The sequence below is a fragment of the Amborella trichopoda genome, chromosome 5 (genome assembly GCF_054954075.1).
Source record: "Amborella trichopoda isolate Santa Cruz 75 chromosome 5, AtrichopodaSantaCruz75HAP2 v2.0, whole genome shotgun sequence".
Taxonomy (NCBI): domain Eukaryota; kingdom Viridiplantae; phylum Streptophyta; class Magnoliopsida; order Amborellales; family Amborellaceae; genus Amborella; species Amborella trichopoda.
This window is the reverse complement of record NC_142340.1, coordinates 33,458,935-33,519,426: the sequence shown is the minus strand read 5'-3', so window position 1 is coordinate 33,519,426 and position 60,492 is coordinate 33,458,935. Positions and strand designations below refer to the sequence as shown.

Below are 60,492 nucleotides of genomic sequence, written 5' to 3'. Positions count from 1 at the left end.
TGTGGCAAGTGACAAAACTTTCTCCTCAACCATGTCAGCTTAATAGCAGAATAATTGATTTTAGGCAGTGTTAAAAAAATTGTTGATCTGGACTGGATCACCTCATCCTGATAAAAAATCATCCTTTGGCGATCTCGATCATGTAATACATTAAGATCCAGCTGTGCTCTCACCAAACCGGCCAGTTCGAGCTAGTCTGTAACAAAGAGGACTGAACATTCCTAGTAAAACAGATGATTTCCCCTTCTTTTTTCTAATTTTTAAATTTGGAAGTCTTAAACTTTTTAATTAAAAAAGTCGTAGTGACCGCCCTTGTCTCGTACTTTTTTATCTTCCATTTCATAATTAGCATTCGAAGATTCCCATGTAAAAATTAGAAATTTGTTATAAAAATAAAAAATTTGCTATTTTCATCAACACCCAGGTATCCCACAAAATATAGGAACAACCCGTAGAGCGAAAATTAAAGAATGTAAAAATAAAAATTATTAATAAATTGGAATTTACACAAGGCAATAGCTATTTCTCCTCTTTGTACATTCAATAGCTAAACGTTTTTGAAGGATATTTGGCTATTTGATAAAACATATGAATTTCACTTCTATCAATAAAATAAAATAAAAAACTCAAATTTCACATGCATTATAAGTAATTATGTAATTAATTGAAGTACTAAGTCAAAAGACTTCAATCTACGCAATTAAATCAAAGAGTAGAGAACTACTTCCATAAGGTTGCAACCTTAAAAGTGCACCTTCAAATTTTTTCATAACATATAATTTTGATATAAAATATGCTTAAGATTATCTTAAAACTTATTTTCATATCCAATTATAAAATTTTAAACTCTAAAAATGATTAAAATCAAATATATCTATAAATAGATGAAAATCTTGAAAGTGGACAGTCTAGATAATGTGTTGTAAGATGCACCGTTTCTGGGACTCAAAATCCTTTCTTTTTTTATAGTCATCCATCTGAATTTCGAGATGATCAATTGGAGGGATTTTCAATATTAAAACAACCTTTTCCAATGGTTTTTTGAAGTGCATCCGTAGTTCTACATTTTTAGGTTGCAACCTTATATAAACTTCTCCCTTAATATAAAAACTACACTTACTATGGGACAAATATATTGATATATCAATGTAACAGCAAATATTGTTAATGCATACATGCAACATGTCAGATAAAAAAATAAAAATAAACAAATCTAAAAATGAATATCCTATAATATTTATTAAATATTAGGGAAATTTACATCCCATAAGGATCTAAAAAATAAAAAATTATAATTATTACTTCTTCAGTGAGCATCTAAGTTAGTGGCTCGTGATAATACTAGAAATAAAAATAATATAATCCTTATATATAATTCAACTCCCATTATCCAATAAAATAAAAACATTAATCCACCTAGAAAAAATAGAAATGAGATAATAAATCTTTAAAATGAAAAATAAATAAAATTAATGATCCGAAATATATATAAGATATTTGCATAAAATAGAAATCTACAAAAAAAAATTCATAGATTCATCCATCACTAAATAAGAAAAAGTATTCATTGAAATATCAAATGAAGATAGAGTAAAATATGTGGAAAAGGAATATAGAAAAAGAAAATCGCATGGAACTCAAGATAAAAATAGGTGAAATGAAATCTTGAAGATCATAAATCAAGCATACTCTTTGGCCATTGCAATGTAAATCAAAGTGAAAAAAACTAGAACAATTAAAGAAAAAAAAAAAAAAAACAGAATTTCATGGTTATTCATCAAGAGACCATGAAGCAATTCTCATATTTTAAATATAATTTAATACATGATCAATACCATATTAAATACAATATGTTTTTAACTTAAATAAACAAAATTATAAAAAATATGGAGGCAAGTTACCATCGGAGCTATAAGCATAATTCTTATTTGATAATTTCATATTTTGTTATCACCTAATTAACTAGAATAAAAAGTGCAGACAATAAAAATAAATCGTTCCAACACCAGAAAGAAAGAAAGAAAAAAAAGGCAAAAATATATATATATAGAGAGAGAGAGGATCAAAGATAAATAATCTATAATAAAATAAAGAAAAGTTCTTAAGAAATTAAAATAAATAATAACAGTAATTTTAAATATAAAAAAGACATTTATATAAACTACAGATTTTATCATGCATTGAACCGTCCACTAAATAGGAACAAACATCAACTGAAATATCAACATAAAAATATAGTAAAAATATGCAGATAATAATAGTAAATCACATGGAATTCAAGATAATAATATTTGAAACGATTGCATGATCCTTCATCAAGCAACCATCAATTAATCCTCATATTTTAAAATAATTTAATGCGCAAGAAATAACAAATTAAATTTACTACAATTTTTAATTTAAAATTAAACAAAATTACAAAAACTATGAACACCTCCTACCATCCAAGCTATAAGCATAATTAATAATTCTGAGTCGACAACTCCATATTTTACTAATCACCTAAATAGATATCAAAAAATAGTCTAGCCAATAAAAATAAACTCTTCCAACACCAAATAACCAATAAAAGGGGAAAAAAAAAGTTATTTCCAATATAAATATAAAAATAAAAAATAATGGACATTTAGGGCTAAGAGAAAACGTCCACCCTCTCATTAAAATATGAAATACCTTGTACGATTGTTGCTTATCAACCAACAGAACACGGCATGAAAATGAGCGCTTAGAGGCAACGAAACTCCATTGGCTTTATGTGAAAGATTTTCGTTTAGAGAGGTGGTTAATAGATCATTTTTTTTTTATCTATCCTCTAAGATTTGAGGGTTTCTTGTTTTAGAGAGAGACAACTAGAGAGAGGTGAGAAGTATACGTAAGGGACCTTACGTGTGTGAGATAAAAATAGGTGTTTATTAGAGTGAGGAAGAGACGGATGAGATATTAGAAGAGATGGGAGAGTCAATGGTAGAGATATCCATTTTTTATAGGCAAGAATTTCTTAGTAATTTCGAGCAATGATCCAATACAACGGTTGTATCGTATTATAATGCAATAGCGTTTTTAAAAAATCATGTTTGTGGTATTTGTATGACCCCAAATTTTGTACACACACTCTTTTCACTTCAATAATCAATCCCGCAAAAACAAATTCAATTTGAACTCTAAATATGGTAAAAAATGAGTCGCCTCCAAAAACGAATCTTAACCATTCATTTTGTGAATTTCAAGATCTTAGCCTTTATAAACTCAAAATCATTGTTTTTTTCTTTTTTAACGTTGTTCATCTAATGATAATAAAGCCATCCAAAAAAATTGGAAATGAAAACTTCCTTCTATGGCCTAGATCTAAGCATCTCACCAAAATGAACGGCCTATGTTAATTGGACTAAAAAAATACTTTCTAGATTGTGTTTTCAATTATTATTTTTTATTATTATTATTCATTAAAATGAAAAGAGTGTATATTTAAAAATTTGGATCAAACAAATGACCATAAGATGATTTTTTAATGTTGTTGCATCATATTACTATACAATAGTTGCATGAAATCATTGCCTCTTTCTCCTTTCTTTCTTTTTTTTCTAAGGAGAGATATTGAAATGAAATCAAATCGGGGATATCTCTCTCTTATAGTTTCTCCCATATGACTAAGGTTGATAACCACCAAAATAACCAATAGATAGACTTACCACAACAAAATTTGCACAATAGATTTACCAAAAATCGTACTCATGAGTTCTTCCCTTTTTTCAAATATTCCCGCTATTTATAAGGCATTTGCCCTAACCTCTCTATAAGTGTGGGGTCACCTTTTGTTTTCGGGACACTGTCCAACCCTTAAATCTAGCTTAACAATGTGGTATAGATGGTACTAGGAGATTAGATCAATAAATTTCAAGCCTAACCCTAGTTTGAACAAATTCTCTTGAAAAATCATACAAAAATAGTCCAAAAATTCTTAGGAAAATCCTTTAAAATATTAGAAAACTCCAATAAAATTCCAAAAATTAGGAAAATACTTAGAAATTTAGGAATAAAACACAGAAAAATCTTAAAAAATTAGGAAAAATAGAAACTCCTTTCAAAATACAAAGGAAAATAGGAAAAATCTTAAAACACTAGAAAATTAGAGAACACCTCTAGAAAATTAGAGAAAACTCCTAGAAAACCTTAGGCTAGAGACCCTAAGCCCAGATCCCCTCAAAATTTCTCTAAAATTAAAATACTAAGAACAAGATCTCATATATCCAAACCAAAACCATAGAGTCGTGCTTCAAGAAAACAAGAGAAAGCATCCAAAGATGTAAATCAACATGCGATTCTGATACAAACCCCAACTCTAGGTTCTTCAGGTATGTGATCTTTCTCCCTCTTTTATTTATGTATTTCTTTATTTTTTTTGTTTTATTCTTATTTTTATTGGTTACTTCCTTATTTTTTAGATTAAGTTAGAGTTAATGTCTTTCTAAGGTCTATTAAACAGATTCTAGAGTTCACACTACCAGAGATTCAGAGGAAAACCGAATTTGTAAGATCTATGATACCCCTAAATCTGTAATTAGAGTGACCTCACTCTCCCTATTGATTTTAAAAAATTAACTTGTTTCACAAGAGATTTGAGTTGATCTCATTCAGAGATCGATCTAAATTCGAGCTTAAATAGTTTGGTGCCCACCGTGGGGCTCTCGAGCTTCAAATCCACATAGTAAGATTGTAAAAACCTTTCTGCAAATTTACAATATATTTTTCAGAAAAAACAAAAATTACAGAAGCCAAAAAGTGCCAAAAATCAACCAAAAAGGACCCCGGAATCCGTTCCAAAGCCTTTCTAGATTACACAACTTGAACCGAGTCACACATTCCTAGCACGACTCCAACCGAGTCATGCAACGTGACACGGAACTACCAAAAAAAATTTCACCCTGTTTCAGCTCCCCATAATTTCTAAGTTTTCCGTTTTCAAATTCTAGTGATCTGAAATTTCAGAAAATAAAACTAAAATTAAAAAGAAAAAAAAAATAGGACTTAAGGTTAGTTTAGCTTTTCTTTGGCTTATTTGTTTAGGGTAGATTTGATCTTTTCAATCTTTATCTTATTTAGTTAATTTAGAATTTTTACCTTATCTTATCAGAATTAGATTTCTTTGAGATCTTTATCTGCCTATTCTATTTCTCTCTTTTACATTAGTACATTAGGCTGATTTCATGTTCGTTCTTGTTCACACCACTTGCACACGCCACTTGCACATGCCACTCGATTGTTGATTTTACATACATCACCACACACGTTCAAACATAAAAAAATTTAAAACCCCTATACCAACACTAGTGCGGGAACTCAATTTTGTGCGCGAGACGTTGATAATACACCATCAATTAAGCGAGCACCCCTTTAGGGAAATCTTGACCACAAAATAAACTCACAATAGTAAAGCCCAGCCTCCAAAGTTGAGCTGCAATTGGGCCGTACGTGGGCACCCATCAAACCTAGCCAAGTTTTCAGCTTTCTCCTTAGTTATGGATCCTTGACCAAACCTAGCCTACCCATAGTTTGCTATATCAAATTGTCTTCAAACAGTTTTTGTACGCCTTCATTTGCTCTAAATTCGTGTCTACGTCTACTTAGGTTCGAGTCCAGGTCTAACCAAGTCCAATTCTAGGTCTTGCTAAATTTGAGTGTAGGGCTAGTTAGGTTTGAGTCCTGCTTGGTTCAGGGCTAAGCTTAGTTAGGTCTCAGTCTTGGTTTAGGTCTACATCTCTAGCCCTAGTTCTAGATCTAGGTCAAAGCCCAAGTCTAAAAGTTTGAACCTGGGCCCCCCTCAGTTCACATTTAAGACTCAAGTTCAATCCAGAGTCCAGGCCGGGGCCTACTTTAGGTCAAGGCCCAAATACTAGACCCAAGTTGGTGTTCAGATGTCTAGGTTCAATCTAAGTTCAGGTCTAGTCTAAGTTTGGTCCAACCTTTTAGTCTAGGAATCATGGCTTACGATTAGACCAAGATTTGGTCTAAACCTTTTAGTCCAGCCTAGGTCTATGGAACCAGGTCAGTCTTTGGGGCATCACCAAGGTGCACCCTCAAATTGTAAGATCCATGGGGGTAAAAAACCATATGGAACCACAGCTTGGCTTCCAGCTTTTCTTTCTTTCTCTCTTATTTTTCTTTATTAGTTGCTTTTTCTTTATTATTATTTTAGTTATTATTTTCTTAGTAGATCTATTATTCCTATTTTGTTTTTCTTCTTTTATTTCTTTCATAAATTTCTTTAGCTCAATTAGTATTCATTTTTACTTTCTTAGATCTTCATCTTTATTCCATAAGTAGATTTATCAATCCAATTTCCTCTTTATTTTTGTTTTTTTATATTTTGTGTTTCTTTTTGGATTTCATGCTAGCTAAGTCAGCTCGACCACGAATCTGCAAGAAATAAGTCTTTAAAGGCCAATTTATTCATATATCTGAATTTGATGGGACCCACCTCTTCTGACACTTTAAATATTAAGGTTGGACAAGAACTTAGATAAATCAAACTTTGACAAGTCTGGTATGTCTCAGAATCATGTGTAGACAACTGGCATTTATTCTCTCTCTATAAAAGAAAAAAGAAAGTGTTCTATGACATCTTCAAACCCAGTTCAAACTATTATTGTTAAATTAGATGGATGAAAATGTTTACAATGAAAATCTAAGAGATTTTCACTTGAAAATTCCCCTAATCTGACACTACAAACTTTGTTAATTAAAATCGTAGATCAGTTGAATTATGATCTAGGGGTTGATCTATCCAAATGAACAAATCTTCCCTTAGATCATCAACAGGACTTGCATGATCTCTAAACTAAAATATTTAAATAAATGCAATTAAACTAAAACCTAGGTAAGATAACTAACTGAAATGGGAAAGATAGAAACTTACCTGACCGGGCCAGTTAGCCCGAGACACCCGAAGCTTGAAGCTTCATCCGTATCAGGACCATGACTTCACTTTACGCCTTTTGTCCTCCTCTTTCTTTTCAAAAGTGACCAAGCCATAGCTTTCATTGAAATGAGATCGCTAGGTTTTTTTTCTCATCAAGGTTTCCCTAGATCTACGTGTTAAAGGCTTAAGGATGGGTCTTCTAATGAGGTTCAAGATCCTAGAATCCTAAGTGTCTACCCCCACTCATAGAGTCTAAGTAACTTTTTGTATCCAACCCATAAGAGGTCAGATTTAGGTCCTTTTATAGAGCTCTGAGTGGTTAGGAGAAGGTCAGAAGTGCTTATCCAGTTGGTTAAACTCAAAATTCAAAAGTATGATGGTCAAATGTATAGGCTACACAAACTGTGTCGCTTTGGTCAAACGCGACCAGATGACACAAACTTTGTCGCAAATCTTCACGTGACCATTTACAAAGAACAAACACCAAAATGGTCTTGACGACACAAGGTGTGTCGTTTGGGTCATCAGGACAGTGTGTCGCCCAAAGCGACACACATTGTATTGCTTTGGTCAAAGATCTCCAAAATTATGGAATTTCGATTCTCATTCTTCCACCAATTTTGGATGATTATTATCGTTTTTTAAAAGTAAATGCAATTTATATCCCATATTTGGTTTATTTTCAAATTTAAATGTGGGTTTAGAGGGATTAGGGATCATGAAATGGGAACCATGGACTGTGGTGTTTTGTGGTCCAAAGAGCTCTGGGATAATGTGGTCCTAAGGGTTTTCTAAATGCTTCTAATTTCAAGTGACATCGTCGTAGAAAAAGGGGCATAGTTTCCAAACAACAGGGAATTTCATTTTGATTTCGAAACTATATTTAAATTATACTAACTCATATTTCATTCAAAAGTGGTTTGCGCTCATTCTGACATAATTTGGTCAGTAAGCCGTTCAATACAAAAACATGTAAAGTTTCTAAAATTTCTTTTCACAATTCTGGCATGTTCTAGCAAATGGCTCATAACTTTCCAATCAAAAGAGATATTGATATGAGGTATTTTCCCTCTTAAAATGGACTCAAAGTGCTTCTTCCCTACAAAATTTCATAATCAAGAGAGATAATTTCAGTGCTCAAACAATTACTCAAAAGAGAGTTACAATCCTGAAAAAACAGAGTACATAATTAACAAATGTTCAGAAGCATCTTTCCACAATTACATCCATATCCCTACTCAATTTTTCATACTTTAACAAACAAGATGTAAATGCGTTAAACAAGGCATGAAACATGGGATCTTAGATCCACTTGCAGTACTAAAAGAACTCCAATTGCACTCCAAATGGCAAAGCTCCAAGGATAGGTTACGGGTCACAAGTCCTTATCGCTAACGAGTGTGGGCGTGAGTGAGAGAGAGAGCAAAGACTTAAAGAAAAGTGGAAGGGGTGTTTAAATAGGCCATAGGGAGGAGGTTGCAGCATGCAAAAGCCAAGTGGCATAGAAGAGATATATAGGTGCCACCTGGCACACAAGAAGCATGCAAACAATCATGGGAGAAAGATTCCTCTACTCTCTACTGCGCACGGCAGTGACACGCAGGCCTGTGACGGGTATGACGGTGACACATATAGCTGTGATGCGCACGGTGGTGACGCGCATGGCTGTGACATGTACGGCAGTGTCATACACCGCAATGTCCTCTGCTCTCTACTATGTACAGTGGTGATGCGCACGGCGGTGACACGCACAGCTGTGACGCGCACGGTTGTGACACACACGACGGTGGCGTGCACTACGGTGACACGCACGGCTATGACGGGCACGGTTGTGACACTCACGGCGGTGTCACGCACGGCGGCGACACACACGGCTATGACACGTACGGAGGTGACACGCACGACTATGATGCACATGGCTGTGACGCGCACGGCGGTGATGTACACGGCTGTGATGCACACGGCAATGACATGCACGGCTGTGATGCGCACGGCTGTGACGCGCACAGCGATGACACGCACAGCGATGATGCGTACGGCTATGATGCACACAGCAGCATCCTTATGCATGCACGGCGGTGCCCTTGCTATGCACGGTGGCGCCCTTGCCACGCACGGCGGCTTCCTCATGCACGCACAGTGCCATAAAAGTCTGGGTCCTTACAATGATATATCTTAAATCCCATGCAATTATTGCAAAAGATATGGATACATGAAATACAATTACCCTGTCAAACTCAAGGAGGCTCCTTCATAAGGTTTCACTGTAGGACCGACTTCTACAACTCCTCAGTCAACTCCTTCAGCTTAGAACCCCAACTCTACCACAAACCTTACTATAGAAGATGTTTAGGAAATGATCAAACAAGCTATCTCTTGTATAAGTGACTCATCTATCACTGTTTATACACTATCTCATGCTTTAGGTATTTCTAACACACATTTTGCTCATTTGCATTCTGATTCTGGTGCATCACACTATGTAACATCTGGTTTTCCTTATCTGGTTGTATTGTGCAGGATCGCGTAATTAGGACGCGAGTTAGGACATGTTATAAAGTTGGTTATTTGTTTGTCTTAGACTACTTACATATTCCTCGACAGCCCGGTGCTTCACTTGTTACTGGCACTTCTGCAACAGATCATCCTAACTCAGTTTTCTCTCTTTGGCAAAGCAAGCTAGGTCATATTTCTCTTACATGTCTTAAATATTTTATATACTCTCGAATGTTAAGGTCAGTACAAACTAATAGTTTTCATAACTATGTTAGTTGTGAGCTAGCAAAACATGTTGTATTGTGTTTCTCTAACAATGAGACTCTTACAACCTTACCTTTCAAAGTTAAACATTCTGATGTGTGGGTCCTACCCTTAATGCCCTGAATGGGTACTGCTCGCTACTATATTTACTTTATTGAAATTTTTCCCGATATACTATGTTATATTTGTTACATAATAAATTTTATTTTTGTTAAATATGAATTTTTCAATATGGTCAAAACTTAGTTTTTAAAATATCAAAACTCAAAGTACGGACCCATGGAATTGTTGCTCAGTTATCTTGTTGTGATATACTCCAACATATTGGTGTTGCATAGCAAAAATATCACTACAGTATAGAAATTACAAGACTTCTTCTCTCCTCCTCTATTCCAATATAATTTTGGGAAGAGGTTATTTACACCTATGCATACATCATTAAATAGGATTCATTCTTCTATTATAGGAGACATATCTCCTATGAGCGGTTGTACTGTTCTCCTCCTAACTCTGCACATCTTCATGTCTTTGGTTCAACATAGTTTGTTCTTCTTCTGAAAGTTGAACAAAATCATCATCATCATCTAAACCTTGTCCCAATAGGCTTGGATGACGATGATGATGATTTCTTTCAACTTTTGGAAGAAGAACAAAACATGTTGATTTTGTCCAAAAGGTCTATTATTTGTGTTTTTTGGGGTACAAACTTCTACGAAAAATCTTTTTGATGTTATGATCTTATCTCATGAAAGCTTTGTATCTCTCGTCATGTAACATTTTAAGAGCACATTCCATTTTACTCTATTCCTTAATTTCATTATGCAACTATCTCATCAACTAAATCACTTCAATTTGTGATCCGTTCTCTTGATCTTCCTAGACTATTGCCTGTCTTAACATTGAATCAATTGTTACCCCTCCAAACACTCAAAGCAATTCTTCTCAGTGTTTTCTTCCTACACCCATGTTGGCTAGTCCTAATTACGTCGCTCCTGAAAGTAATCCCTCACCTCATTGGGCGCGATGTTACCATGTGTACCCACGCTCCGCACTCAAATATCTTGAAAATTTTTATTGTTTCTTAGCATCAGTTCTCACATTTTGTCAACTCAATCTTATTATGAAGTTTTTTGGGCTCCAAAATGGAAGTAAGCTATGGAAGACAAACTTAATTCCCTACAGAAAACAACTTATTTGGGATCTTGTTGATCTTTCTTCTGATAAATCTGTAGTTGGGTGTAGTTGGGTCTATATACTTAAAACTCACTCTGATGGGACCATTAATCGATATAAAGCTCATCTAGTCATAAAAGATTTACTCATGAATATAAAGTTGACTATGAAGAAACCTTTGCATCTATCTCTCATATGACCTCAATTCAAACTTTAATTGTTGTTCCTTCTATTTGTGGTTGGTCTGTAGCTTCCCTCATGAAGATTTGCATTAAGAAGTCTTTACGAAACCTCCTCCTGGACTACTTCATCATCTCATCAAGTCTCAAGGCTTCGACAAGTCCTACAAGGTCTCAAACAAGCAACCCATGCTTGGTTTGATAAATTCACTTCGGCAATTATTCATCGTGGTTTCATCCAAAGCTATTACTAATTGCAATTTTATTCAGCGCTAACAAGATTCAGCCATGTTTGTTAACCACTCATCTAAGGGTCTTGTTCTGTTATTATTATATGCTGGTGATTATCATAATTTAAGATCCTAATGGCATTTGTGACATCCAACTTCATCTTAGTAATCATTTTGAAATAAAGGATCTTTGCCATCTCCTTTATTTTTTGGGAAAAGAGGTGGACTTTTCTCCATGGAGCTATTTTTATCTCAAGTCAAGTATGCATCTAAAATTTTCTGTAAAGCAGTTTTAACTAACACTAAAACCATGAATACTCTACTAGAGCTTAATATTAAACTACAGCCCACTGATGGTGTATTTCTATCTAATGTACGTATTATCGACAATTGGTTGGTAGTCTTGAGTATTTAACAAAAAATACTTGCCCTAATTTCAGTCATATATCATTCATATTATCTGCCAATTCACGCATGCACCCCATTTTATTCCTTAGCTACAATACTTCATGTCTTACGATATCTCCATGGCAATCTAGTTTAGGATCTTCTTATCTCCTCCACTTGTTGCCTAGAATTATGCGTTTATTCTGATGTTGATTGGGCAAGTGATATTACAAATCGTCGTTCCATCACTAGATTTCCCTTTCTTTTTTGTTTGGGTCTCCCTTATCTCCTAGAAAACTAAGAAATATGATGTAGTTGTTAGGTCCAGTGTCGAAGCTGAATATTGTGTACTTGCTTATACTACCTTCGATGGTTACTCCAAGATCATCTGCTTGCTGAGATTATCTGCTGGTGATGGTTATTCCAAGACATGGTAGGTCTCAATATTCGTAAAATTGAACCGAACAGTTAACCGGACATAGGCCTTGAAGCGATTCAACCAGCCTAACCAGTAAACCAACCGATTCAACCGTTCTAACTAGGCAAGTCTCTGGCGGTTAAACAGTGTTGAAAAAATAAAAAGATACAAAAAAAATCTAATAAAATATCAAAGTATATTTAAAAAACTATTAAATGAAGCACATCTAAGTGAAGTTAAAAATTAATGAAAAAATGAAGTTTAAAGAACTGATTTTTACGTAGGGCATTTTTGAAATTTGTTAAGAAAGATGGATTAATGTATAAATAAGTATTAATGGCCAAAATAATTTCAATCTTTGCCATAATGATAAAAAACATTTAAAAATACATTACAAGAAAAATTCATTATTTTTGCATTTTATATTTTTTTTTTAAATACCCGATCGGCTGCCAAATCCGACCCAAATAGGAACCGACCCCTAGTCGGTTCTGATCTAACCAGGCAGTTAGCGATTAGATCGCTCGATTTTTCCAACAGTGGTATGTCTGGTCCCTCATCAATTTTTCGTGATAATAGAAGTGTTATTCAAGTAGCTTACAATAATATATTTTATCAGCGAACAAAGCACAATGAAATTGATTAACATTTTAATGGTCATCGTATTTATAAGGGATCATTACACATCCTTTTATTCCATTAGCACACCAAGACGCTGATCTTCTTACCAAGACTTATCCTATTATGTGTTTTCCTTACTTATTATCCAAATTTCAACTACTCTCTTTCAAGGCACCTTGAGCACGAATGGCTGTTTAAAAGATATGGAAATATATTCCTTCATATTATTTGAAATACGTAGAAATATGATCTTTGTATATTTCTGCATATTTTTCCTTAAAGTGGATATGTACCATGTGTCACATATAGAAACCTCTTGTATATTTATATGATTCCTCTTTTAATGAAACATACACAATACTTTTTTCTGCCTCTCTGAGGATTATCGCAATCATCAAAGATTTCATTCTCTCTCTTTCTCCTTCCACTACTGGGGTTGTTTCTTCCCCCTCAATCCTAGATTGGTGGAGAATAGTGAGACTATACATTGATCAAACAGATGCAAACGTATTTGCTAACGAGCACTTTGATACCGGTTATCAGAAATGGAAGTCGTCGACGAGGTTGAATTGAGGGAAGTTAGAGTGGAAATAAACCCAAATCAATGCCTCTTCATGTTTGGGATGCTTGCTAAATAGGTTCCATTACCATAACTATTGCCTTCAATACCAGTGAAACATTATTCATAGCCAAGGTTCAAAAAATCAACTCGGCCAAAGTATTCGGGCCCTAACCAAGGCGATTTTCTTGGGCGAGTTAGAGTTACTCTCACGAATCAAGCTCATATTTTAAAAAAAGAAAACCACATAATGTTATTGCATATATATAAGAGCGGCAAGAATTAATTGTTAGGCGTCAATCAGGCATCGTTGTAGCTTGCCCACATTAGTTACCTTCCATACAATGTGGGATATGAGACCTCTCTGTATGGCCATAGGATTCCGGTCCACATCTCGAGGAATATGGAATGCCATGTCACCCAGTTGACCTGTAAAAGTCATGAGAGAGAAACTTCTCATCCCGGTTTCCCTTGCATCGAGCTCTTTAGGCGAGGTTTTTGTGGTCATCACAAAATTACTGATTCTCACACAATTTTGTAGAAGAACTTTCCCAATCTTATCAAATGATTCCCCATTAATCCATCACAAGTAGAAATACTGCACTCATAAATTTCAGCATAAATTGCTCTGAAAAATTCATCAAAATAGCAATGAAAATCGCCAGGAAAATTACAAGATTCACACCCAAGACCTTAAGGATTGGAGTAATGAACACGATTCCAACACTGATTGCACTTGTTGAGATATTGAAAATGGCCCCTAAAAAAGAAGCTCCATTGAAGTTTTTATGAATTTTCTGTTGATTTTAAAAGGGGTGCGTCGTTTCCTTGCGCCTCATCAAGATTTTGGGTCATGAAACACCGTCAGTGTTGTCTTTGCCGGAGTTTCTCTCTCTAAAACTGATGGGTTTTTGTTTTGGAGGGTTTTTCTCTATCCACATTAAAGAGAGATTTAAAGGGATTTAGACAGAAAACCAATTTTATGTCGATAGAGAGAAAGTGAGAGAGAGAGAGAGAGAGAGAGAGAGAGGGGATTTAGAAAAAAAGACCAATGACATGGATGGAAAGTAGAGGAGGTTTCGAATGGAAAGAGTTTAGCAAGAGAGACGGTGGGCTACTATCTGGAAATAAAAGGTATTCGCCTCCTCTAGACTGGTTAACAGGGTGATACCCAAAAAAGTAACCCAGTGATCTGCCATCCCATTTTCTCAAGATGTGGATTTGGATCCTGCGGTCATGAGTCGGGGTCTCATGCACTCGAGGTAGGGCAGGGTCTCATAGGATAATTACTCGTAAGATATATATAAAATGGAGGCTACTATTGTAATTACCGTTACGTTAGGCTTGTTGGTTAGTACTCTTACCTCTTAAATTCAAAGGTTGTGAGTTCGATTTGGGATTTATGTTCTAACTACTTTTTTTTAATGGTTTGAATTCATTTTGGAGCTCTTTTCTTCATAACTCTGTTAAAACATATATTTTAAACTCTATACTTCTTAATAGCTTGGATTTATTTTTTTAACTTTATTTTTCTTAATGGCTTGGATTATTTTGGTGTTCGTTTTTTCCATAACTCTCTTAAAAATATATTTTTTGGAGCCTAAAAAATTCATAAATCTCTTAAAAAATATATTTTTTAACTCTATAATTCTCAATGGCTTGGATTTATTTTTTTAACTCTATTTTTCTTAATGGCTTGGATTTATTTTTTTAACTCTACTTTTCTTAATGGCTTGGAATTATATTGGAGCTTTTTTTCTATAACTCTTATATATATATATATATTATGTCTGAACTCGATTGGGGAAGGCTATATTATGTCTCATGAGAATTCATACATCTCATGAATTCTAGAAAAAACAACCCCTCATGTTTTCTTAAATAAAAAATAAAAAAATAAAAAAACCTTGATAAAAAATACATGCGTACTCTAGCAAAAGTGACATTTACTTTAGAAATTAATTAAATATGACTAATTTTTCTGGAGAAATAACAGACTTAGTGGAACTTTTAATGTTCATTGATATTACCTCTATGATACTATATCAATCGATATTGGTGGAAACAAATGCAAATAATATAGGTGTTTTCAAGTTAATTCAATATCTTAACAAAAAAACCAATAATCAGAATATTATTGTTGAGAAATTAGAGAGAAATAATAGATTTTGTAATTTTTAATAGTCCATCTATATTACCTCTTCGATGTACTAAATCAGCTGATATTGGAGCAAAAAATCCATGGATCTCAAGTGGGGTTTTGAAGAAGATTCCAAAAGCTTTAAAACAAACTAAACATAAGAAAACCTCATCGGATTTGATGTAGAAATGAGATAGAATAGAGATGTTTGCCGGGGGTGGGGGTGGGGTTGGGGGGAATCGTACAAGAACCCTAATTTCCATTAATTTCGTGATGAAATGTTGTTTGATTTGGGTTTTTATGAACTCAAATCATATTATTTAGCTTATATTGTTGTTAAAACACGGAAATCTTTCCAATAATAAATCAAAATCACTCCAAAAATTTTGAATTTACAATTCAATAACTTTTCATTTTCTGAAAATCGAGTTTTCTCCTCGCAAATGGGAAATTCAGGTGATTCTTGCTGATTTTGAAGGAGTCTTTGAAAATTCCACCGATTCATCTACAATTGAGGAGTCCTCGAATAGTTGCACCATCGACTCGAGCCCACTTGGCCTCGGTAGGAAGGCGAGGCCAAGGAACTCGACCAAAGACGAGTCGATTTGACCGAGTCTGAAAATTATGTTCACAACAAATCAACTTTAAAATCAAATAAAAATAATTTTTATATTTTTTATTAGGTTGATGTTGTCCAACAATAAAAATATCAGGCAAAATCTCTAAATTGCTATCAGCAAAATTGCCGTACACGTCACTACACCACACTGTTCAGTGATACATGCAAACAAAAAAACAAAAGGTACAAACTTCCCTTATCTGGAGATAGCAAGGCCAGGTGGAGCAGTCACATAAAAAAGAGAAAAGAGGCAGGGGTCAGCATAATTAATATTCAAAAAAAAAAATTTGCAATCCCGTAATAAAACCGATAAAAATGTCTACATCCATATTTAACTAATTTCAATAATTTTACCCCTTCCGTACTGAAAAAACTCAAAAGAAAATGAGAGCGAATGGAGCAAAAGTGTGCCGAGCGGACCATCCTGACAGATGGGACTTTATTTATTGGTGGGATCCACATGGTTATAAAAAACAAACTGAGATCGCATGTCGCCCAAGACAAATTAACGGTAGATTCTTATGATGGACGGCTGATATTCGCTCTTGGACAAAATATTGTTGCAAAAGAAGGGTGTCGGTGAAAGAGTAGCAAGACTTTCGAGAAGCCAAAATATTTCTATTTCCACATGAGTATACTATCTATTTACTTCATCGGACAAGATCCTTCTTAAAACCTATATAATAATCGCAGCAAAAATAAAATTCTCAAAGTAAATACTTTGTGTACTAGAAAAACTAAATCTTCAATATTTAAGAGAGACCATCCAATTTTTGAATTACTAGATCTAAGTGTCACAAAACTCAAAATCCAAATATTTATTTTGAAAATAATCATGTACTAATTGCTATGCAGTTCCCAAATTTTAGACTAAAAAAACTCGACTAGCTTCGAATTTTTGCCGAGGGAGTAGATGTACAGCACTACTCCCGCAACAGCACAGTATAGGCGCTCAAACAACAAACTCCTAACATCATTCCACCATTTCAGCGGCCTACTTGCTTCTTTAAGCACAGTCAGTCCCTTTGATTCTCTCTCTCTAAGAAATGGGTGTCTCTGAAATCCTTCTCAGCTTTTCCCTTCTTCTCTTCCTTCTCTCTCTTTTTCTCTCTCCTTACTCTACTCTCTGTTTAGGTTATGGACCTCTAATTTCTCTCTCTAAGTTTAGACTGTTAAGACAACTTCTTTCCCCCCAAATCTTTCTATCGCTAGATGACTTTGGAGCAAAAGGGGATGCCATTACAGATGATACACAGGTAAGTTAAACCACCCCAAAACCAGAATTTATGTTTCTTTTCTTTCTCTCTCTTAGTATTCTGTAAATGAGCATTGGAAAACACTGAATTAAGCCTTAGGTCCTGCATATTTTGCCTCAATTTTGTGAGAAACTGGACTTTAGAGAAAACCCAGCTTTCCTGATCCCTGGTTTTGGCATTTTAGGCTTTTGAAGAAGCCTGGGAAGGGGCCTGTTTATTTTCTCCCTCAGTCCTTGAAATCGCAGCTGGGAAAGTTTATATGGTTCGTCCCATTGAGTTGGGTGGCCCCTGTCGATCGAAGGTTACTCTCTTGGTATGTAACAATGTATCAATGGTTGTTATTTTGTTTATCTTTCCTTTTTTTAGGGTAAATTTTTTTTATTTTATTTTTTGTAGATGTAAAATTTTTAGAATTCAAACTGATTCTTGGTTTTTGAGCTGTTTTATAGGCTAAGCTTCATCTTCTTTCAATACCTAATTGTTTCTTTTCTGCAATTTCTTTATGTAAAAAATGGAGGATCTAATATGTATGTTAAGGGCGTGTGGGAAATTTGAAATAGGACTCTGATTACTCTCTTGATGTGTATGACTGTCCTCATCGATTCTTTATAGGGATGATTCTCATAATCTCATCTTGTTCAGTGCTGTGTGACCATCTAAATGATGGGGATTTTAATGTGAATAATGATGGGACTTACCCTATTTGTATGTATGACTGATCTTTTAAGTGGGATCATAATTTCATAAGACTGGTTCATGGCCTCTTTTGTGCGTTAAATTCGTCCTTGTTTAAGTAGCCAACTGTTAGCTGCTACTACTATATATGAATGAATGGAGTTATGAATGAATGTAATTGAAAATGGTATCAGGTTTATGCTTTTGGTATGTTTGTTCGGTGTTCTAAGATTTTTATTGGGTAGTTCTCATATTACTTCATCGGCCAATTTCTTGTTTACTAATAATAAAAAATAACAATGTTTTACTACTATAATTTGTGTATCTAAATGGTGGGAAGGTCATTATGAGAGGGGAAAAGTTTATATAAGGTATCAACCTTACTCTGTAGAAGTAAAGTATGCCTCAAAAACCCATCCAAAAAAGGGTTGTTCTGATGCTAGAAACCCTCCAATTGATTATATCCATCTCGAGATGTATTGCTATGGAAAAAGACGAATTTCAAGTCCTAAAAATAGTACATCTTGTAACTCGTAATCTAAACAGTCCATTTTCAAGATTTTCAAGCGTTTGCAAATCTACTTGATCTGCACTATTTTTTGAGTTTTAAATTTCATAATTAGATGTGAAATTGATTTTCAGTTCATCATTGAAACTTTGGACACCAAAATTACATCTTTCGACAAGGTTTGGAGGTGCACCTTAGTTGAATTGTTTAAGGTTGACGCCTTATGTAAACCACACCGTTATAAGAGGTACTTATGTTGTTCTTTTATATGTATGAATGAGCTGTTTATTGGCTTCTTCTCATCTTTATTCAGTAATCAATTGTTTGTGTGCTGCTATTCCTGGACTGTAACTTGGTCAGGTGCAAATTGGGATGACCTTGACCGGACACAGTCCAGTTAAAACCTGGACATGACCCCCTGGGTAGGCATGGGTCTTGGTAAAAAATTATATCAATTTGATATAATTATTACATAAAATTATATTCAATATGATCAACAATATATAATATATATAAAATTTTATTGTGCATACATACTCTATCCCGCTTCAGTTGGGATGGTTCAAGCCCGACATGGGAAGATTCAAGTTGAACCCGTGGTCCAGCTCCAGTGGACCCTGATTTGGATTGGGCCAGTGCCCTGACCTGATAAGGAGCCTGGCTATTCAGTATGAATCTCAGAGATGTGGGTAATTTGAATTGCTAACAGGTTTTAGGGACCATCGTGGCTCCCAAAGATCCTGATGCCTGGGAAGGGTTAAATCCAAGAAAATGGCTCTATTTCCATGGGCTTGAAGATTTCATCATAGAAGGAGGGGGGACGATAGATGGAATGGGAGGGGAGTGGTGGGCTAGATCTTGCAAGACTAATATGTCAAATGTAAGTTGAACATGCCATGAATCTCTGAGTGTTTGTCTTTCCAAATTAATTAAGTTTGTAACTTGACATGGCGAGTTCCGAATGACAAAAATAAAAGCCATGTTTCTAATGCATTATTGATATTTGTTTCAGCCATGTCATCCAGCTCCTACGGTATGTGCTCATCTTGCGTTAGCAAAATTATGTCATTCCAATAAATACAAGTGGGTTTCTACTGTTTTAATTCTACCATCTATGTTTATTCAATTGCATCTCTTGATGCATTAAAGAACCTTCTGAGATTATCTCATTCAACTATTATATGGTGCAGGCTATAACTTTTCACAGATGCAATAACCTGATTGTGCGAATGCTCAAAATTGTTAATAGTCAGCAGATGCATGTGGCATTCACTAATTGTGTTCATGTCAAAGTGGACAACTTGCAAGTTGTTGCACCTACTGAAAGCCCTAATACTGACGGCATCCACATAAGTGCATCTCAACAGGTTCTGGTAAGGAACAGCATGATTGGAACAGGTGAGTTTGCCAAGAGTAATTTTTTGCAGATGCAACTTATGTATTCTTGAATTGATATTAACATATTCTGTCTCCCTTCAAATTTCATAATTCTTCTTTGTGGCTACACTTTTTTGTAGTTTTTATTCCTTAAAGAGTGTTTTACCTCTTCAAAAGGGACTATTTGTGGAAGCAACTTGTAATTTCTTGCGTAAATATTAAAAGTTTGCCTCCCTGTAGTGTTTGAAATACATATACTGTGTACTTGGTTGTACTCTGTATTTTCTTCACTGTGGAATCCTAAGATTTTCAACTAGTGGAAAGCCATGCAATTAGATTATATCTCAAGAAAAATGTTCTTAGTTTGGCAGATGACATTATTGGAACTATTTTTCACTATTTTTCTTTTCTTTTCTTTTTTTTGTTTTTTTCCATACATCAAATGCACTGAAAAATTACTACATAGCTCTTTTCCAAAGAACAATATGTTTATATCATGCTGAGCAAGACATGAAAACTAGTTTCAGTGAAGTGAGATGCTGCAAACAAAAAAAAATCTGATATGGAGGTTTGTTTTTTCCAAGAAAAGGTCACATAGAGGATAAGTAAATTCCTGGGGCTTGAAAAGTCAGTGTTCCTTTGCTTTTTGATTAGGAATATAAGCTCGCGTTTATACAGTGTCGAGCAATGAAATGGATTTGATTGAAAGTGTTTGCAAAGCTAGAGAACAGGTAAAGGGAGGAGGCGGCAAGGGGGACAGGATGAAGCAACAGGGAAAGTGAAGGGGAGTAAATTAGAAGAGACTGAGGGAACTAAACGTAGCGGTATTTACTTTTGTCGATTAGATATGTTGAAGTCAAATAAGGAGGGCAATTCTAGCACATAGTAGAGCTGGAATGAACAGCTTACGAACATGAAAATTATGTATGGGATAATTAGAAGTGTGGCTTTCCTGGGATGAAGAGAGAAAATTAAATAATTTAAAAGTCTGACTTTCCTAGGTTTATTTTATCTTGTATGTTTACCAGAAATAAATTTAAAAGAAACTTTATACAGAGTATTGTAAATGATAAGAAATGCTTCTAACAAATCCTAAACCCATCAAAACTCAAAAGTAGGGTCCTTGAATTAGTAGTTCAATATTAGAATGGATGACTGCATTAAACCATTGTGCCTCACCTGCACAAACAAAAAATAAATAAACGAACATATGCACTGTAAATTATGTTAATTTGATCCCTTAGTTATGCAAATCAACTTTTTGGACGTAGAGTTGACAATTATTTGTGTTTGTTCAATAAAAAGAGCTTGATTAGTTTGATTTATTATTTATCTTTAATCATCCATCAGTCTAATTACGAATTTTTCTGATGCCTTTTCTCCAGGAGATGATTGCATATCTATTGTTAGTCATTCTTCTCAAGTACTTATTAAAAACATTACTTGCGGACCAGGTCATGGTATAAGGTAAGATGATGCTCAACACTTTTAATTTTTCAAAAATCTCAGGTAACATTACGTCATAGCCCATATTATCTTAATTTCCTTAACATGATATGTTCAATAGCATTGGAAGCTTGGGAAAAAACAATTCATGGGGTCAGGTGAACAAAGTCTTGGTTGATGGAGCCTTCCTTAAAAACACTGAGAATGGTCTTAGAATCAAAACTTGGCAGGTAATCATAATTTAAATGAGCCATTTTATTTATGAGAATCGTTTTGAGAAATAATTTAAATGAGCCATTTTCATTTTAACCCGAAACAAATGTTGGAAATTAGGAAATACCTTAATTAAAAAAAAAAAACGCAAGAACAGGAAAGACCCATCTCATTTAAAGCACATCTTTTCCATATCTCTTGATCTATATTGATGTTTTGGCACAAAAAAAAAATAGCATATACTAAGCTAATGCTTGCACTTCTTCAGGGAGGTTCTGGCTTCGCTGAAGGGATTGCCTTCCACAATGTAGTTATGGAGAATGTATCAAACCCAATAATTATTGATCAGTACTACTGTGACTCTTTGGAACCGTGTCCAAACCAGGTATTTAGCATGAACTATTGCTTGAACTTAGATTACAACATGACCCAGAAATGAGAATTTTTAATTTAGAGAAAAAAAAAGTACGTAATTTATGAGTTTGTCTTGGTAATGCAGACATCATCTGTTAAAGTGAAGGCAATTACTTTTATAAACATTCGAGGAACATCAGCAACAGGGGAAGCTATGAGGTTTGCTTGCAGTGAAACCTTTCCCTGTGAGGACATATATTTAGAGAATATTGAGTTATTATCGGCATTGGGAGGAACTTCAGAAGCATTTTGTTGGGAAGCGTTGGGCTCAAGCTTTGGCCCTGTATATCCCCCTCCTTGCTTTTGGAATTGTGGAAAGCTCATTGGGCATCTCCCAAGCAACAATGTATCTTCTATGTAAGAACATATAGGTTATAATTATTCAATTATTTGATTCACACATACACAAATGCATGACCATGCATCTGCAAGAGTGTGTCTGGATGTTTGGGGGTTGGGGGGGGGGCAGAGAGAATTCATAATATATTTGTAGTAGGCGATTTTTATTATGCGTATACCTTGTGCATAAGTTTAAAGAAAAAAAAGGTTGCAGTTACGCATTGTTATACTTGTGAGGGAAATTATGTCTTTCACCCATTTATATAGATTTTCTGGATAGATCAGCAGTAGGAATTGAATTTGAGATGAAAGTGGAATTGGTAACATTTACTGCGAGTCACTCAAGCTCAAGCCCAAGCTCGATTCTTTTCGGATAATTACAGTTGAGTGAACACGTTCAGTCCAAGTTTTTTGTTGTCTTTTTTTTTTTGAATGGTAACGTACGACTTGTTATTTATTCAAATGTAAAATACAAGATGTTCAAGCAAAGATACAATATTATAAAAATGAAGTAACCAACAAAAAGGGAGTATGGATTCATCTTTTGGTGAAAACATTAGCATCTTCATTCGTATCTCTATAACAATGTTGGATTGTTCCCATAGAGGTTGATAAAATATATCAAATTTGATGAAAAATAGTCTTTAATCTCTAAAGAATATGGGTCTTTCTCTTACTTAAGGTAATGACATTTACCAAGTCTCCTTCAATAATCATGTCCTTTTTCAAAGTGCATAGTAATTTCAAACTTTCTAATAAATCTCGTGTTTTCACCTCATTTGTTATTGTGATATCACAAGGATCCGAGTAAGAAAATATAATGTGCCCTAAATTATTTCTGACGAGATCACCAAAGCCAGCTGGCTCTGGATTACCAAGTGAACTTTCATCAAAATTAAGTTTGAAGGAATTCAATAGTGGTGGTGTCTAAATAACTTCACTACCAGTATTGGCGGTAGCACCCATAGTCACCACTGCCAAGGGATTGCTAATGATAAGACTTTTAGGAATAAAGTCATTATCCTTATGTGCAAAGAATTAATCAGCTACAACTACCAAAATATTCGATTTTAATGTAGACAAATTTGTACTTATAATATCAAAGACTCTTCTATTTCTTTGCTTCTACACACTCCAAAGAAGGCTAACCCAAATAGATATCCAAAGAATAGTTCCCATCTTTGAAATATCGGGTGTGATCTATTGATCAAGAAGATCTCTGACATTTTGGGGCAAAGGTCATGACAGATTGAGGCACTGTCGAGCCCAATCCCAACGATATATAACAAAAGAGCATGAAAGGAAAAGATGTTACGAACTTTCATCATTGTCTTTCCATAAGATACATACATTGGTGATAATAAACCTCATCTTTCTCAAGTTGTCAATAGTTGTTAATTTATCTTGGCACAAGATCCATAAGAATAACTGCACTTTAAGAGGAACATGTAATTTCTTAATCTTGAATAAACCAGCATCCAAGTCTCTCCAACGATCGGAAAATAATAGATTGTAGGTTGAATTAACCAAAAAATCTCCCGAATGGGTAAAATCTCAAATAAAGATATCATCCATATTTGGTGTCAAATATGTGCTGTTCAATAATTCCAACAATGTTTGATAGTCCTTAATGAATCTATCTGTACCTTTCTTGTACCTACAAGGCATGGACCAAACAATATTAGTATAAACACCCCCACTAGCCTCCTTGACAAATGTTAGCGGGTTTAAAGCTTTTGAGAAAACCTTGGGGAAAAGGTATCTCAACGGGTCATCTCTAATCCATTTGTCAAATCAAAAGAGAGTGGATTCTCTATTCCCCACTATTTTTTCAAATTGTCATAGATACACAGATCTCTCGTAGTCAATGCCTCTCCTAACATGGGACAAACTTGTCTTGTTTCTTGGACTTTTAATGAGGCCAAAGTTCAAATCCATTCCATATTTCTCTCTCGGAACAAGCACTCAGAAAGACTCAGGTTGTGTATGGATCACCCACCATCATTTTACTAAAAGTGTCGAGTTCATATGTTTCAGTCTCCTAATACCCAATCCTCCCTCTTTCATTGGTTTACAAATTTATTCTCAACTCACCAAATGAAATCTTTTTCTTCTTATGTCATCTCCTTACAAGAATTTTCTCATATTTCTCTCTAGTTGTTTTTCAATTGCTTTTGGCATTTTAAGTAAGAACATAAAATATATTGGGAGGTTGGATAAAGTGGATTTAATCAATATATATCTTCCCCCCATAGAACGATTTTTAGCTTTTCAAGTGTTCAGTTTCTTGCTAAATCTCTCCACCACTGGATCCGAAATTGATTTTGAAGGCCTCAAACGCACTAAGGGAATTCTCAAATAAGTACAAGGTAAGGACTCAACCCTACAAATGTGTTATTCTTGATACTACCATTTGTGGACAACCAATACCAATGAGCTTGGTTTTACTCAAATTAACTTTAAGTTCAGTTGAGAGTTCCACACTTTTCAAGAAAATCCACAGGCAAGTGATTTCCTTAATTGTGGGATTACATAATATAATGGTATCACAACATACTGTAAATGTGATACTCTAAGACCCATATTACCAATATTAACTCCTGATATGATCATTTGCATTGTCAATCCATTAAGCATGGCACTAAAGCTCTCAGCTACCAAAGTATATAAAAAATGTGAACCAGGGTCTCATTGTCTCAATCCTCTTGATCATTTGAAAAAACTGATTGCTTTGCCATTAACAAGAACTGAAAAATGAGTGGAAGACACGTAACCATCAATCTACAATCTCCACTTTGAGCGAAAACCTATTTTAGCCATGATACTTTGTAGTATCTCCCAATCAACCTTATCGTATGCCTTCTCAAAGTCTAGCTTACAAATAAGGCCCAATTTGTCATCCTTGATTCTTGAGTAGATACATTCTCGTGCAACCAAAATACTATCCATAATTTGCCTATCCTTCAAGAATGTTGATTGTGGTCATTTAATAACAATGTGAATCACCCGACGCAGTTTATTGGCTAAAATCTTTGCTATGATTTTATATAAACTACCAATAAGACTAATAGGCCGAATATATTTGATCTCCGCAATGACATTTTTCTTTGAAATTAAATCAATAAAAGTGGAATTCATGGCAATATTTATTTTACCTCTCCAATAAAATTCTTCCAATAATTGAACAATATCATCTTTCAAAATATCCCAAAAAGACTAAAAAGAAAACCATTGGGTATCCATCTTGGCCACGAGCCTTATCTCTGCCTAGGTCAAAGACTGCATCTCTGATTTCTTGCTCTTCAAATTTTCTCTCCAACCACTGAGCTTGTTCTGACGGCAACCTAGTAAAAGGTAGATCTTGAATGGATAGTTGAATCCCACTATCGGCCTCATAAGATTTCTTGAAATAATCAACCAGGACCCTTTCAACCTCTAACATATTGTCAAAGTCCTTAAATACGGAGGCTTTGAATTGAGTTACCCATTTCCTTGCATTAGCAATAGCATGGAAGAATCTCATGTTTTTATCTCCTCCTTTAGTTATTTCATATGAGATCTTTGTCTCTAATGAATTTCCTCAAAATTAAGAAACTGTATACGTAGCCACCCATAAGCTTCTGTCTTTGAATTGATCCTGTGTTGGAGCACCTCCCATAAACTGAACATTATCAAACTTCTCTATATGAGACTTTGCTGCCCCAATTTTAGAATGCAAATCTCCCGAAACATTCATCTTCCAGGTAATAATCCTTTGTTTCAATAGTTGGAGCTTTTTTGAAATTTGGAAACCGTTCCAACCATCAACAATAGTATTTTTTCAAAACTCTTCAATCAAGCTGAGTAAAGATCTATCTGATAGCCACACTAATTCAAATCTAAAAGGGGATGGTCCAGACAAGAAACCATCAGAGTTAAGGAGAAGAGGGACATGATCAGAAGAAATATTTTGTAGGATTTTCACACCTATTTATTGGAAACGAGTAACAAACTCATAATAGACAAGAAACATGTCTAACCTTGTCAAAATAGGATCGTGTAAATTATGATTGGACCATGTGTCATTAGCTCCAGTAGAAGGAAGATCAATCAATTCATGGTGTTGTATAAAACCTTCAAATAATCTCATACAAGAAGACATAGAAGTAGAAGATTTAGATTCACTCAGCCATCTAATAATATTAAAGTCACCACAAACCAACTAAGGCACATTCAAGTTTAACTGAATATTTGCTAGTTCATAAAAAAAAAAAAAAGATTTATCAGCAGCTATGTTAGGCCCATATACTACAGATAAACACCAAGAAAAATTATCTAAAGGCCCTTAGAAAACAATGGAAATGTATCTACTTGAAAGAAAGTTTTGTGAAGCACTCAAAACCAAAGAGTCCCAAAGGACTCAAATACCACCAGAAGAACTAAAAGCATGTACTCCCAAAAAATCGAATGAACTATTTCCCCAAACCTGTCTAGTAGTACGAAGAGTTGGGGCCTCTAATTTAGTTTTGTGAAGAAGCAAGAGCTCAGGCCTTTCCTTTATGCAAAAAGAAAGAACATCTCTCTTGCATTGAGCACTATTGAGGCCCCTGACATTCCAACATAGCACTTTCATACAGATTAGTAACCATCTCTATGTTTGGTCACCCCTGAAGAACCAGCAAACATAGGCAACAAAGATTCAAAATGTGCGAGAGGACAAGCATTTACCTCACCGTGATCATAGTTAATATGGACCTAATTGTCAAGTTCACTTTGAAGCCTTCCTTTCTTCTTGGATTTCTGAATTTTTCTCCTAACAAGCCTTTCCTCTAGGTTATTTCTATGCTCCTCATTTAAGGTATGTAATAGCATCAAGAGAGTCACCATAATGCACATTAATTGCATCCAAAACTATACCTCCAAAGGTTAGATCACTAAGGACATGTCATCATTGACATTGTCATAGTCATTTTCCTCAAAATTATACAGGAACTTCATCATCAGCATCATCACTCGACGGTCTCATAGCAATCGGATGAACTATAAGAAGTTCTTCCAACGCATGTTCTATGAGGCTTCGACTACTGTTATCAAGAATAATACTTTGAAGATTTTTCCAAAGTTTATCACTAGATGTAGAAAGAGCAGATCTTCCTTCCCTATCTTCTTCCTCACCCTCAACATTATAAACCAGCACATGCTTTTAAAGAAACTTCCCATTTGTTTGTGTTTTTAACGGCTTGGAAGCAACCCTCCCAAATATACTCATATGCTGCATCTTTTCTTCTTCAGATTTCCTCTCTTAACTCGCATTAGAGAAAGAGTCAGGAGGTCACAGGAGCAGTTAAACCTCTTACCTGTTTTTTATGATCTATCATTCTTTCTTGGTATTAAGATTGCCAAGGGGTCACAGGAGTAGTTAAACCTCTTACCCGTCTCAATGGTTTGAGGGAGAACCAGAAACACTCTAATGTTTCAATTCACTGATTTAGGTTTTATAGAGGATCCTCATTGTTGGTGATGTACATTAATACTGAGGCAAATTAGGGAGAACGAAAAACACTCATATGTTTCATTTCACTGAGCCCCATTGTTGATGATGTACATTAATACTGATTGACAATTTATACTTGTTTAATAGTAGTTCATAGAAGCATAGTGTCCACTTGGTTGGGTGAGAAAGCTACTTAGGAGTACGGGTGGTAATGGGGTCAATCCGCCCTGCCTGACCCTCAAGAACTAGAGCCAGGGCCCTCATGTGGCCTGTGGTTCAAGACAGGGGGTTCAAGACAGGGCCGCTCCATCACAGCCCAAGGGTAGGGCAAGGTGTGGGCTTGGGCATGGGTCTGAGCCTGAGCGAATGCCATCTGGGTTTGGCATTGTCCAACCCTTTTTCTTATTTTTTTTAATTATTTTTCTTTTATTTTATTTAGTTTAATCCACCTAGCCCAGCTCTTATAGGGCCAAGGCCAGGTCTAGGCTCTGGCAAGGTCCGGGCCAAGGGTGGTTGGGCCATTGCTAGCCCTATCTATCTAGGAGTATATTGTGGATCTAACATTTAGGATCCACTTAATATTCATGAGATGATATTTTTTTTTTTTTTTTGCTTTTCTAAGCATGGATGTCGAGCTCTTTAACACTTTGATCTGGTTTTCAATAAAGTGGAAGATCAAGGTTAAATTTTAAGAATTTCACACTCACATGTAGTATGTATGAAATGTTTTGGGAATCTATCAAAACACACCTTTTTTTTTCTTTTTTAATGTTAACTATTTAGTTTATAAAACTGATAGGGGTTGTCACACCCCAGGAATTTATAATATTGATATTCCTGAGATGTGACAGTCAAAACATATATACATCTCTTGATAGGACAAATTTACAGTGGCGAATTCTTACAAGGTAATAAAAGAAAGTTTAAGCACAACTACAATATCTTCCAGAGTTGATCCTGACGAGCACTCAAAATGAAACCGCAGTTATCCTGAAAAAATGTTTACCGTAGTTGATGAGTTTGGCTAGTCAGTAAGTGATCATCATAATCCTAAAAGTAATCATGATTGAAGATATCAATATTTTCAAAAAGGAGATCTATTAACATAAATGCATTAACAGTTTCACTTTAAAAAATGCATAATTAAGTATAATCCGAATAATTGAAATGCATATAACATTTTAACGGCAGTGCATAATTCAAAGGATTTCACAAATTACCCTATTGGCGTCCCAAGTAGGTCACCTATATACCCCATCAGCGTCCTGATGGGTCCACTTAATCCCTACGGCGTTCCAGATACGTCCACTTAATCCCTGCAAGTCCACTTATACCTCACCGGCGTACCAGATGAGTCAACTTAATCCCTACCGACGTACCGGATGAGTCCACTTAATCCATACAGAATCATCACAATTTATGGAATGTCAATTCGCAAATAAATATTTCACAGACAACGCTATAATCAATTGTAAAAATATCAGTTTTCAAGTAATAAGGCAGTCATTTGCACATGAAATTTACAATGCCTAAATATTAAAAAACAGTAGAAAGAAATCTCACAATTTTACTAACTGCAGAAATATCACATTTATTTTTAATAATTTTACAGTATCTAAAATGTTCTAACAATAGACAAGAAAAATAAATAAATTTATTTCTAAAAATTTACAGCATTTAAAACTTCTAACATAGAAAAAATATCACAATTTTTATTAAAAAGATTATTTTTCAAATTAATGAGGTCGCTTGCGCATAAAATTTATTGCGCCAAAAATTCATGATAATAAGCAGAAGTAATTATTTCATTTCATTTTTAAAAAGAACGGATTATTTTTTAAGATAATAAAGTCACTTACCTAAAATATTTGAGAGGGAGCTTCCGATAAATTGGTGTACCTGATTACTAAAAAAGATGGGGGATATTTTTCTCTGATATCGTCTTCTCGTTCCCAAGTCGACTCCTTTCTTGAATGATATTGCCATGATATACAGACCAAAGGAATCTCCTAGTTGCGCAACACATGTACCCTTCTATCCAGTATCAAAATTGGCTGCTCAATGAAGGATAGGTCCTTTCTTATTGGTAAAGGTTCATATTTCAAGATATGGGATGGGTCGGGCTGATATTTTTGCAGTGATGATACATGGAAGACATTATGGACGTTTGCCAATTCGGGTGGTAAGGCAAGTCTATAAGCAACACCTCCGATTGTTTCCAGGATTTCAAATGGTTCGATGTAACGTGGGCTCAGCTTTTCTTTCTTGCCAAATCTCATAATGCTTTTTATTGGTGCGATCTTTAGGAAAACTCGATCACCTTCCTCAAATTCAAGATCTCTCATCTATTTATCGGCATAACTCTTTTGCCGACTCTGAGCTGTCATGAGCCTTTCTCGAATTAATATTATCTTATATGTGGTTACCTGGACAATTTTTTGCCCCAAAAGCTTTCTTTCACCAACCTCGTCCTAACAGATGGGTGACCTGCATTTCCTTCCATACAGGGCTTCATATGGTGCCATCTGAATACTGGCTTGGAAGCTATTATTATAAGCAAACTCTATCAGGGTAAATGGTCATCCCAGCTTCCTGTAAAGTCAATGACACAGGCCCTCAGTATATCTTCCAAGGTTTGGATGGTCCCCTCCGATTGTCCATCAGTTTGGGGGTGAAAGGTAATGCTAAAGGTGAGTCTCGTCCCCATGGCTGATTGTAGCTTAGCCTAAAATTTAGAAGTAAATCGAGTATCCCTGTCCGATACAATACTGACTAGAACTCCATGCAACTGCTCTATTTCCTTAATGTACAATTGGCCCAGTCGATCCAAAGTGTACGTCGTGCGAATCAGCAGAAAATGGGCAGTTTTGGTCAGCCAGTCCACAATGACCCAAATGCTATCCTGAATTTGTTCTAGGCAAGCTACAGACAAAATCCATAGAGATGTGCTCCTACTTCCACTTTAGCACGGGTAAAGGCTGCAACAACCCAGCGGGCCTTTGATGCTCAGCTTTTATTTGCTGGCATGTTAGGCACTTATACACAAATAGTGCTACCTCCTTTTCATATTATTCCACCAAAAGGTTTTCTTCAGGTTCTGATACATTTTAATACTTTCGGGATGTATCGTATAACGAGAGTGATGTCTTTCTTCCAAGATGGCTTTCTTCACATTCTCATCATTTGGGATACAAACCCGACCTTTGAATCTTAGCGAATCCTCACTACATATAGAGAATTCTTCTCTATTTCCCAGCTTCACATCTTCTGTAATTGTTATAAGCTGAGGGTCTTTCTTTTGTGCCGATCGAATCTGTTGGTTTAATTGAGGTTCTGCCTTAATGTTGGCAATCATACTTACCACACCATTAATGGACGGAGTCGGATGCCAAACCACTATTTCCTCTAACAATCTCATTTCTTGGATCATTAGATGAGTTAAGACTCCCGTAGATTTTTTACTTAGAGCGTCGGCCACAACGTTAGCTTTTCCTGAATGATAATGGATTGTACAATCATAATCTTTTAAGAAATCCATCCATCTTATCTGTCGCATATTTAAATCCTTCTGAGAGAAGAGATATTTCAAGCTCTTATGATCCGTGTATATTTCGAATTGCTCACCATATAGATAATGCCTCCACATTTTCAAAGCGAATACTATTGCAACCAGCTCCAAGTCATGAATTGGATATTTTTTCTCATATTCTTTCAATTGCCTAGATGCATATGCCACTACTTTCCCATATTGCATTAATACACAGCCCAAGCCTTTATGTGAAGCATCACTATAAATCACAAATCCCCAACTCCACTCAGGAATAGTTAAAATACGTGTTGAAGTTAATCAAACTTTTAGTTCTTGAAAACTCTCCTCACATTCACTTGTCCACTTAAATTTGACATTTTTATGTGTCAATCGAGTCAATGGGGTTGCGATTCGAGAAAATCCTTCTACAAATTTTCTGTAATATTCTGCCAATCCCAAAAAGCTTCCAATTTCAGTCACATTACTTGGTTGTTTCCAATTCACAACGGCTTCAACCTTTGAAGGATCTACTGATAGACCTTCATTTGATATGACATATCCTAAAAATGTCACTTGTTCAAGCCAAAATTCACATTTACTAAGTTTGACATATAATTTATTTTCTCTTAATATTTGCAATACCATTCTTACATGCTATACATGTTCCTTTTGATTCTTGGAATAAATTAAAATATCATCGATGAATACCACAATAAATTTATCCAAAAAGGGCTTAAAGACCTGATTCATCAAATCCATAAATACAACCGGTGCATTGGTTAATCCAAAAGGCATGACTAAAAATTCATAATGGCCATACCTTGTTCTGAAAGCTGTCTTGGAAACATCTTCACTTTTAATCTTAAGCTGATGGTATCCAAATCTAAGATCAATTTTTTAAAACACTCGTGATCCTTGTAATTGATCAAATAAATCATCAATTTTAGGTAATAGATACTTATTTTTCACTGTCACTTGGTTCAACTATCTATAATCGATAAACAATCTCATAGTCTCATCTTTCTTTTTAACAAACAGTATTGGAGCACCCCAAGGTGACACACTAGGCTTGATAAAACCTTTATCTAATAATTCTTCCAATTGTTATTTAAGTTCTTTAAGTTTTGCAGGTACCATTCTGTAAGGTGCCTTAAAAATTGGGGCTACCCCTGGCAATAATTCAATAGAGAATTCAATTTCCCGGTCAAGCGGTAATCGTGGCAATTGTTCAGGGAAAACGTCCAGAAATTCTCAGATAATCGGAGTGGTATCTAAATTTATCTCTTCCTTCCTATCTTCTTTGATATTGGCAAGAAAGACTTGACACCCTTTTCGAAGGAGATGATTAGCTCGAATGCAGGAGATTAAATATGATGGGGAGTCTTTTTTGATACCATTGAAGTAAAATACTGGTTGATTCGGAATACTAAAGGTAACCATTTTTTTGTAACAATCAATACTTGCATGGTATGCAGAAAGCTAATCCACGCTTAAGATTACATCAAAATCTTGAGTTTTTAGGAGTATTAAATCAACCAACAGTTCCTTTTCTTCTATCTTTATTACATAGGATTTGTACACTATATTGGTGTTACTTGAATTTCCCATCGGTGTGGTTACCTCTAGAATGTATGCTAATTGTTCTGGTTCTACCTTTAAGAGGCATACAAAGTGTGGTGACACAAATGAATGAGTAGATTCAGGATCAATCAAAACATGAGCTACTTTTTGGAAGATAATAAGAGTACCTTGGATCATTGATTTCGAGGCCTGAGCGTCTTGCTGGGTGATCGCAAATACTCTTCTTTCATCTGAGGCTTTTGAGCTATCTCTCCCTGCTTTGGAAGTTGTTGCATCTGTAAGATAGGACATTCTCTAATCTGGTGCCCCAATTTTTCACATTTAAAACAGGCTCCGGTAGTCCAATAACAAAGACTCGATCCATGGTTTTTCCCACATTTTTTACATAGTTCTATTGGCCTTTGAAGTGGCAAGGGCCTAGACTTCTTGTTAGCCCTTTCAAACTGTTGTCGATTAGATGGTGTGGGTCTAACATGACTTTTCTGATTTTTCATCTTTTGGTAATCTTCGCAATCTTTTTGGACAATTTGGGCTCAATCCACTATTTCAGCATAAGTTCTCAATTTTAAGACTGATATTTGGCTTCTAATAGCTGGTCTGAGACCCCTTTCAAAGTTTTTCACCTTTCTTGCCTCATTGTTAATCATATGTGGTACAAACCTGGCCAATTAAGTGAACTTGGCCTCGTACTGTGCTATTGTCCGGTTTCCTTAGATTAATTCCAAAAATTCTATTTCTTTTTTATCTCGAATAAAATCTGGAAAATACTTTTCATTAAATGCCTCTATAAATACTTCCCAAGTCAAGGGTTTATTTTCTTTGACCAATACTCCTTTTGTCATTCGCCTCCAATGTTGTGCTTCACTTTCTAACATAAAAACTGCCAAGGCCACCTTCCTTTCATCAGAACATTTCATTACCTCGAATATTTTTCTAATTGCATAATCCATCCCTCAGCTTCCAGTGGGTTTACAACACCCTTAAAAGAAGGTGGGTTCAATTTCTTAAATTATTTCGATATTACTCTCACCATTTCCCGTAACTGACTGCCTGGGTGGATTGCTGTTTTCCATCTGATGTTGCATTAGAGCAACCATATTTTTCAAAGCTTTGTGAATTCCTTTCATATTAGCTTCAGCTATTCTAGATCTTGACTTCGTCCCGGTCTGTACACACAATAAATATGATTTTAACTACATTCTTTTAAATTTCCTAAGAATCTTAAACCTATTGCTCTGATACCATAATTGTCACACCCCAAGAATTTACAATACTGATATTCCTAGGATGTGACAGTCAAAACATATATATATCTCTTGATAGGACAAATTTACAGTGGCAAATTCTTACAAGGTAACAAAAGAAAATTTAAGCACAACTACAATATCTTCCAGTGTTGATCCTGACGAGCACTCAAAATGAAACCGCAATTATCCTGAAAAAATGTTTATCATAGTTTGATGAGTTTGGCTACTCAATAAATGATCATCATAATCCTAAAAATAATCATGATTGAAAGATATCAATATTTTCAAAAAGGAGATCTATTAACATAAATGCATTAACAGTTTCACTTTAAAAAATGCATAATTAAGTATAATCCGAATAATTGAAATACATATAACATTTTAACGGTAGTGCATAATTCAAAGGATTTCACAAATTACCTTATTGGCGTCCTAAGTAGGTCACCTATATACCCCATCAGCGTGCTGATGGGTCCACTTAATCCCTATCGGCATCCCAGATACGTCAACTTAATCCCTGCAGGTCCACTTATACCTCACCGGTGTACCGGATGAGTCCACTTAATCCCTATCGACGTACCGGATAAGTCCACTTGTACCTCACCGGCGAACCGAATGAGTCCACTTGCATACTTAAAGTATTTCTAAATCTTTAAACATTCGAAAGCAGTAATATCATGTACGCAACATATCACTGAAATTATTAATATGAATTTCACTGAAACCATTAATAACAGTCACTTGCAATAACATTTCAAAAATACCCAGTCAAATATTTTGGTCTCAAATTCAGAAAGGTAGCAGTTCGTAAAGACATTCTAGCTTAATTTTCAATCTAATATGTATAGAAAAACTCTAAGAATACGGAATCATCACAATTTATGAGATGTCAATTCGTAAATAAATATTTCACAGACAATGCTATAATCAATTATAAAAATATCAGTTTTCAAATAATAAGGGAGTCATTTGCACATGAAATTTACAGTGTCTAAATATTCAAAAACAGTAGAAAGAAATATCACAATTTTACTAACAGCAAAAATATCACATTTATTTCTAATAATTTTATATTATCTAAAATTTTCTAACAATAGACAAGAAAAATAAATAAATTTATTTTTAAAAATTTACAGCATTTAAAATTTCTAACATAGATAAAATATCACAATTTTTATTAAAAAGATTATTTTTCAAATTAATGAGGTCGCTTGCGCATAAAATTTATCGAGCCTAAAATTCATGATAATAAGCAAAAGTAATTATTCCATTTCATTTTTAAAAAGAACAGATTACTTTTCAAGATAATAAAGTCACTTATCTAAAATATTTGAGAGGGTGCTTCCGATAAAAATTCGGCTAGAGAGACTAAGAGCTTACTGCGTTTCGACTAGAGAGAGAGAGATGTCAAAATTTTCTACTGTGGGAGTCCTCACTTCTTCTATTTAAATTCTTACAACACCTTATTATATTCTTTTATTAAGTTATACCTCACACATGAGGTGTAACAATTATATTACATCTTAAATGCTTAAAGCCCACGTCCACTAAAGGACGTGGCACGAGCAAAAGCTTAAACTCGATAAAAGCTTTTGAAAGTAGTGATGGTCCCTAAGGACCATCATGCTCATACGAACCATCACTTATTTAAAAGTTTCTTTTCTTCTTCCTTTTTTTTTTTTATTTTTTTTATTTTTTTATTTTTTTTATTTTTTATTTTATGAAATTTTAGGATTATTACAGGGGTACAACAAAAAATAAATAAATACAAGAGCTCAAGAAAAGGTGGTTATGATAGGTGGACACCACCTTTCACGTGGGGGTGACAAAAGGTCAGGTTGGGGTCAGGTTATGACTGGTGGACACCATCTTTAGCAAGGGGGTGGCATTGTGTCGGGTTCGGTTGAGGGTCCGGGGTCCGATTGGATTTGGATCTAGACCTGGACCCAAAAATATGTTGTGGGACTTGGATGTACTATGTGGTATTAGTGTTGATATTTATAGTCCTGAATCCCAAATATTAAGGGATTAGTTTCTTTCAATTTATTTTTTTAGTTTTTAGATAATTATTATTTTGTAGGATTTTATTTTATGGATAAGTCCTACTTAGATTAGGATGGGAGCTTGAGCCTCGAAGCATGAAAGTTTGTATATGATGCAGTCCTTCACAAATCGATTATTTTTTAAGCAAAAATTGTACACCCTGCAGATGAATGAAGGTACAGATATCTATGAACACCTAAATTATTTTAATAAAATTATTTGTTAATTATTGAATATTGGTGTTAAAATGGATGACGATAATAAGACTACAATTTTATTATTCTCACTCCCTCATTCGTATGAGCATCCAGTCACAACATTGCTTTATGAAAAAGATACCATAGAGATGGAGGATGTGACTTTGACTCTTGTCTCTAATGATTTGAGGAAGAGACATGGTAATGCTTACCTAAGTGCATATGGTTTAGTGGCTAGAGGGAGATCTGATGAGAGAAGTGAAACAAGACAGAAAGGTCAGAGCAGATTCATATCCATATCTAGATCAGGAAAAAGTAATATTCATGGCAATTACTACAAGAAAAAATGGGCATATTAAGAAAGATTGTTGGAAACTCAAAGAGAAATGAGGACGAACCTTTGAAGCAGCCAATATAGTTGATGGAAGCTCGGTAAGTGGAACAGAGAATGTGTTGTCAATCTCGACAAATTGTGACAGCTTTAAAGACTCATGGGTTCTTAATTCAGGATGTTCCTATCATATGTACCCTCATTAGGATTGGTGATAATGGACATGTTTTAATGGGGAGTGAGGCAACTTGAAAGACTATTGGTGTTGGGATAATTACTATCAAGATGTATGATGGAGTTGAGAGAAACTTGACTGATGTTAGACATATTCTTAATTTGAAAAAGAATCTTATCTCTTTGGGTGCCTTAGACTCCAATGGCTGTAAATTTGTTGGAGAATGTGTAGTTCTTAAGTTTAAAGGTGTTTTGGTTGTGAGGAAAAGCAAGAAGACTATACCAAATTTATATATGCTGTTTGATAATATTATCACAAATAAGGCAACAGTTTCTATATCTGATGATAGCGATTCTAACTTGACTCAATTGTGGCATATACGTTTGGGCCACATAGGTAAGAGAGCTTTGGCGGAACTTAGCAAACGCGAATTTATTAATGGCATGAGGAAGTGCAAGTTGAAATTCTATGAGCACTATGTCTATGATAAGCAGCGTAATCTAGTCAAATTATAATTGTTCATGTTGACTCTTTAGTAATAAGATTAGCTAAGTACTATTTAACGACCCACGGAGCAACCATTCATGGTCATTATGGATAAATCCTTAACGAGGGAGATACAATGGTTACTTTTATATATGAAAAATCAAGATCTGGTGATATAGAGGGTGCAGTTTCGCATGTCAGAGCATACCACAAAAGACATTCCTGACTATATTTATTCACATGTATGGGGCCCTACATCGGTTGTCTCGAAAGGTGGATCTTTATACGTTGTTTCCTTCGTAGATGATTTATCAAAGAATGTGTAGATTTACACATTAAAGAAAAATGTAGGTATATTTAACACATTCAAGCATTGGAAAGCTATAGTCGAAAGACAGATTAAAAAGAAGGTCAAGCGCTTGAGGACTGATAATGATGGAGAGTACACTTCAACGAGTCTGTGAATTTTTGAAAGAGCGAAAGAATAGTTCATCACTTCACCACTCCGGAAACGGCGCAATAGAATGGGGTTGTTTAGCACATGAACATGACACTTCTAGAGAAGGCCCACAACATGTTGAGTAACATTGCTTTGTCAAAAGACTTTTGGGTAACAGGTTACCATCTACATCAATCGACTTCAAAACACCACAAGAAGTATGGTCCAATAAACATTTTGCTTATTCTCATTTAAGTATTTTTGTTGTTCCACTTATGTTCATGTGAAAGATGATAAGTTGAGTCACAGATCAAATAAGTGTATTTTCCCTGGTTATGCGAATGAGGTTAAGGGCTATAGAACGTGGTGCCCAAATCTTAAGTCACCTAAGTTTATTATCAGTTGTGATGTTAAGTTTGATGAGTCTGTCATATTAAAGCATATTCAGAAGAGTGTAGAAAAATAAAATCTCAACAGCAATGATGCAGTTGAGGTGGAGTTGACACCTCTAGAAAATACTCCAAAATATGTGTCAGAAATTCCCTGTGAAAGAGTGGAGGAAGATGTTAACCATGAAGAGGTCTTTGAGCCTACTCCATATGAGGAAGAGTTTCATCTTGAAAAGGGAAAAATAAAAAGCTAGGGGTGCAATATGGTTTTAAGACATGGTGGTTTATGCATTAGCTGTCTCAAGCTAAGAGTCATCCACTTTTAAAAAAGTTACGCAAGATAGTAACAGTAGCAGGTGGAGTGATGCCATGAATGAAAAATGGAATATATTCAAAAGAATCATACTTGGGATCTCGTGAAGTTGCCTAAATGCAAGATAGTTAGTGGATGTAAAATGAGTATATAAAAAGAACGAAGGGTCACCTGAGACTGGTGTTGATCGGTTTAAGGCATGTTGGTTGTAAAAGGCTATGCACAAAAATAATGTATTGATTATAATGAGATTGTCTCTCCAGTTGTGTAACATACTTTTATTCGGATATTACTAGCAATGGTTGCATTATTTAATTTGGAATTAAAGCAGCTTGATGTAAAGACTGCATTCATTCATGGAGAGTAAAAAGAATAGATTTATATGACTTAGCCAGAAGGGTTGGTCGTTGAAGGCTAGGAAGGCATGTCAGCACACTAAAGAAGTTATTGTACGACCAAAAGCAGTCTCCTAGGCAGTAGTACAAGCATTTTAATACAGTCATGATTGGACACAGGTATATCAGAAGTAAGTACAATAATTGTGTCTATTTTAATAGATTTACTGATGGTTCGTTCATCTATTTGTTGTTTTATGTGGATGATATGCTTATAGCTGGGAAGAATTCTTCAGAAATCAATAAATTGAAGACTCAGTTTGGGCATGGAGATATGTAGAGATTGAAAGTTGGGTAAATTGTGGCTATCTCAGAAGGAGTATACTAAGAAAGTCATCGCTAGATTCGGGATGGAAAATCCAAAGCCTGTGGATACTCCTCTTGTTGCACATTTCTGATTGTCGGCAGCATTATCTCCAAGTTTATATGCTGAAAAGGAATACATGTCACATGTTCCCTATACGAGTATAGTTGGAACTCTCATGTATGAGATGGTTTGCACTCGTCTAGATATTTCTCATGTCATTAGTGTTGTTTGCAAGTGTATGGCTAATATAGGAAATGAGCATTGGCATGCAGTAAAATGGATTCTGCATTACCTAAGGGGTACATCCTTGATATAGATAACGAGTTTGGTAACAAGGTTGTTGGTTATACTGATTTTGACTTTGCAAGTGATTTGGACTGTAGGAGATCTACTACGAGTTATGTGTTTACACTTGCAGGAACTTCCATCAGTTGGAGGTCAATGCTACAAACCGTGGTTTCCTTGTCTACGATTGAAGCAGAATACATGGTATTTATCGAGGCAGTGAAAGAAGTCAATTGGTTTAGAGGGCTTCCAAGTGATTTGAGCTTACAACATAATGTGAATATTATTTATTGTGATAGTCAAAGTGCAATATATTTGGTGAACAACAATGTATATCATGCAATGATGAAGCATATTAATGTCAGGTACCATTTTATCCATGAGATAATAGTTGAAGGTGATATCTTGTCACTGAAGATTGACATGAAGAATAATGTTGTAGATATGTTGATAAAGCCAGTTCAATTACAAAAATTCAAGGTATGCTTGGACTTGACTAATGTGTTGTCAAAGTAAGCGCCCATTGGGGCGTATGTGGATAAGATGGTCGATGAGAATGTCTTTTGAAATTCATGCCAAGATGGAACTTTGTTGATAATTATTGTTATGAATCGCAAATATTAAGAGATTAGTTTCTTTAAATTTAGGTTTGCTATTTTTTAGATTATTCCTATTTTGTAGGATTTTATTTTATGGATAAGTCCTATTTAGATTAAAATGGGGCATTGAGTCCATGTGGATAGGGATAAAGTTACCTTTTGATAAAGTTAGGAAAAGTGTGGGGCCTTATTTTCTTTATATAATGGGTTATTTTAGAGAGAGAAAATATAATAAAAATAGAGCAAAACTTTTAGGGGTTTTCTAAAGAGAGAAAATTGTAGAGAGAAGAAGGATTAGTGGGAGATTGAGTTCTGTGTATCTTGTTCTCTCAAGTAAGTTCCTTATAATTTTTTTCCTTTGATTTAGTGAAAAACATTGATCGTCTTTGCCCGTGGATGTAGTCATATCTGTGACGAACCACGTAAATCCTGATATTTTCTTTTTTGTTATTTATTTCCCGCTTTATTTTCTTGTTTGTTGCTTGTTTTTTTCGGTTCTTCTTTCGCATACTTTATTTGCCTATCAGGTTTAAAGCTTCCACGCGCAACAATTGGGATCTAGACCCATACCCATACCAGACCGAACCCGAACTGGACTTGGTCCAAAATTCATAATGTTTATATATTTAAATATATTCCATGAAGATGTTAAATATATGTGTATGCATTATTTAATTATTATATCTATAAATATATAATAAATTAATATAATTTAGGTCGAGTCCAAGTCGAGTCTACATGGATCTTGACCTCGGCCCAAAAAGTACTCAAGTCTAAGATTTGAACCCATACTCGACCCGCCAGGTCCAAATTTTGGGCTCATACCCAAGTCGAGTTTACCCGTCGGGTCTCGAGTCAAGTCTGGGTCTATTACCCCCCCTACTTTTGCCAACAAATCAGCCTCAGATTGACGTCTCTAGAACAATAGCAAGCGGAGAGATTAGATAGGAGATTCTAATCTCATCAAAAGTTGAAACCAACCTCCCTGGTATTCTGGCCTCCCATTTGCTCCACGCAATGTTAATTGAGTCTCCCTCAATGACCTTGTGCCCCTGCAACCTAGAAATGACCCAAATAAGAGACAATAAGATTATCATTATGGTCTTTAATGAGCCAACTAAAATTAGCTGGATTGGGATTTCCAAAAGAGCAAATGTTTGAATATTCTTTTATTATATAACTATAAAATTGTAATATACATATAGGAAAGTTTATATAAGGATGCAACCTTATAATATAGAACTACGGATGCACCTCAAAAATCCATTGGAAAAAGTAGTTTTAATGTTAAAAAACCCTTTGATTGATCATCTCGACATCGAGATGTATGACAATGAAAAATAAAAAGATTTTAAGTCTTGCAAATAGTGCATTTTACAACATATTATCTACACCGTCCATTTTCAATATTTTCTTATGTTTATAGAACAATTACAAAAAGGTAAAAAATTGAAAACACAACCTAAAAAGTATTGTTTTAGCCCAATTAACATAGGCAGCTCATTTTAGTGAGATGCTTAGAACTAAGCCTTAGAAGGATTTTTTCATTTCCAATATTTTTCGACAGTTTTATTATCGTTAGATGAACAATGTTAAAAAATAAAGAAAATGATTTTGAGCTTGTAACAGCCAAGATCTTGAAATTCACCAAATGAATGGTTTAGATTCATTTTTGGAGGGGACTCATTTTGACCATATCTAAGGGTTCAAATTGAACTTTTTTTTTTTTTTTGGATTGATTATTGAGATGAAAAAAGAGTGTGCAAAATTTTGGGTCATACAAATACTACAAACATGGTTTTTTAGAAGTGTCGTTGCATTATAATATGATACAATCATTGCATTAGATCCTTTTTATATATATATATATATATATAAAATGGGGAGTGATTTCATGGCACCGTTGTATTATAGTATAATGCAACGGTGTGTTGGCACAATATTATCCATTAGATGAAATCAAATCTGATGGCTGGGTTTATACCTAAATATCCATTTAAAAAATCCGTTTCAAATTTGAATCGAAATTGGGAACATTAAAAACACCAAATCTCTCGATCTCCCTCGTTCCCACTTTATTTTGAGCACTTTTACAGCCAGAACGAGCGGAAAATTGGGGGGTTTTCTCTAAGAGAGGAGGGCTCGAACTCATATTGGCTTCAATGTTTGGGCTTCGCTCCTGCAGTATGGCGATTGTAAAGAGGAGGTTGAAGATCCAGAGTTAGGAGTAGGGCTTGAGAAGGATAAGATCAGCTTGAAGTTCAACCCTTTACCTTTGGGTTTGAGCTCCACTGAGAAGAATAGTATAGTTCCCGCAAGCAAAATTTAGGGATTACTAAGTCACCAGTATGACTCTTACTCTCTCTCAATCTATCCCTGTTACAGGTTTACATATTTCGATTTCTGGTTTCTCTCTCTCTCTCTCTTGATGTATCTCCATCAGAAATTTTTCTTGTTGAAATCTGTGGTTTGCTTTTTCTCTCCCTCTCTAACGATATATATTTAACTATAGCTCTCACATTTCTAGATAAGGCTATTACTGGTTCATCTGTCTCATCTCTTCATTTAGCTTTGTTACAAAATTACAATTGGTGGTTTTCTCTCTCCTCTCTATTTCTGGGTATTTTTGGATTTTAAATGTTATTGGTTTTCTCTCTCTCTCTCTCTCTCTCTCTCTCTCTCTCTCTCTCTCTCTCTATATATATATATATATATATATATATATATATATATATATATATATATATATATATATATATATATATATATATATATTTGAATTTCTTAATATTACTGTAAATTTTTTTGTTTTAAATGGTCTTTTGGGCTTGATTTCGCAATAATCTTCCAATCTTTTGGGATCCCCCTCTCTCAGCTCTCTCTTTTGCTCAATTGCTCACTTTTTGTATCTCTGCTGCTCCCAGGTTTTTTTTTGTTATCTATTTTTTTAATGGGGTTTTTTGATTTTTTAATTTTCATTAACCCACCATTGATGTTTTTTCAATGTAACCGTTTTCTGGAAAACTGTGATTTGCATAAATCAATTTTCAATGGTTTTTAATGAAAAATCGCAGGTTGCACTCTAACAATGAAAAAGGACAATAAAAAAACACAAGTTGAAAACACCATTGAAAATAACAACTTGCATTCTAACAATGGTTTTGTTAGCCTTTTAATGAAAAAGGATAATAAAAAACCATTGAAATGGGTGATTTGCAGAAATCACTTTTCAATGGATAATAAAAAATCAATAAAAATATTTTTTCAAAATGGATAATACAAAATCATGACTCCCAACATTATTAGAGTGCATCTGGCGATTTTTTTGGCGTTGGATTCGTACTTTTATGTGGGTAAATAAGTCTTTGCATATGCAAAGTGTGGCTGTGGCATATTGGTCTTCATATTGCGATGAAATGATTGTGGGCTATAGTTTTTGTTTTGCTTTTAAATTCGCATTCCATAAGAGGTATTTTATTTCAATTGTGCTATTATGTTGTATGTTGAACTCATGGGTTAAAACCAGCATATACATCTTTTATATGCCCGAATGAAAATTGAATGGTTTTTTTCTTGCCTCCAATGATGTTTGTTGTATAGGTTATTATTGCATACATATTGTTATGGATGGATATTGACAAATATCAAAGTCAAGCCCTCATCAATGATGTTGTGAGTTATGGTGGGATAGATTCTTTGGACATTACTCCTATTGTAGGTGAGGATGAGTGTACAATTGAAGATTTGACAACAACTTCTTATTGTGTCAATGGTGATGCTAGAATGATAGCAAATTCTATGGTAAAAGTTGTAATTGAATCTAATGAAAATTTGAAGTTTGAACCATTTGGAAGCATGAAGTTTGAATGAGGAATCTGCGAAGGAGTTCTATAATGAATATGCTAGACAGGTAGGTTTCAGTATGCGTGTCAGCGCACTTTATTATACACATGATGGAACTGCTAATGCTAGAAGATTTGTTTGTTCAAAACAAGGATTCCAATGTAAGAAATATATGGACAATGAAAATAAAATAAAAAGACCATGAAGGGTGATGGCAATGATGACGATGAATAAAAATGACATTGGAAAATGGGTCATTCGGAAGTTTGTAAAAGATCACAACTATTTGCTAGCAAAGCCTGGACAAGTTCAATATCTGCGATCACATAAGAAGATGACCAACACAACACAACATCTTATAGACACATACAACAATGCAAGACTACGTCCACATCTTATAATGTTTATGCTTAGCCAAGAAGCGGGTTGAAGTGAGAATCTTGCATTCACTAATTGTCATTTTCGAAATCACATTGCCAAAAGTCGGCAAAAGAGACTTGAAAAAGGAGATGTTCAACTTGTACTTGAATACTTTAGAAATATGCAATCTGAAAATCCTGCATTTTTCTATGTGATTCAAGAGAATGGGCATTTGATTAGAATCTTTTGGGCTGATGCCCAATCAAGGATGAACTATCAATTTTTTGGGGATGTTGTTGTGTTTGACACAACCTATTTGACAAATAAGTATCGAATGCATTTTGCGCCATTTACAGGGTAAACCACCATAATCAATCTGTGTTATTTGGTTGTGTTGTATTAGTTGATGAAAGTGAAGAGTCATCTGGTTGGCTATTTAAGACATAGCTTCAAGCAATGTCTGGCGATCATCCAACTTCAATAAGCACTTATCAAGATCTTGCGATGAGAGCAGCCATCAGACGAGTGTTTCCAAATACTCCTCATCGCCTTTGCTTATGGCACATTTTAAAGAAAGTACCAGAGAAGTTGTCTCATGTGTATGTGGAACATGGAAAAAATTTTAGTAATGATTTTCACGAATGCATCTATAATTCTGAGACAATACATGAGTTTGAATCACATTGTCAAACAATCATCGATTGCTACAATTTAGGAGAGAATGAATGGCTAAGCAGAATATATGACATTCGTGAGCAATACGTCCCGGCATTCATATGCAACACCTTTTTTGCAGAGATGTCTACAACTCAACGGAGTGAGAGTATGATTTGATGGCTATGTAAATGCAAAAAGAACTTTAAAAGAATTTGTTAAGAATTATGCACTTTCATTAGATAGTCGGTATAGAAAGGAGAGAGATGCAAACTTTGAATCAGTTCACAAACATCGGGTTTTGAAGACTTATTTTCCAATGGAGAAAGAAGCAGCGTGCATTCATACCAAAGTAGTGTTTGACAGATTCCAAGAGGAATTGAATCGCAGTATTGAATATGTTACAATAGAATTTGAGAATGATGGGGAAAGCATTGTATTTAAAGTCTCAAAATATGATGAAGAAAATAGGGTATTCATTGTTACATTAACTGTACTTGAAATCAAAGCAACTTGTAGTTGCCAATTGTTTGAGTTTGTTGGATTACTTTGTAGACACATTTTAGTTATTCTCATAATGAAAAACATTTTTAAAATACCACCTTGTTACATCTTGAAGTGATGGACAAAAAATGCCAACGAAGGGTGCGTAATAGATGAACATGACTATACAATGCAAATTGATTTGCATGAATCCTTGACTGTGCAGTATTGTGTAGAAAAGCGATTAACTTTGCAGAGAATAAAGCTATGTATAAAGAAACATTTCAAGAAGCAATCTGTGTTCTTGATGAGGGCTTCAAGAGATTGGCAATTGTCAAGTAAAATATCGATCAAACACATCAACAAGGCAGCCCAAAAGATCTACTTTTGCAATTAAATGTCAATTTAAGTGAAGAAGGGAATTTAATAGAAAATCAGAGAGTGTTCGACCCCCTACCTGTGAAGACGAAAGGGAAGCCTCCTAAGCATCGGTTGAAATCCTTTTTGGAGACAAACTAATGATAGAAAATGTATCATGTGCAAAGGTAGCAGTCATGATAAGAGGAATTGCCCAACTCTAAGGGTACACTGAATACCGAAGAATACAAAACAAAAGGTTCTTAAACTGATCCCTTTCTTATATTCGTCATTTTCAATTATTAATGAATTTGTAATTGTTCTCTCTCTCAATTAACTAATCTCTCCCCCCCTCCCCCCCAATTAACTAATGTTTTATTTACAACAAAATCAAGTGGCACACATGTTCCCCATGTTTGAAGAATATTTGAGAAGTTGCATTGTTAAAACTAATCAAGAAGATTTGAGGGATTTTAGTGGAACTTAATCAATATTTTTTGTTTCCCCATGTTTGAAGAATATTTGAGAAGTTGCATTGTTAAAACTAATCAAGAAGATCTGAGGGATTTTAGTGGAACTCAATCAATATTTTTGTACTTTGGTCCATATTTTTTGTTTTTTGTTTTACTTTTCTGTACAATGTGCTCTCATTAGCACCATTTTTTGTAAAGAGTGCTACCTCAAGCACCATTTTTTGTACATGTGGCCCTTTGTCAAAGGGTGTTTTTTGTATAGATTGTTGCCTCAAGCACCATTTTTTTTGTTTATGTGGCCCTTTTCCAAGGGGCCTCTAACAATTGTAATTTTGAACTAAATACTAATGTAATCCCATTTAACACCCCAACAGTTGAAAATTCAGATTTGATGTAATCCCGTTTAACACCCCAACGGTTCAAAATTCAGATTTGTTCTTGGCGTGTTTTGTCTTTGGCTGGTTCCATTGAATGGTTTTTCTATGTTTCAATGTCATATAGGTTTACTGCATTGTTAACTATTCTTGGTTCCATTGAATGGTTTTTCTATGTTTCAATGTCTTATAGGTTTACTCAGTTGTTAACTATTCTTGTATATGTGTGTGTTTCTACTAGTGTGTGTGTTTCTTCAATTTTTATCTCATTTATTTTAGAGTTTGATCAAAATTGGTCTTATGTTGCTGATTATGCAGCAATGTTCACTGTTGTTGTGCTCATATGCTGTTTGATTATTCAGCAGTCATCTACTGCTCTCATTTATTTACAAGGAGCCATTCCAGGGCCCTGTCGGAGAAAATGCACCTTGTGCTCATATTTACACATATGCTTGTGAACAGACTCACATATAAGCTACAATGTTATTCAAAGCATGGAATGTGTTTTTTGACTTTTATGGTTCATTTTTTAATGAATGAAATGAATGGAATGAGTTGTAATTGCATCTTTTTCTTTTTCATTTTCTCTTTTCTATTACAATGAGCATGTGCATACTTCACATTCCTATGAGCCATTTTAAAGAAATGAAAGGAATGAGCCATTTTAAAGAAATGAAATGAATGTAATGAGAAAGCATTGATAGCCTTCTGGATGTTAATGAGTAGCGCTCTGGTTATTAATCGAAAGATACCATTTTAAAGAAATAAAAATCAGCTGGATTTTCCTCTTGGAACTGCTGTTATTCTGTCATGAGATATATGAATTATGACAAATTACAGTTGGAGATCAGTGTTGTACAGTCAGTGCTCTTGTTATGTAAGGAAATGGCATGGATGTGCCTTGGAAAACTTCCCATAGCATATGTATATCAAATCTACAAAAACAATTATCACTACACTCCAAGGTTCCCCCCAAAATATATGCACAAGAAAAATAAGTTAAATACAAATTGGTTTAGTCTTCATACATGGCTGCAACACCAACAATTTACAGTGCAACTGGTTCATCCCAAAGATTAGTCTCTTTGACTAGCACGAATATATGCACAAGGAATGCCTTCTTGTACTTAACAAACTTGAATACAAAGGGACCCCATCTTCAAGATTGCTACACTAAGATATTTCTATTGACAATCATGAACCAATTTAAAATCGACATCATTTTTCTCTTGTATTGCTGTTATTCTAGCAGCAGTAGGTCAAATATAATTGAAAGGACCTCAGGGAAGAGCTTGTCAACCCTTTACAAATAGGTTTAGCGTGTATTTATAGAATTGGGCTCAAACATGGGTGGATGCTTAAACACTATCTCAATTGATGATAATTACAATTATTTTGAATAAAAAAATTCAAAAAATGGGTGTAAAATGACTATTTTACCCCTGGTTAACAATACATGGAATTTCAAATCAGTTCTTGCTGCTGCTCAAGAACTTACGTGATCTTTCATGAGTGATCCGAGGTTGTTCTGGTGCCCATTTTATTGAAAGATAATTTTTTTTCTTGTAGGGCTTGGCATGGCGATCGATTTGATACCAACTTTGAGCCATGGATCGTGCTTATAAGCCACGATCATGCGACTTGAAATTTGGATGAATATTGAAAACTTAGGATCAATAATGTGCTCGTTTCTTGATGTTTCTTTGTGATTTTTTCATTGTATCACACTAAGCATGTTGTCATGATCACGTGGCAACAAACGTAGCTTGATTTCATGTCCGAATGAAGATTTTACAACTTTGGACTTTTGGCCGGAATCTAGAATTCTAGCACTGGAATTTGTATTCACTTCGACTCGCTTGTGTACTAAATCCGACTGTTCATCATGTACGAAGTTCAAACCAGACAGATCCCTTGACCTTATGCACGTGATGGAACTTGTTTCATGTCAATCCAATGCGCGAGCGACATAATTTGGCCGCTTGAGCAAGGCGTATCGCCGTTGATTTTTCTGCAACTTTCTTCACAAATCAACAATTTCTCTATAGCTTTTCTTCCTGCTCGGGTATCGTCATGAGGCGTGCCACATATCGAAACGCTCGTTTTGACGAGAACACGCTCACAAAATATGAGCATGATTCGACTTGGGACAAATGCAATATGATCCCTAAAATTCACTGCTCGAAACTGTAAAACAGTCACCTTTAATGGTGCTTTGGTGTAAGGAGGGTGTACGAGAATAGTGTGCAGCCTACTCTTTTTTTGTATTTTACCTATAACTTTGTCTTGGAGTGCCAGATTAAACTGAAACTTGACCCATGAAGCATGTAATTATAGGCATATTATTTATGAGTAATTTGGTTAATGTTGATACTTTTTTTCTCCCTATAAAAAGGAGTAAAGTTTCGCGTTCATGTTGTAATTTTGGATTATTTGCAATCAACTAGATGCATATGTTACCGGAATCTCAATTCTCTCTCTCTCTCTCTCTAGCTTGCAATGTTATGAATTTCATCAGTGGAATCTCTCTCTCTCTGTAGCTTGCAATGTTATGAATTTCATCAGCTTTAACTAAGCTGCGCACAGGTGTAGAGACGGGTAAATTAGACTGGATTTAAATCCCGAATATTTAATCATTCTTCTTCTAATCTTAAACAGCTAGGGAAACAGAAGTGCCAAAGGTAACCTCCGTAATAGTGAAGATTTTCTCCACTTTCGGAGGATAATAGCTCTACTCTCCAAAAGTTTAAACCATGATAGAAGCATGACGGTTGAATGTCTCATTAACAGATCTTTAGCAGCCACTCCAATATTTAACACCAACTTTACAACCAATTTAGGCATACTGGAATCTTGTAATTTGAAGATCTTTGATTATGCTAATAAATTGAACGCATTCGCCAGGGGAAAAAAAAGAAAATAAAAAAGAAATTGAACTTTGCATAAAAAGGATCAAGCTTTCGTTCTAGTTGATAATTATACCAAAATGCTAATGAACGTGTACACAGTTCTTGTAAAGCAAATATGTTTAATATATGAAAATTCAGGCATTTGGATGTCGTTTGTAGAGAATATCATACACGAATTAAACTCCTCTAACTAGTCAAAATCCAAAGCATCAATTTGGATACTTCATGTAAAAGACCCTCTGGATCTACTCCCATGGATATTTAGTACATCACATAAAGGAGAACGCTTCAATAGCTATAAATAATGAAGTTACTAGATGAATAATTGACTTAGAAGTGAAAATCTTCCGACACCAGTAAAATAAAACTCCTAATGATGTTATGTATTACAATGTAAAATTTCAGGCTTTAGTGAGCCATCGTTAACATTTCTTCGTACATTCAGGATCCGACATGGATCAGAATTTTAATCTCAATAGATTGTAATATCTGACTTTTGAGTAAGAAACTTCCTCTCTGTCTTGCCACTCTTTGCTCCTCAAAGGGATATCTCATGATGAAAAGTCGACATTCTGAGGTAGTCCTTGGTTCCAAACAATCTCTATAGGAGCCACATACTTGGCAACGTCTGTGTGGCTCATAACAAAGCGTGTGGAATACTAATTCCTTCAAAGGAGAGATCAGATACAAAAAGTTCATGGCTTCATGTCATTATTCATTGTACAATACTAATTCATTCACAGGAAAACCCACAAATAGAAGTGGAAGGATATCCACACTATAAATAAAATAAGCATAATATTGATCCTATGAGAAACAACCACAATTGAGCACATCCACTTTAAGATACGACGGTACAATCATCAACAAAAGGCAAAAGAGAGGAAAATTGTGGGTTACAATGGTACAATCATCAACAAAAATGCTCTGGTTTCAGGATGCTATTAAATCAACAGCAAATAGTTCAAAATTAAATAATTGGTTGTTCATGATTTTCTCTAACAGTGGATTAGCAAAGTCTTCAATGATCAAGCAATTAATCCAAGAAAAATTTTTGTTCAAAACTTCAATCAATGGGATTTGATATTGCTTTCAAACAAAAACCAGCAACAGTTACTTTACCAGCAAAAGTATCACGATTCTATAAAGCGCAATAAGAATTAACAATTTACACCAAACAAGTAGCATAAATTTAAGCTCTTTAGCCCTTCACAACCTTCCTTTTTGACCTGCAACAAGAAGGAGAAATCAACAAAATCAGCAACCGCTCTTTGAATTAATAAACTTCAATAAATATATATACTATTACATAGAGTTAACATGAATTTGCAAGTTACTTTAGAATCAACCATCTCACACCACTTCCATTTTCGGCCGGGCTATTTCGGGAACCCATCATACCACTTGGAACATTCCCAACAGCCCTACAAGATACATATGATTTGTTAGTTTCCTACAAAATATATCTTTTAAAACAAATAGACTAATGCATAGAGTAACAATAGAGTGCTAATTCAAAAGAGTAAATCAATCATCCACTTACAGGCTCACTCCTCTTGCGAGTGCTGCTCCTTCTTCATCTACAGACAATAAATCTTGTCCCCCATCCAAGTTACTAGTATGTTACACCATAGAATCGGCACCACAATCTTCCAAAATAGCGGTGGTGCTACCATCATCGATATTTAAGGAAAACGACATAGTTGTCTCTAAGTAATCAATTTCTTTGCCCCAGAAAATAAATCCTATCAATAGAAATAAATTATCTGATATATGGTTTTTCAACTGTCGTTTTAATGGATTCCGGCATGTTCAATATGGGCTGTAGTCTATGTTAGCAGATGCCTATACAGCAATGCCAAAAGATAAAAGAGAGATAAAGAAAGATGGAATAAAATAGATTCCAAAATACATGTTCAATACGTGGTGAACATGGATTGTATAAGCAATTAATAGTTATCAGTTTTGCTAATAAAGGAAGAGTGTGGCTTATGATACAATTAATTGTTTAACAGTTATAAAGGGTACAATGTTTCAAAAAACGCTAGGCGGGTCTTAGGCAGCCTGGGGGGTCCAAGCTACCCAGCGCCTAGGCGGGTGCCCAGAACCTGGGCAGCCCAGTTGAATCAAAAAAGGATTCTATAGTATTTAACAATATATATATTGTATAAAATATAAGAATTAGGTATTGAGGTTACATCAGAATTCAAAAGTATATTACACATGAACACACACTCCGTAATCATAACCATAAGTTGGTCCATATTCAATTAAAACTTAAAATTTACTAACAAAATTACCAAACCAAAGTTACCAATTACAAAACCAATGGAACTACAAATCCATTATTCATAATACACAACCAAGAGGTAAAAAACAAAAATGAAAGTAATACTTGAAGACTCAAAAGAATCTTCAATCAATGTTCAAAGTTTAATTATTATTCATCATTCATCATCAAAAAAAGTAGGGTCAACCGCATTTACATCATATGAATCAAAGTCGTCACCCTCCTCGACATATAGGGCGTCCTCCTCCATCTCTTATGAATCTACCTCTTCTTCCTCCTCTTCCTCCACCCTCGTCCTCTGTGGAAAAGATCTAGTGGCCTTAGGAAGCTCGCCTGATGTCCCTGAAGCATCTATGAGCATGTCCCATGTATATCCTTCATGTTCCTCCATAGCATTGTCCATACTTTTTTATCTGATAGGTCTCTCTCATCTCTCTTAGCAAACATGTCCTTCAAGAATTGATTATACTTGACATAGACTAATTCATTGAGCCTATTTGATTCAAGCCTGTTCCTTTTCTTGGTATAAATCTAACAAAATCAAATGAAACTAATTAATACAAATGTTAAATAATTAAAATCTATAATTCATGTATTACTAATACAATTATATAAATTACCCTTACCCCTTCAAAAGTACTCCAATTTCGCTCACAACTGGACGAGGAAGTGGTTAGGTTTAAGATCCAAATGGCCAACTTCTGTAAATTTGGAGAGCTACACCCATGTTGGCTCCACCAATTGGCTGCAAAGATATAGAATAAAATCATAAATAAATAAAAGAATTACAAAAATAAACCTTAATTACTTGAACTTGATGAACTTAAGAATATCATTACTACCTGGATCAATTTTGGTCCTTTGCCTCATCGCCATTGGACTCCCAAAAGACTTTAATGAGTACTTGTAATTTATCAACTCATCAGCATAGATAATATCCTGGATATCAAGATTAAGGACTAGCACATCTACACACTTATTAAATCCAATCATCATTGTCTCATTTGTGTGTATATCCTTGTTAACATAACAAAAAAAACTAGGTTCAAATAATAACCAGCTGCACGCAATGACCGATGTAGCTGCATATCCCACTTCTCATCAATAGTCTCCCAAACAGGCTTGTAGCAGTCCTCATCATCATCAAAATTTTGTCTCTCTTTTGCATTTCTCCATAGCCTCATATATGTAGCCTATAGAAGCCTTGTCACTATCAACCATGCGAAAGACTTTGATAAGAAAAAAAAATACCTTAAGAGTGCCATTCACCCCTCGTCAAAAAGCCTTAAAAAAGATAATATCTCTCACCTTCTTCCCAACCTGATCTTTGGACCACTTGCATACTCTTCAGTCATCCGAGGTAAACATCTGCCTCAACTACACGCCCTCGAATGTATGCTATCTAGGCATAAGTACCAGGTCGCAAATCTCATGACCCCAGGCCTCACAATCTCTTTCTTCTTTGAAATCTACGCATCATGTTGAGGGTGAGATGGTGGCTATAAATGAAATTTGTAACTGACTTTGCCTTCTTAACTGCACCTGATATCTCGGTTAAACCGCCAAGTGCCTCAAGCATGAGGTCTATACAATGTGCAGCACATGGTATCCAAAAGATTCTAGGATAAGCTATGCGCAACAGATTAGCAATAGCAACATTAGGAGCAACATTGTCTGTGACAACTTGTACAACAAGATGCTCCCCAAGCTCCTTGATTCCCTTCTCTATAACTTAGAATATGTAATGGACATCATGGGTATAATCAGATGCATCAATAGACCTCCAAAAAACATTCCCTAAAGGACAATTCACAACAAATTCATTTGACTTCTTCTCTTCATCACTCCAAGCATCAATCATAATAGAAACTCCATACTGAGCCCATGCATCCTTAACTTCTACAACATCCTTCGTGACACTCACCACTTTTTTCAAAAGAGTCTATGAAAGCTCATATGGGGTTGAGGGTTTCATCTCATGCCCAAATTGGCCAATTGCCTCTACCAAAGCATAGAAGCTGCTTAGGCGAGCAATATTGAAAGGAATGTTCGCCTCAATAACCATGTAGCAATAAAAAAAAGCAACCCTATCTCTCTCTTCTTTCTTCATTCTATTTTCAATAGTGGTTCGCTTCTTTGTTTTCTCTCTTGCAACTTTAGGGTCAGGCCGGGGCATAAAACTATCTATAGGGCCTCTAACCTGAGGCTTCTTACTCCCAGAACCAGAAGCAAGTATAACTCCCTTTCCATTTCCCCTAATAAAGAATTATTCTACCTCTTGACATCCTTCCCCATCCTCATCACTATTATCATCATCATAACTGACCTGAATCACAGACCTAATCTCTGCTATGGAGACAAATTTCTCATCTTTTTTCATTTTTATCATACTCAAAAAATTGGTTATTTCCTCTTTAACAACATCAGGATTCCTTTACATGGGGCAACATGCCCCCTGATATCAGCAAGATCTTTCTTGAACCGGTTGATGTCCCTTTTGTATCTTTCTCACAAAACTTGCATCTTATACAATTCTTATCATTAGGATCTGGGTTGTAGCCGTATTTCCAACCAAGATCACCATTCCTATTAGATCCCGAAGAAGACATCTCAAAATAACACAACTTATACAAGCAATGAAAAAAAACACTTACTTTGAGACATTTGCCAAAAAAGAAATTCATTTGCATATACTCATCTCAAAGATACAATTATATCCTTGAAATGAGTATATAAAGGATAAAATTGCAATACAAATGTCTTTGAGAAGAGTATACGCAAATGGAGAATAAATGTCGTCAAGGCAATTATGCATATTTATAAAAAGATAAGGGCAACAAATTGAGTCATGCGCTGCCGACATATACTAAAGGGAGATGAAAAGTTCTCTATACAGAATTGTTCAAAACTGAATCGTACTTTTAAGTTACTGCCTTGGGTTTTGGTAATTAATTAAAGTCAATAATGTTTAGTTCAATCTTAGTGCCTTTGTCTCGAACAATAGCATCTCCATTAGAATGGAGATCACAAATAAAAGTAACAGAAAATCCATAGTAAAACCAGTAATATGTTTCCAAATTAAAACCAGTAATATGTTTCCACCGTGATCTGCGTTTTTATGTTTTTGTAATATGTTTCCAAATCCACAGTAAAACCAATAAAATGTTTCCACAGCAATCTGAGTTCTAGTTTTGTAATATGTTTCCAAATCAACAGTAAACCAGAAAAATGTTTCCACAGTAAGACCTGCTTAATCTCATATATTCCAAGGTGAAAATATCTTATTAATACCAGAAAAAACAATAAAATAAATGAAAAAACGAGCATGTGTACATTGCAAAACATATACCAGAAAAAATATCCAAATACTTGCAACCTTATACCTAAAAAAAATGTAGAATCAAACTAAAAACATATGCCCTAAAATATTTCAAGGTAGAGAGAAAAAAAAACTATAAAAGCATGCCCTAAAATATTTCGAGGTAGATAGAGATAGAGAAACTGTAAAAACGTGCTCAAAAATTAATCAAGGTAGAAACAGATAGAGGAACTGTAAAAACATGCCCTAAAAAAATGAGATAGAGAGAGATTCATAAATATGCCCTAAAAAATGAGATAGAGAGATAGCGTACCTGATCTGAGCTCGATTGAGTGAACGAGAGGGCCGGACTGATCTGAGTTCGATTGAGCAAGAGATAGGGTCCGTCTGAGTTCCAGAGAGCGAGAGAGAGGACCTGGTCTGACATAAAGAGTGTGAGAGAGAGGGCCTCTCCGAGTTCCAGAGAGTGAGAGAGAGTGGTGCTCTGAGTTCAGAGAGCAAAAGAGGGGGACGCCTGGTTTTCGAGAGTAAGGGACAGATTTGAAATGAAAATTTCGGGGCGATGGATTCTCTTTCGTTTCGGAGAGAGAGAGGCTATGGACGAAACTTTACCGCAATTTTTATTTATCAATTTACGGGAGTTCTGTTAACGTACGAAGATGGCTTTTCTTATTGGGTATCACCGTCCATTTAAATGGACGGTATAAAGGCATTAGCGGCGACTTAGTTTCCGATCACCCATAATGGCCAAAATATATATATATAAAATGATCATGTACGACCTTCTACAATCATGTGTGTAGGACCTCAAATTTGAGATGAATATTTAAAAAAGTCATCACATGAGTGTGACACTTGATTTTTTTAGAGATCCGTACCAATAATGATCTTATAAGACCTTTCATTACCCATGTGTACAGGACTTCAATGATCACCATTAAATTTGACACGTATCTCTAAAAAAATTATCACAAAGAGGTGAGACTTGATTTTTCTATAGATCTGTGTCAAATTTAACGGTAATCCTTTGGGGACCTACACATATGGGTGGGGGAGGGTCCTATAGGATCATTTCTCATATATATATATATATATATATATATATAAGAATATGAGGTCAGCTCACCATCTGACAGCTACATTAAATGCTCAATTACCCAGATTGAATTTGGGTTGATCTAATGGTCAAAAATGTATTTCGTATTTGAGTTTTAGTTTTTTTTGCAAATTTAAATCACTCTTGGAGCGTATATTTTGAAAATATAGCATAATTTAATAAAAATATCAAAAAGATAATTCACAAAAAATAAATAAACTAAAACACCCCTAAAATTTTCATAGTATTTTGGTTAATTTATTTTTTTTGAATGATTTTTTTTATATTTCTATTATGTGTGCCTTTATGAGAACAGTGAATGTCCCAAATTTCATGCGATTTGGATTAATAGAAAAAAAAAATCTTAAAATTGAAATACGAAATGCAGTTGTGACCCTCCGATCAGCCCAAATTGGGCCAACCCTATTCCATTAGCTCATGGGCGGACATGATCTCTACCCCACCCCCTAAACTAAAAAAAAAATTCACTCTATCAATCATCAAAGTCAGACCAATAATTCCTTGAAAAGTAGTTTCTCTAATTAGGGTCATAATATTATATCTAAATTGGTCTAACAAAGTTGAGGACCTTAAGCTTTCTCTTGACCCGTCCCAAACCCAAGTAAAAGAGGTAGGTTGAAGCATAGTTTCTTTGTTTTCATCTCCGGTGTTGGTTGTGGATTGGGATTCTTGGTGTCAGTTAAATATCAATACAAAGTTTTTGGTCTCTGATTCTTTTTCACCACCAATCTCTGATCTTTTTGGGCTTTCAGATTGGGCTCAGAGATGATGGCGTTTGTCTTACTTACCGGATGTGAAGATAATTAGTTCAAACAAGATTGTTTTTAAATTATGTTCTGAAGAAGATGTAGAGCGGGCTTTGAATAACAGATTTTGCAGGGTGAGAGGCAGTATGTTATCCTTAGATCCTTGGAAAGCTTCGGATCACTCGTCCTACATTCCAATGGAGAGGTTTAGGCAGAAGTTGGTGGGTCTGTTTATGTCAGGGTGGAATTTATCTGTCATCAAAAGGGGTTGTGGGGCACTTTGGTGTGTATTTGGACATGGACTGGGATTCCTTTCTGAACGCAGTCTGTAAGTTTGTTCGTGTTAAGGTTGGGATGGGCCATGGCATGCGGCTCCCTAAGAGTGTTTCCCTTTGTCTTTCTGATTGTTTTTTCTTGATTTCGATTACTGATGAGAATGATCTTGAACCTGCTCAATGGTTTGCAAAGGACTCTTTTTCACTAGAATTCAATGCCGGAATTATCCATGCTTCGCTGGATTATTGTCCCACTATTAACCTTATGAGCTGTAAATCGAGCCGAAAGAAGAGGAAATTCAAAAATCTGGCAAAACCGAAGGTTTCTAAACATTGGGTTGAAGTGGGGCGTTTCTCGGAGTGGACAGAGGGTTTTTCACGTCATGCCATTCGATAGGCTGCCTCCCTTTTGGGTCCGATTAATAAGTTGAGAACGGTTATGTTGGTGAAGCACGGTCCTCATCCATTTTTTGTAGTCCTGTGGGTCCACCTAATGTTTTGGCTTGAAAATCTCCACGAGAGGATTTGCTAGCAAATTTTGCATGTCCCAATTTGCGCTTTCCTGAGTACTTTGAGGCTGACGGATTGCTCTGTGTGACGGCGTGGAAGTCGATGGAGTGCAAAGATAGAAAGACGCGACCTCCTTTCCTTTCCGTACTACACCCTCAAGGATTGCTGCTAAAGGACTCTTCGTCCTTGTTCCTTTTATTGCTGCTCCTTTTCAGAGCAAAGGTATGAAGCAGTGGTGCTTCTTTCGTTTATAGCTTTGTATTGGTGGTGGTGGCGGTGGCTCTATAACTTAAAATGGTTCCCCGCATTACTCGTGCAGCGATGACTAGTGGTTCGCGTACGACTAATGGGCCTCGACCGAGGTTCAACCCTCTACTTATCAATCCCATGGATACAATATTGGTGGATGACGACGAAGTTTCGCTTGAGCAGCAGGATTTCGTCCCTTCCTCGGTGGTGGTTGATTCTGTTCTGAAATTTGTTGTACCTATTTTGGTTCCCTATGATGGCATGGATTCACTTTCGCCTACACCACTATCAATGATTGTCCTAGAGATGCCGATTTTGCTAGATTTTCCGGTCGAGAAGACTCAGGTTGACGACCAATCGCTGAAATTCTCGCTCACAAAGACCAGTGGTCACGTTTTGAAGGAAGATTATGCAAAGCTGGAGGCTCCTGTCATGGCAAAATTGGTGGAAGATATGGGAATAGAAAACATTCCTCTCTCGGTGATTATGAAGGAGATTTAGGCTCTTCGTAGGTCTTGTTTAGCGGTCCAAAGAGATATGATCAGTGGGAAACTGTCAAAGGATTACTAGGATGTCCCTAATGTGTTTGATTCACTGGTAAAAGGGATGACTCCAGCTAAAGGAACAACTGATGATATAGAAATGACTGCCAGGAGGAAGATTAAGGCTTCAAGGACTGGTATTCGATCTTCGGCGAGAGTTATTGATGGAGTGTTGAGGCAACCATGAGGTTCTCATGTTGCCATGGTTTGCCTAGCACCATGTTGAATGAAGCTTTTATGTCTAAGAAATAAAATTTTGTCACCTGGATAGTAGGACCGATCTTGAGTATGAGAGGCAATATGCCTTCAGCTTGCCTCTTGGTCCCATAGTATGCGGTGATAGTTAGTTGGCACGGCTCGAAGTTATCCGGGCTTTTGCCTATTTGCCTCACCATTTTCATAGGGCATATATTCAGGGATGTCCCATTATCAACCAGTACTCTCCTTATCTTATATTGTTTCATGAAAATAGTGATATGAAGAGGCTTGACGTGAAAGCGATTGACATTAGCCGGGATATCATCATCCGTGAATATGATTGGCATTGGTGCCATTAATTGGTTGATCATACCGCACAACTCATCCTCCTGTGTGTTGCTCGGGATGTGTGGCTTAGCGAGAATGCTTTCTATCTGGGCTCTATGTGCTGGTGAGTTGGCGAGTAGCTCCAAGATGGAGATTTGAGCCTAGATCTTCTCGAGATGAGTCGGTAGATCATAGGTGGTTGCAGATCCTTGAGTTCTTTTATTAGGTTCATGATCCGCAGCTCTTGTTGGTGGTTTGGCTGTTGAAGTAGCTCCCATTCTTTCATCAAGAGTGTCTGCCATCAACTGGATGGGTTTGAACACTCGACCTCTTCTGGTTAAGGAATCAGCTTCGCCACCCTTGAGCTCAATAGGGTCAGCCATAACGAGAGTAATGGAAGACCTCGGGGTGTTGGCCCCCTGTTTGAAAGATGATCCCTTTTCATCAGCTTTGATCATGTCAATATCGAGGGCATCATCTTCGTCATACGGGTCCCGCTTAGGAGGATCATCAGAGTCCGAGGACTAAGAGTTTCCTCTAAGAAGACTCAAAAGATCTTCTTCAACTTCTTGGAGATGATGATCACAAGCAAATATGAATTGGCTGGGATCATATTCTTTGTCTCTGTTTTCAATCATGTGATTGATAACATCCTCCTTTGAGTTACTCAGAGCTCCCGTTTCTTCGGCCGCTGCAGCCGTATTTTTGGGGAGAGGGTTTGAGAAGATACCCATCTTTTGATTAGGTTCTTTAAGAGGTTGATTTTTAGGTCCGACGGTGATGTCGCTCCTATTAATCAACCCTTGAATCACCCGCTTCAAGTAGAAACAGTTTTGGGTATCATGGGCATGGTTTCTATGCTACTTGCACCATCTGTTCTTATCCTTAACCTCAAATGGTGGCAGGAGTTGAACCATGTTTTTCTTCAAGAGTAACTCCAACACTTTTTTTAACGGGTCTTTGAGAGGAGTGAAGTTGTCCTCTAGCCTTCGATTGTTATTTTAAGCATTAGCTTTAGACATACCCCTTTGATTTTGATTCCTATTATTGTGCTGGGTGGCTGAACCCTGAGCGGGTTTTTTAATGATAATTTCTTTAACCTGACTGGAAGCTTTCCGCTTGTCGTTGCTCTTATTTTTATTCTGGGGAGTCAAGATGGGTTTGTTATAGGGACTAGTGCTGAGAGGTTTCCCTCTCGCCCTTTCATGTCACGCCTTTGGCTCGATCATGGAGTCAAAAGAGTGGGGGATAAGTCCCTGGCTAAAGAAGGTCATGTATTCAGGAGCTGTATTTTGTAAGGCCATGGAAATTTTAACTTGGACCGTAAGTGGACATTCGATGACTCGCATTGCCGCCTCGTGGAATCGACCGATAAAATCCTCGAAAGATTCTCCTGGGTTTTGTTTAGTTGCACTGAGATCGCCTAGGGAAAGAGATCTTGGTATCG

General features: G+C 35.5%; 2 protein-coding genes and 2 long non-coding RNA genes across 8 annotated transcripts; 2 read left to right on the top strand and 2 right to left on the bottom strand.

Annotated features, from left to right (window-relative positions):
* Nucleotides 1-17,002: 17,002 nt before the first annotated feature.
* LOC18432687 (putative polygalacturonase At1g80170) lies at nt 17,003-22,457 on the top strand. 2 transcript variants are annotated; one of them, XM_020666319.2, is made up of 9 exons: nt 17,003-17,258; nt 17,443-17,571; nt 19,151-19,321; nt 19,454-19,474; nt 19,632-19,839; nt 21,204-21,285; nt 21,386-21,494; nt 21,746-21,862; nt 21,977-22,457. In XM_020666319.2, the coding sequence occupies exons 1-9, from the start codon at nt 17,049-17,051 to the stop codon at nt 22,250-22,252; spliced, it is 1,323 nt and encodes a 440-aa protein (XP_020521978.1). In that variant the 5' UTR covers nt 17,003-17,048; the 3' UTR covers nt 22,253-22,457. The 2 variants fall into 2 exon arrangements, with proteins under 2 accessions (XP_020521978.1, XP_088722629.1); XM_088866503.1 differs by lacking the exons at nt 17,003-17,258; nt 17,443-17,571 and having other exon boundaries at nt 19,257-19,321; nt 19,454-19,524.
* A 19,770-nt stretch (nt 22,458-42,227) lies between these two features.
* On the top strand, nt 42,228-47,129 carry LOC110007116 (uncharacterized). Of its 2 annotated transcripts, none has more exons than XR_002280659.2 (2): nt 42,228-42,365; nt 46,882-47,129. It is a non-coding gene; the product is annotated as an uncharacterized LOC110007116 (long non-coding RNA). The 2 variants fall into 2 exon arrangements; XR_016055371.1 differs by lacking the exon at nt 46,882-47,129 and adding an exon at nt 43,620-46,579.
* A 2,700-nt stretch (nt 47,130-49,829) lies between these two features.
* Nucleotides 49,830-55,679, bottom strand: LOC105420525 (uncharacterized). 2 transcript variants are annotated; one of them, XR_016055369.1, is made up of 4 exons: nt 55,395-55,679; nt 51,016-51,217; nt 50,810-50,896; nt 49,830-50,701 (listed from the first exon to the last, which is right to left on the bottom strand). It is a non-coding gene; the product is annotated as an uncharacterized LOC105420525 (long non-coding RNA). The 2 variants fall into 2 exon arrangements; XR_016055370.1 differs by having other exon boundaries at nt 51,016-51,141; nt 55,395-55,574.
* Nucleotides 51,738-53,290, bottom strand: LOC148782058 (uncharacterized). Of its 2 annotated transcripts, XM_088866501.1 has the most exons (4): nt 53,071-53,290; nt 52,605-52,972; nt 52,389-52,507; nt 51,738-52,293 (listed from the first exon to the last, which is right to left on the bottom strand). In XM_088866501.1, the coding sequence occupies exons 2-4, from the start codon at nt 52,756-52,758 to the stop codon at nt 52,114-52,116; spliced, it is 453 nt and encodes a 150-aa protein (XP_088722627.1). In that variant the 5' UTR covers nt 52,759-52,972; nt 53,071-53,290; the 3' UTR covers nt 51,738-52,113. The 2 variants fall into 2 exon arrangements, with proteins under 2 accessions (XP_088722627.1, XP_011622806.1); XM_011624504.3 differs by having other exon boundaries at nt 52,605-53,290.
* Nucleotides 55,680-60,492: the final 4,813 nt, after the last annotated feature.

Coding starts and splice junctions, on each gene's coding strand:
- LOC18432687 (XM_020666319.2), top strand. CDS start 17,049: ATGGGTGTCTCTGAAATCCTTCTCAGCTTTTCCCTTCTTCTCTTCCTT. Junction 19,475..19,631: donor CATGTCATCCAGCTCCTACG/GTATGTGCTCAT, acceptor TATATGGTGCAG/GCTATAACTTTTCACAGATG. Junction 21,286..21,385: donor GGACCAGGTCATGGTATAAG/GTAAGATGATGC, acceptor TATGTTCAATAG/CATTGGAAGCTTGGGAAAAA.
- LOC148782058 (XM_011624504.3), bottom strand. CDS start 52,758: ATGATGATTGGATTTAATAAGTGTGTAGATGTGCTAGTCCTTAATCTT. Junction 52,508..52,604: donor AAGGACCAAAATTGATCCAG/GTAGTAATGATA, acceptor ATATCTTTGCAG/CCAATTGGTGGAGCCAACAT. Junction 52,294..52,388: donor ATTGGAGTACTTTTGAAGGG/GTAAGGGTAATT, acceptor TGATTTTGTTAG/ATTTATACCAAGAAAAGGAA.